The sequence below is a fragment of the Populus nigra genome, chromosome 2, assembly GCF_951802175.1.
Source record: "Populus nigra chromosome 2, ddPopNigr1.1, whole genome shotgun sequence".
Taxonomy (NCBI): Eukaryota; Viridiplantae; Streptophyta; class Magnoliopsida; order Malpighiales; family Salicaceae; genus Populus; species Populus nigra.
The window spans coordinates 39,759,935-39,830,682 of NC_084853.1; the positions used below are offsets into that span (position 1 = coordinate 39,759,935).

The 70,748-nt window shown below is 33.6% G+C and overlaps 7 protein-coding genes and 1 pseudogene across 20 annotated transcripts in view; 4 read left to right on the forward strand and 4 right to left on the reverse strand.

Annotated features, from left to right (window-relative positions):
* Positions 1 to 6,288: 6,288 nt before the first annotated feature.
* LOC133682577 (serine/threonine-protein phosphatase BSL1) lies at positions 6,289 to 16,833 on the forward strand. 2 transcript variants are annotated; one of them, XM_062105970.1, is made up of 21 exons: positions 6,289 to 6,963; positions 7,057 to 7,117; positions 7,220 to 7,298; positions 7,414 to 7,493; positions 7,624 to 7,718; positions 8,176 to 8,275; positions 8,384 to 8,453; positions 9,401 to 9,502; positions 9,749 to 9,830; positions 9,935 to 10,105; positions 10,973 to 11,159; positions 11,237 to 11,441; positions 11,529 to 11,696; positions 11,769 to 12,007; positions 14,365 to 14,449; positions 14,551 to 14,649; positions 14,755 to 14,954; positions 15,035 to 15,110; positions 15,942 to 16,077; positions 16,148 to 16,287; positions 16,392 to 16,833. In XM_062105970.1, exons 1-21 carry the CDS (start codon positions 6,762 to 6,764, stop codon positions 16,473 to 16,475), a joined length of 2,661 nt encoding a protein of 886 aa, XP_061961954.1. In that variant the 5' UTR covers positions 6,289 to 6,761; the 3' UTR covers positions 16,476 to 16,833. The 2 variants fall into 2 exon arrangements, with proteins under 2 accessions (XP_061961954.1, XP_061961955.1); XM_062105971.1 differs by having other exon boundaries at positions 11,240 to 11,441.
* A 2,160-nt stretch (positions 16,834 to 18,993) lies between these two features.
* LOC133682691 (nodulin homeobox) lies at positions 18,994 to 33,654 on the reverse strand. Of its 4 annotated transcripts, none has more exons than XM_062106165.1 (19): positions 33,368 to 33,654; positions 31,296 to 31,379; positions 30,871 to 30,996; positions 30,630 to 30,788; positions 29,984 to 30,067; positions 29,779 to 29,907; positions 27,699 to 27,914; positions 27,159 to 27,290; positions 26,943 to 27,038; positions 26,475 to 26,636; positions 25,866 to 26,157; positions 25,643 to 25,768; positions 25,488 to 25,557; positions 24,318 to 24,381; positions 24,132 to 24,200; positions 20,689 to 21,222; positions 20,516 to 20,550; positions 20,009 to 20,125; positions 18,994 to 19,630 (listed from the first exon to the last, which is right to left on the reverse strand). In XM_062106165.1, the coding sequence occupies exons 2-19, from the start codon at positions 31,332 to 31,334 to the stop codon at positions 19,096 to 19,098; spliced, it is 2,985 nt and encodes a 994-aa protein (XP_061962149.1). In that variant the 5' UTR covers positions 31,335 to 31,379; positions 33,368 to 33,654; the 3' UTR covers positions 18,994 to 19,095. The 4 variants fall into 4 exon arrangements, with proteins under 4 accessions (XP_061962149.1, XP_061962150.1, XP_061962151.1 ...); XM_062106166.1 differs by having other exon boundaries at positions 20,009 to 20,113; positions 33,368 to 33,640; XM_062106167.1 differs by lacking the exon at positions 20,009 to 20,125 and having other exon boundaries at positions 33,368 to 33,638.
* Positions 33,655 to 35,065: 1,411 nt separating this feature from the next.
* LOC133681621 (protein SLOW WALKER 1-like) lies at positions 35,066 to 37,072 on the forward strand. The gene has a single exon (XM_062104711.1). It carries the CDS (start codon positions 35,130 to 35,132, stop codon positions 36,732 to 36,734), a length of 1,605 nt encoding a protein of 534 aa, XP_061960695.1. The 5' UTR covers positions 35,066 to 35,129; the 3' UTR covers positions 36,735 to 37,072.
* A 4,126-nt stretch (positions 37,073 to 41,198) lies between these two features.
* Positions 41,199 to 45,317, forward strand: LOC133682639 (NPL4-like protein 1). 2 transcript variants are annotated; one of them, XM_062106071.1, is made up of 2 exons: positions 41,199 to 42,325; positions 43,743 to 44,249. In XM_062106071.1, the coding sequence occupies exons 1-2, from the start codon at positions 41,345 to 41,347 to the stop codon at positions 43,770 to 43,772; spliced, it is 1,011 nt and encodes a 336-aa protein (XP_061962055.1). In that variant the 5' UTR covers positions 41,199 to 41,344; the 3' UTR covers positions 43,773 to 44,249. The 2 variants fall into 2 exon arrangements, with proteins under 2 accessions (XP_061962055.1, XP_061962053.1); XM_062106069.1 differs by lacking the exon at positions 43,743 to 44,249 and adding an exon at positions 44,866 to 45,317 and having other exon boundaries at positions 41,206 to 42,325.
* Positions 45,318 to 45,831: 514 nt separating this feature from the next.
* Positions 45,832 to 48,871, reverse strand: LOC133682972 (peroxidase 3-like; annotated as a pseudogene).
* A 7,952-nt stretch (positions 48,872 to 56,823) lies between these two features.
* On the forward strand, positions 56,824 to 59,721 carry LOC133681801 (rho GTPase-activating protein 2). Its single transcript, XM_062104952.1, has 4 exons — positions 56,824 to 57,353; positions 57,972 to 58,092; positions 58,196 to 58,546; positions 58,762 to 59,721. The coding sequence occupies exons 1-4, from the start codon at positions 56,998 to 57,000 to the stop codon at positions 59,368 to 59,370; spliced, it is 1,437 nt and encodes a 478-aa protein (XP_061960936.1). The 5' UTR covers positions 56,824 to 56,997; the 3' UTR covers positions 59,371 to 59,721.
* A 2,997-nt stretch (positions 59,722 to 62,718) lies between these two features.
* LOC133682133 (uncharacterized) lies at positions 62,719 to 64,567 on the reverse strand. 6 transcript variants are annotated; one of them, XM_062105399.1, is made up of 2 exons: positions 64,392 to 64,567; positions 62,719 to 63,345 (listed from the first exon to the last, which is right to left on the reverse strand). In XM_062105399.1, exon 2 carries the CDS (start codon positions 63,335 to 63,337, stop codon positions 62,927 to 62,929), a length of 411 nt encoding a protein of 136 aa, XP_061961383.1. In that variant the 5' UTR covers positions 63,338 to 63,345; positions 64,392 to 64,567; the 3' UTR covers positions 62,719 to 62,926. The 6 variants fall into 6 exon arrangements, with proteins under 6 accessions (XP_061961383.1, XP_061961382.1, XP_061961380.1 ...); XM_062105398.1 differs by having other exon boundaries at positions 63,442 to 64,566; XM_062105396.1 differs by having other exon boundaries at positions 62,719 to 63,535; positions 64,397 to 64,565.
* A 3,725-nt stretch (positions 64,568 to 68,292) lies between these two features.
* Positions 68,293 to 70,748, reverse strand: part of LOC133682420 (RNA-binding protein BRN1) — a 7,691-nt gene continuing 5,235 nt past the window's right edge. Inside the window, exons 11-12 of one of the 4 annotated variants that reach the window (XR_009836687.1) lie at positions 70,471 to 70,534; positions 68,293 to 68,602 (exon numbers count right to left, since the gene is read on the reverse strand). The gene's annotated coding sequence lies outside the window, so the exon portion shown is untranslated. The other 3 variants (XR_009836686.1, XR_009836685.1, XM_062105767.1) reach the window with 3 other exon arrangements.

Consider the following 70,748-nt stretch of genomic DNA (forward strand, 5'->3'; position numbering starts at 1 on the left):
GAATGAAAATAAAATATTTATATTTATTATAATTATTTTTTCTTTATTGTTTTTTTTTATCAAAGTAAGAACCCATGATAAAAAAAGATTTTTTTTGTTGAAAAAAATATTAATAAAAAAGAAGGAGTTATACTAGAATTGTTTTTCAATATAATTTAAATTATTTATTTTATAAAAACAATATTGCTGCATAATTATATAAAAAAGATTCAAGAGAATATTTTGTTTTGTTAACAACATCCGAATTTTTTTTCATGTTGAAAAATATATATTTCCATCCTGTTTGTGAATATGATTGTGGTTGTTTTTTAAAGTGTTTTTCGTGCCGAAATATATCGAAATAATATTTTTTTATTTTTTAAAATTATTTTTGTTATCGACGCATCAAAACGGTCCAAAACATATAAAAAATTTTAATTTTAACAAAAAAAAATAAATTTTTATAAAACAATGTTTATAAACGGTGCCGACACGTCATCTCACATGAAGAATCAAAACTGGAAATTTTTTTAACAGTTGGACGTTCTTTTGTTTTTTTAAGGAATTCCTTCTTTAAAAAGGCATTTTGTTTTTTTCATTGGAGGAGCGTTTTGTCATATCACCCATGTATGGTAACGTGTCGTTTGTCTATGATGACGATCCTGCTCTAGCCATGAACGTAGTCATGTCATGGATCGCTTTCTGGGCGATTGGATGTCTTTCATATTTCGACCATAATTTAACCGATGCTCGGAGCTAATCTTCTTATTTAGATAATTGTCATGCAAGAAAGCAATTTTTTTATTTTGTTTTTTTAAAGGAAAGGAAAATGTTTTTTCTTTAAGAAGGATGGTAGCTTTTTTTTTTCTATAATAACTAGAAAAAAAAGGAGGGGAAAAATAAATACAAGCAAGCATATTCAAACAATAAATTACATAAATTTGAGTTTCATACATTTGATAATTGAAATCACATAAACAAAATAAAAAGGTAATATCATTCTTCCTCTATTCTCATGTACTCCAAACAGTAATTTATATTTGAAATTAGATACACGTGCAATATTATTTTTCCCATGTGCCAATATAAAATTCAATGGCAGCCTAACAAGAAAAAAAAAACTAAAAACAAATGAAAAAAGAAGTCTATGCGCCGGGCCTAGTGGGTGGCCTAGGCCCGTGCACCTAGGTTGACTAATTTTTTTATATTCTTTAAATGATGAAAGACCTTTAATTTACCTCTAAGTTTTTTTAAAAAGAAATTAATAGGTGACATGTTCGTTGTTTCACATAGATTTCAATTATAGTAGGGGTCAAAAATCAAGATTAATGTTTTTTTATCGGAACCTATCAAACTATAGACCTAAAAATAAAGAAAATAAAGTTTTGGAATATAGTTGTATTTTTAAAAAATTGATGAACCCAATATTTATAACTTGGAAGGTATGAGGACCAAGGTGAACTTTTCATGCTATTTTTTAAACTACCACACATTTTCTTTTCTTTTTGTACCTTTTCCCTTTTCTTTCAATGGTGCCCTTACTCAACAAATTTAAACACAAAAAAAAAAAAGTTTTGCCAGAACATAGTGAAATATGAAAGTATGAATAGTATTTTTTACTACAATAATTTTGCCAGAACATTTAGAGTTTCATATAATACAATATTGCCATTCTTTCGCCTGTAAAGGAAGCACTATTCCCACGATATTATTTTGATTCATAATAGATTTATGAGTGTATTTAACTAAATATAATAAAAAAATAGATGAATTAATTTACCATAAAAAAATTGTTAATTTTAATGAAAGCTAAAGTAGAAACGTGAAAGATAGATGCACATCGTAATATTTGATATCAAAATATGAAGTCATAGATTAGGGTAATTTTATAAAAAATAAATCAAAATAGATTATGAAACCTAAATCTTAATTAAAAAAATATTAAAGGTTTTTTTAAAAAAATTAATTAAAAAAAGACACAAAAAATATTTCGAGTTAACTCAGGTAAATTCGCTAAATTCATGATCCAAGTCATGAGACCATGATAATCTCATGAAAAACAAACAGTAAACTAACCAGAATCAACCCGAGTTAACCTATCAAATCTGCGACTTGCGTCATGATGTTAGGATGACCCGATAGAAAGAAAATCAAAATAAATTTTAAAGCACGGTCCCAACAAAAACCTAATATTAAATGATAAAATTGAAAAAAAATTAATTTAAAAAACCAAGTCAACTCAGGTTAACTCGCTAAACTTGTGACTCGGGTAACGAGACTGAGATAATCTCATAGGAAACAAAATAAAACAAATCATGAAACTTAATTTTCAGTCAATAAAATATCGAAAGATAAAATTAAAAAAAGAAAAAAATATATCAACCGGGTTAATTTGTTAAATTTATGACCTGAATTATGAAACTAAAATAACTTTATAAAAAATAAATCGAAACAAATCATGAAACTAAAACTCTATGATAAAATTAAAATTAATAAGAAACAAAACATTATGAAACTGAATAATATTTTATGCGGTGATGCAATTTTATTTTTTTAGTATCTTGTTAAATAAATAAATTAAATATAACCATCAATTCTCCATTTGCATTACAAGACGAAACATATCAGCAGACCGTGAAATAAAACTCCTTCCACGGTAATATATACAGTACTTTTAGTTGCGTGTCATGGATGACTGAGGCGGCCCAGTACATAAAAGCAGTACTTTTTCCATTTTTCTTGCTTGTTTACAGTTTACCTGCCTGAAAGCTCCCAGGTATCTTCAGTCAATTGCCGGCATTGAATTAACTTAAATTTGACTAGGACAGAGTGTAGATGTATTTCAACTGGTTCCAAAAGCCACCTGGAAAGAGTGTGGTCGTACGTTACAATGTTATTTTTTTTAATTATATTAAAATATTATTTTTTAATTTTTAAAAATAACTTATGATATCAGCATATACACCCCTGTAATGCGTTTGGTATTGCGGTTGTGATTTGAAAAAAATTATTTTATAAAAAGTATTTTTAGTTGAGATTGGTTTGGAAAAATATATATTTAGTTAAAACTGTAGTTAAAACTGAGGTTGAGTAAAAAATAGTTCAATGTGTTTTGTTAAAAAAATGTTTTTCAAATTGAGGTTATAAAATAATTAATATATATATTGATTGTTTTTAATTTATTTAACTATTATTATTACATCATGAAATAAATAATACTTTATATAAAATATTTTATATTGTTTCATTAAACTATCTACAATTCCATCATGTATGAAATACATCCAACAAGGACTACAGTTTCATTGGTTTCGTAAGCGAGCAATAACATCAGGTAAAATATCATCAGAAATAAAATTGGGATTGTAATTAAATTCTACAAATATTACATCATTAAATGATCTCTTTTTAATTTATATAGTGTTATTGAATAATATAAAACACTAGTTTTTTAAAATAAATTATAATTAAAAATAAAAAATATTTTTTTACCGTATCGGATCTAGTTCAGTATATTTTTATAACTTTAGAACGGCTCTAATCTTCACTGTTTAAGTGAATAATGAAAGAACTCTTCACCGTCGACTTAAATGAACAGTAAAAAATAAATTAAATTCACTCTCCACATCAGAAGACGCAGGCAGGACCGTAAGAAAAGAACGCAGGAGAAGCAGATAAAACCTGCTTCTCATGAGCTGAGGTTGGACCTCAATTATTAGGTGGGATCCATGTGAAAAACTGTATAGTTTGGATTAACCAAACAGTTTAATTAAGTTTTTGTTTTCTGCCGCAGTGCCAAACGGGGTCTACCACAGCCAACGTTTACACATGTTGCCTCGAAGCTTGTCCATCCCGATCGCCTCCTCCTCTCGATCGTCAAAGGAAGAAAGAAACATCTGAATTGCCATAATATATGTATTGGTCACCCCTTGCATTTCCATGCAGCACTGCCAAAGAATGAAAGCTCTGCCTAGTGTTTATTGCTCCTATCATATCATATTATTGTAATAATAATAAAATATATGAGCAATTTCAGCAATAACTCAATGTTTTAATTTACTTGATAAAAAGACTCCATAATTAATAATGAATAAATAAGGTGTAATTGTTAATTATACTTTATAAAATAAAAATTATTTTCAGTTAACAAAAATAAGATATATATATATATATAAAATAATAATAAAATTAACAAACTAAAACTGAATTTGTCGTCGTAATGCAATAAAATAAACTAGTAAACAGGTCCTATTTTCTAAATATTTTAAAATGCATTGTTTATAATTTTGCTTTAAGGTATCTATTATATCGTAAGTCGGCTCTGACTTATGATTACATAGGAAGATACAATTAACCATTGTGATTTGTAAGACTCTTTAAGGAGCAAGAAAGGGGCATTACTAGCTAGTAATTAAACAGGTCCTATTTTCTAATTTATTTGATTTGATTCAAAATTAACCAACTAAAACTGAATTTGTCTTCGTAATGCAATAAAATAAACTATAGATAGAGCTAATAAGTAATAAATTACTATATTTGGCACTTGGTCGTGGTCTAGTGGGGGACATTTATCCTCTTTCTCTGCACATGGATTGGATATTTTTTGTGCATGCATGTCACCCCCACGATATCTTACTTGCTTACTAGACTTGCAGGATGTTTAGTTGATCCGGTAATTAGTCATGGTGCGCATAAGCTGGACCAAACATTCCAAGTTATTAAAAATAAAAAAAATAAATTACTATATTTGAGATGTTAAATTTAGTATTTTTCACCTTGTCACGTTTTTAGGAGCTGAATTTTGTTTTTGTTTAATTACATACCTTGAATGTATTGGGCTAGATTGCTTTGCGGCACGTGGAAGGAAGACACTTGCATGCAAGAGCACCTCAGTAGAATTATCTTTATTTTTTCTCTCGTTTCTATCCTCGATTTTTTTTTAGAGAACTCCATTCTCATTTCTCAATGTCAAACACCCCCCCCCCCCCCAAATTGTGCATATTAAGTTGATAATTTATCAATTCCTAATTTGTTACATTAATTGAGCACAGTAAAAAAGAAATATTGGTGCATATTGAGAGACTCTTGAAGAACATTGGATGTGATATGGTTTTTTTTAAGTTATATTTTAAATCGGGCATAGGCGACCCGATGGATTTAACAATTTGTGTTTAATACATGTTAAAATTGTTAATTTTAAACACTTTATTTTTTTTATAATGACTAAAAATATTGTGTAAATATATGAAATTGTGAGTTACGATTAAACCTATGTATTCTTGAACCATAAAAATATATTAATTAGTTAAAATATTATTCAGAATTTAAGTTATTAAGAATTAATTTATTGAGATTATTAATTTATTTAATTTTTCAATTAACGTGGGTATCTGAGCTAGCTTGCTTGCACCTCGATTAATCTCACGGACCCTAAAGTTAACGACCATATAAACCTTTAGTGATTATCATATTAGCAACTACAGGACTCGAACTTGAGATTACAGGGGGAGCAAACCCCTTAATCCCAAACTTTTACCACTGGACCACATGATTGTTAATTTATTTAATTTAATCATTAAGGTTTGTAGTTTTTATATTTTAACGGGTGCTCCTGTTTTATTTTTATTAAATTAAGCTAAATTAACCAAGTCAAAAAAACCATTTGGGAACGCGGTGCAAACCGTGTTCCCAAAAAATTTTAATTTTTTTTTACTAAAATTTAATATAATTTGTATGTTTTGAATCGTTTTAATGTGTTGATATCAAAAATAATTTTTTTAAAATAAAAAAATTACTAATATATATTTTGATATAAAAAGTTATTTAAATAACAACTAAACATACTCATGATCGGAGAGGGCTCACCTATGCTATTTGGCGTCACTGTTCATCAACGAAACGTGGAAAAAGCTCGCATGAAAAGTCACCAACCTAGTTGGAAGTCCATTCATCTTTAGAGCCTTGTCTAATTCAAATTTCCTCAAAACTTTTATCCTAGAAGACCAACAGAAGAAGACTACATATTTTTTCAAAAAAGAAAAAAAAATACTAACAACTCATTTGTTTGTAATTTTTTTAGTTTTAAATTATTATTTTTTAATTTTTTAGATTGTTTTCATGTATCAATATCAAAAACTAAAAAGATATTATTTTAATATATTGTAAAAAACAATTTAAAATTTATTACTTTTCAAAATTTTATTTTTATAAATACATTAAAACAATAATAATTTTTAATTTTTATACCAACGAATCTTCACATATGAAACATGAAACAGGAAACAGGGGGATCCGTTGCATGACATAAGGCACTAAATGGAAAGTTGACAAAAAGGCTAGCAAAAAGGGCGAGGGCAATGAGCAAGCGGTGTAAAGCTGCCGTATGCACCTGCTTTGACAGTTGTCCGAAGAAGAATATCCTTAATGATGTAACGGTTGACTGAACCGGGACTTCCAGAACAACTCCCTCAATCAGCCCCCCCGCACCCACCTTTTCTCCCTTCTCCTCCTCCGGGGAAGGAACTGCACCGCCCAGAACTGCTGCTGCTATTCTTTATCAGTAATTTACATTACCTAATTAGAATGTGAATTAGGGTATATTTTGTACACGATATCCAATTATTTATTCATACCTAGTCAGGACTCGTGATACCTTTTGATTTAAAATTTAGGAGAGGTGGACCGGAGCCTATAGCTCTTGCCCCATCACCACCACCACCGGCCTCCGATCCTCTTAGTTTAGGTCTTTAGGGTTATTGTTATTAGAATAGAAGGGGTGGGAAATGGGATCCAAGCCATGGCTACACCCAGCTCCCACCTATCGGACCTTAGAGACTTACTGGGATTCCGATGATGACGCTCCTGGTTCTCGATGTGCTCACACCTTGACTGCCGTTGCTGCTACCAAGTCTCAAGGTCCTCGACTCATCCTCTTCGGTGGTGCCACCGCTATCGAGGGCGGGGCTTCCTCCGCTCCTGGAATCAGTTAGTTTCCATCTCTCTCTCACTTTTTTATATTGAATTGAGATTTAAGCAGCTGCTGCTTTAATTACTTACTTACTTAATTGTTTGGTGTAGGATTGGCTGGAGTCACCAATTCAGTTCATTCTTATGATGTTCTTACTAGGAAATGGACTAGGTAGGTAACACTATTCTTCTTCTTCTTCTTCTTTAATTATTAAAATAATAATCAAATAACTTTGGATGATTAACCTGTGATATTTGTTGTCTAATGAACCAGAGTACAACCAGCTGGAGAGCCACCGTCTCCAAGGGCTGCGCACGCGGCAGCTGCAGTTGGTACTATGGTTGTTTTTCAGGTGATTCATTGTGAATCAGGATTTGGTTCTTTCTTTCTTCTTCTTCTTCTTTTTTTGATTTGTTCAGTTAATGTGAGTTTTTGACGTTTATTAATGAAATGTATCTATGGCTTAGGGTGGGATAGGTCCTGCTGGGCATTCCACTGATGATCTCTATGTGCTTGACTTGACCAACGACAAATTCAAGTGGCACCGGTCGGTTACTTTGCTTCCATTTATCAGATTTAGCCAGCAGTTCTTCATCTTCTTCTTCATGGTGCAATTTTATTTTCCCTTTGCTTGGGTTCTTGGCATGGAACTCATCGCTATATTTTTGTACATGTAGAGTGGTTGTACAAGGACAAGGACCTGGGCCTCGATATGGCCATGCAATGGACTTGGTTGCCCAAAGGTACCTTGTTACTGTCAGCGGCAATGATGGTAAGCAGATTTTGCTGTTCTTTTTTTTATTTATTTATCTTTAAGATATTTTTGTTAATTTCAATTGAAATGTGCTATTATGCATTAGTGTAGGGATCAAATCCTATTTAAAAATCCAGTGATAAAAACTGTGTTTTCCATGAATGTTCTTTGTTTGATCATTGGCATTGAATTTTGTTTGTAAGATTCAACATTTTGATAGGACTTGTTTTCTAAGTATGGGTGTAGGCCTCTGTTGTTTCTTTATATTTCTGTGAGGTTATCATTGTAAGCTGTAGACATCTCGTCTTTGGATTAGCGTACTCTATGGAAGGACAGTTGTCTTGTATGTGTAATTTTGAATATTTTTATGTTATTTCAAGCCAGAAGAACATATGCCGATGCTTTGTGCTTATGCTAATGCCCTTTTCCATGCTCTATAAACCATGCAATGGTGACTTTTCCATTTATTCTCTAGGTAAAAGAGTTCTATCTGATGCCTGGGCTCTGGACACTGCCCAGAAACCATATGTATGGCAGAGGCTAAATCCTGAAGGTGATAGACCTAGTGCTCGAGTGTAAGTGTGTTTAGTACATCAACATTTGCATTAGTGTTAAACTTCCCGGTTTGTTATTTCCCATCAATTCATGTCTCATGTTTGACATTTTATAGCATTATTTTGTAGGTATGCAACAGCTAGTGCCCGTTCAGATGGAATGTTTTTGCTTTGTGGCGGAAGAGACTCCTCTGGCACGGTATGATCTGTCGTTTTCAGGGGTTATAAAGCAATCAATTCCAGTTAACTATTCTGTACACTTGGTCGAGAGCAGCAGTTTGTTGTGCAGTAGATATTTGTTTCTAGTACAGCAGAATTAGCATGTCAACCTGGTGTTCTTCCTCCTGGCTATTATTTTATTTTACTTTTTTTATGAATAGGCATGCCTAGTCTTGGTGTGCTCAATGTGTAAGTCCATATAAAAAGAGACGGGAGATCAAGGTAATCAAACTAAATTAAGTATTCCAACTTAACTTTGTTCAACTGAAAATTTGACGTGCCAAGACTTTTTATATGGGTAGAACCAGAGTGCACTGGCCTTTAAAAACCACTAGATGCATTCCCACACCTAGTCTAAATGAATGGGACCTTTCTTGTCCTCGACCATTTGTATAAAACACTTTTCTTTCTACAAGGGTGGTAACTGGAAGTAGGGTATAATGTTTGATAAAACACATGGAATTGTTGGAAAACTCAAATTGAAACTTTATAACATGGATTGTACGCAATAAAGAAGTCAAGTGAGAAAGTAATTGTGGACTTGAAAAACTTGAAGAAATGAGCGTTTGGTGCTTTTTTGTATTTATTAACCTGCTTTGAAAATATAATAAAAAGAGGTGAATTATGGTATAGTGCATTCCTTTTCCATGTTGCAATTGTGATGAGAAATCAGAGTACTATTTCTATTTTGGAATAATTTCCATACTGTTTCTTTGAAATTTTTTGTCACCTTTTTTCCAGCTGTAACCTTTCTTCTGATTTTATGATTTTTTCTCTATTAAGGTGTAAGCAATGACATGTTGCAGCTCCATTCTCCTTGTTTATTTCTCGACCAACAGTGTTGTATTTTGGATAAAGAAAAACTTATTAATAATGTCATTACTGTTTGCATTTCAATTCTTATTGATTATAAGTGCACTTAAACAGCCACTCGGAGATGCTTATGGACTTCTAATGCATAGAAACGGTCAGTGGGAGTGGACTCTTGCACCTGGGGTGTCTCCATCATCAAGGTATCAACATGCTGCGGTAAGTGATCTATATAAGTCAGAATCTTTTAATTTCTAGATTATGCGTAGATAATGAAATATATCTTTTGCAGTAAAATACTAGTTTAAAATGTTTGACAGGGCTCAATTACACAAGAGGATCTAGAAAATTGGGATTATAAGTTTTGAAACTGTCTTTTCATATGTTTACATCTGCATATGGACACAGCACTTCATTATGAGTTTCTTCTGTATCATTCAGAAGTTTGACGTTGCTTTCCATCAGGTTTTTGTTGGTGCGCGTTTGCATGTTACAGGAGGATCCCTAAAGGGAGGACGTTTAGTAGAAGGGGAAGCAGCTGTTGCTGGCAAGTTTTTTTCTCTCTCAACTGTTATCATCTTTTTTCTCTACTGTTATCATCTTAAAAGAGGGGTTATATTGTAATCTCCAACAATTTTTCACCGTGACTAGTGTTGGACACTGCTGCTGGTGCTTGGTTGGATAGAAATGGGCTAGTGACTTCGTCCAAAACCAGCAAGGGACATGCTGAATATGATCCTTCTTTTGAGTTAATGCGTCGTTGTCGCCATGCATCTGCATCTGTTGGTGTTCGTATATATGTCTACGGTGGTCTAAAAGGAGGTAAAGTTTTCATTTCTTTTTTTTTTTCACTGGGAGGCCTATTGGTCAGTCTATGCAGTAGTAGTCCTCCCCTCCCTTCATATCTCCAGTTCCTATGTGAACAGGTTTTAATCACAGGTCACTTAGTCCAAGTGACCAGCATTATGCTCAGCAAGCCCTGACAACAACATAAAAGTTAAATGGAAAGGACTACTCATAGAAGTGGAATACAAGTATCTAGGAGTAGAAACTCTTTGGCTGAAAAATATGTTTAATCAACCTGTTGTGCTTGGGTTCCTAGATGATTGTTTGATTGATCAACATTACTTTAGGACATTTCACCTTCTATGGACTGAAAAATATGTTGGAGAAGCACAACGATATGTGGATTTTTTTTGTTTGGCTCTTGATTCCAACAGCTTAACGTTTCTTATTTCTTACCAAGTAACTGTGTTAAGCTTGGATGTGCTATGTTTGTTCAGAGCCAGTAATTCACCAATCCTAATTGGTTGCCCTAGTGTCAACTTTAATTTTTATGGCATCACAAATATGCAATTGAAGTGGATTCAATTGTGGATCTTTTAGATCCTGGTTATTGATTATCTGCCTAATGGTAACTGGAGTTTTTCCCAAGTACCCTAGAGAAAACAAGCATCTGTAATAAGTAATAACAGCAACCGGATTGGATTTATTGCAGGAGACCTTAATTATCTTCTTGTTTATTTAGGTTGTTATACTTATTTAGGGACCCATCTATGGTTCCTTTTCTTCTGCATAACCTGGCGTTAAGCCTTAATCATGAAGGCCTCATGGAATTCATTTTACTGCCACGCAGTGTACAAACTTAAGAGATGCACATTTCATTGCCAATTATTTTGTTCCCTGCAGATGCAGTGCTAGATGATTTTCTGGTTGCTGAAAATTCCCCGTTTCAGCCAGACATCAATTCTCCCACATTAACATCTGAGAGAGCCTCAACAATAACAAGTCCCAGACTAAACCATTCAAATTTAAATTCTTTTGGAACTTCTTCTCCAGATGGTGGACTGGAGATCCCTTTATCTGGTGGTATCAGGTCTCAATCATCTCCCTGTCTCTCATGTCATGTCACCCTGTTCTTATATAAACTCGTGGATGTATTTTCTGCTGTAGCAGCATGGACAGAAATTCCATGGAGAAATTGAGGGAGGCATCTGCTGCTGAAGCTGAGGCAGCCAATGCTGTCTGGCAAGCTGCTCAGGCAGCATCTACCAATTCTGCAGAAGAAACATCTGTATCTGATGACAACTCACAAGCTGCAGAAGCAACTTCAGATGGCAGTGACAACGAGGCTGATGTTCGCCTCCATCCTAGAGCTGTATGCCCATTTATCTGTGGTTTATAAGAGTGGCACAGTTTTTCTTTTTTTGCCATGTTGCTGAATCATATTGTCATGTTCTTATAGGTGGTGGTTGCTAAAGAGACTGTAGGAAACCTGGGTGGGATGGTGAGGCAATTGTCATTGGATCAATTCGAAAATGAAAGTAGAAGGATGGTTCCTATGAATAATGATGCATCTAATCCTGCTAAAAAGTTCACCAGGCAAAGGTCTCCTCAGGGCTTGCATAAGAAGGTAAGACTTGACAGATTTATGAGTATCGATGACTCTTCTAAGTGCTACTTCATATTTGTTGTTATCTTGCAGATTATTTCCACTTTGCTTAGGCCTCGGAACTGGAAAGCTCCTGCTAATAGGAGATTTTTCCTGGATTCTTATGAAGTTGGTGAGCTTTGTTATGCAGCTGAACAGATATTTATGCAAGAGCCAACGGTTCTGCAATTGAGAGCCCCGATAAAAGTCTTTGGTGATCTTCATGGACAGTTTGGCGACTTAATGCGTCTATTTGATGAATATGGATTTCCATCCACAGCAGGAGACATTACGTAAGTATTACATCATAACTCTTATACTTGTGTGGAACATGTCAAGTAGGGCTAAGCATTTTCGGTTCGGTCCGGTTCTGGATCAAAATAAATAACCAAATCAAAATTATTTTATTTCAAAATTTTGAACCGAACCGAAAACTGGTTCCAACCGACCAGTTTCGGTTTGGTTTTTTTCCCTTCCAAACCGGTTCGGTTAGCTAGCTAGCTTGAAAATCTAGGAAATGATGCAGTTTCTGTACAAGCAGCTCATAGGTTCCAAAAAGGGGATTGCTTTTAGTAACCCAATCCTTATCAAGAAGACCTGTTTTGGTGCTCATGAGCATCTTTTCATGAAAAACAGACAGAATGCCATAAATTGAGTTCCTTAACAGATCAGCCATGGCACAAGCTTTCGCATATGGAGGACTGCCTTGTTTTTTTTTGCTGTCGGCAACATCTCTTCTTGTGCTTGAGTATTCCATTTAATTGTAACTAGCCCCATCAACTTTTGGGGTTACAAGCTAGTCTTCTTCCCCATGAAAGCTTCAATAGCAACTGAAAAAGCTCCCTACCAGTGAGTCATGGCTCGTTTGAGTTGAAAAAGCTCCCTACCAGTGAGTCATGGCTCGTTTGAGTTGAAAATTTAGTGTGTTCGAGTTCGACGAAGAAGAAGAAAAAGTCAAGAACGAGTCTGCGAGGTTCGTTGAGTAGGTGTTTGTGTATGTGCCTGTGTGGGGTGTGTGTGTTGGGGTGGCGGGGGTGGGGGGGTGGGGGTGGGTTTTCTAGGGTTAGAAGAAGAAATTAAAAAGTAGATGGGTCTGGAGTGGAAAGCTATTTATAGTACCACACTACCACTGGTTTTTTTATTTCTATTTGAACCGGTTTGGTACGGTTTATTTGGTTTCAGCCTTTTAAAACCGAAATTGAACCGAACCGAATTGTTTTTTAATTTTTTTAATCGGTTTTTTTTCATGGTTCGGTTATCTCGGTTTTTTTGCTCACTGCTAATGTCAAGTATGGTGCAAAGGGCTGATTAATTGGGGAAACTGGCAATGCGGAAACTGAACCATGTAATTGATGGTGTCACACATGGATGCCCTATAATCGTGGGTTTTTAACATGGTGTTTGGACTAGGGTTTTTGAAACTATCGTTAAACAATTGGTGAAGGCTGGGTGCGAGGCATGAGTGATGACAGCAATTGGCTAGTTTGTCCTTTTCACTCAAGATGGGTAGGGACCCAAAAACTATGTTGCAACCTATAGTGGGGTGTGGTTGAGGATAATTCATGTTGAAGCAGGGAAGTGTGACCTAATTCTAGTGCAGCTGCAAAAGCTGAGTGCTTGTGTTGGCGAAAAGTAAAAAAGTCCCTCTGCTTGATTGAGATTATTTATCCATGCCTTACACAAACTGGTGGCAAAACTAGTGAGATGGGGGTTTGTTTCCTGGGAATAGGGGTAGGGTAGGAGCTAGAAAGATGTGAACACAGTAATAGAGATCCATATTCTTCATATGTACTGACACTATTACATCTGATGGGTTGAATTGTTGGTTTTAGCCAACCTTAATAGTTGAATAAAAGACAGCTGGTTAATGTTTCACGTTCAAATACACAAGTTACTGGTATAGCATCTGTGTTTTCAATGTTTCACACATTTTCAACTTGTATGAATGCTGTAAATATACCTCAAGAAAGGCATTGTCATCAGCAATTGACAGCAAACACCCTAATTTTATTGATTGGATATGAACCTGAGTTTTCTCCAAGATTGAGTGCCTTTCTTGTTCAGTGATCTTGTTGGTGGATCTCATCAATAACTATTGCCTTCAAAAAGGACTTGTCACTACCATTAGAGAAGCACTGAAATTTTTAAGCATTTTAGAGAAGTTCTCTCTCTTTCTTTTTCGTGGCGTCCACCGACTTTCTGAAGAAATCATGTGCTTTGACACATTATTGCCTATATTCATGCAGTCATCAGCTTATGTGAAAATAAATAATAAATACATGCATGCAGGTTTGCTGTTTATGTCATAATTGAGGGATGTCCATTAGTAATTTGAACCCTTCTCTTTTGTGTCCCCAATTTTGACATTTTTCTGTCCAAATAGTTGTTGCTCTGTAGTCCCTCATTTGATATTTACGTCTATGACAAGTAGTGATTGATGGGCACCTTGTCCCATCAATTTGTTTGAAGATTCACTACATGTCCTTTAGCCTTACTTTTCTCAAGCTTCCATTTTGAAAACTCTTTACGTGATACAGGGCCTCCAGCTTTTATGTCCCAACAGCAAATTAATAATTTTAGAACAGGTTGTGTCATTTATCTCTGTAGTTGATTAATCATACTGTTCAATTTTATGTTTCTCATGATTCAGGTATATTGACTATTTATTTCTGGGAGACTATGTTGATCGAGGGCAGCACAGTTTGGAGACCATAACTTTGCTTCTTGCTCTAAAGGTAAAACTTGTGCTTTCAGTGAACAAAAGTTTCATATGAAGTATATATTTTGGCACTGTCCTTGTATTGATGCTGCTGTACCTTTTATTATGATTTTGCAGATTGAGTATCCTGAGAATGTCCACTTGATACGTGGAAACCACGAAGCTGCTGATATAAATGCGCTCTTTGGTTTTCGTATTGAATGCATTGAAAGAATGGTATGGATGAACGGGCAATGCCAAGCACACACTAATATAGTTATCCAGTAGGACCATTTCATTTTTTTGAAAACATAAATGCGATAATAGCATTTGTTTTTACAGGGAGAGAGTGATGGGATATGGGCATGGACACGTTTCAATCAACTTTTCAACTATCTTCCACTTGCTGCACTTATTGAGAAGAAAATTATCTGTATGCATGGTGGCATAGGGAGATCCATTCATTCAGTGGAACAGATAGAGAAGCTTGAAAGGCCCATAACTATGGATGCTGGATCTATAATTCTAATGGATCTTCTATGGTATGCTTCACTCGAATTTATTTTTACTTGTGATCTGTCATTGCTTACATTAATATGTATTGTGAAACTTCTCCTTTCAGGTCGGATCCTACAGAAAATGATAGCATAGAGGGGTTGCGACCAAATGCTAGGGGCCCTGGTCTTGTCACCTTTGGGGTATGCATGCCATTGTTTACATGTTTTATGTCAGATGATTTTTATTTATTGTGTTCGGTGTGTATGATTGATCACAGGCAATATGTTCCTAGTCATGGTGAATACAAATAAAATTTTAACTAAAATATAGACTTCCCATCAACCTTTGGTAAAAAGCAAGTTAGCCACGCAAAAATTCAGAAAAAAATACTGTATTTGCTACAAACGCAAAAGTTATTTTAATATGGTGCAATATGCATTCCTAGTAGTTTGCTTTATGCATACTGTAGTTAACTGCTGCAAAAACAATACCCTTTTTCTTTCATTTAGATATGAACAGCCAAAATCCTTCCTTTCAAATTTGGAAGAAAAACAATGCCTTTTGCCTTCTACCATTAAATGTGGGATGTAACCTCAAAGATAGTTTAGGACTTAATTTGCTTCTAATGCGTATTGGGGAGCCAAAATAAAATAAAATAATTCAAAGTTGAGAGATTGGTTTGCATTTGACTAAAAGTTGAGTAGTGTTAGCATGTTTTAGCTGAAAAACTACGCTACCGAGCTTGAAGATGTAATATGATACATATATGAACTAACCAGGGAATTTTGAGCAGGACCACTCAATGCATATATGAACTAACCAGGGATTTTTGAGCAGGACCACTCAATGCTCTTTATGTTAATTGTGAAATACTAAGTGATGTACCGCTTCAAAGTTCCAATGAATCTATACCCTCCTATGATAGCATCAGTTTCATATACTTCTTTTGGCACTGAATCTTTAAATTTGATGCCTTTTCAAGCTGCACATGTAATGAAGTTTTTGCTTGTGTATCTTTTATGTCATTGCAGCCTGATCGTGTAACCGACTTCTGTAAGAAAAATAAGTTACAGCTAATCATTAGGGCACATGAATGTGTTATGGATGGATTTGAACGATTTGCCCAAGGGCAATTGATTACTCTATTTTCTGCAACCAACTATTGTGGTAAGATAAATAGCTTGAGTTTTCTCCTGCTAAACTCAAATTTGAATCCTAATGTGATGTCTTCATCCAGGGACTGCTAACAATGCTGGAGCTATACTGGTAGTTGGCAGGGGTTTGGTTGTGGTTCCAAAATTGATTCATCCCTTGCCACCTCCCCTTCAGTCACCAGAGACATCTCCAGAACATGTGATTGATGATACATGGATGCAGGTAAGACTTCTTACATTTTCAGTGTTGGTAAATCCAACGAATCTGGAAAGCCCATCCCTTAACTTGCACATAATTGTTTCCTTTACGTTCCTGTTGTCTTTCAGGAGCTTAACATCCAAAGACCTCAAACTCCAACACGGGGTCGCCCTCAACCTGATCATGACAGAAGCTCACTTGCGTACATATGATGATGCTACAAGACCAGTTTTTGTATTTTATGGGATTTCGTGGCAGCACTTGTTTTTTCTGGCACGCTTGACCCTTTTCTAGCCTGATTTTAATCAGCGCGTCTCCCACTTGGCACGAGTTTGGTGCTTGTTTTGTATTTTCAGATATAGAAGTCGCAGAAGATAAAACTATACAACTTTGAGAATGATCCGAGGTTTAGCTGTTGTTAACCAGTGAGTGTAGCCTATATATAATTTAGCCTGCAGAAAAGATGGTATTGTATTTCTACTGTTAATAGTTTATAGGGTGATCAGCTTTTGTAAAATAGACAATCTTAGAGTTATTTAATTTATATTATATTCATTTGATTTTGATCAATGGTGTGTTGAGGCATGTAAAAGTGACTTGGCCACAGCCGAAATGTGAGTGTCAGTGGCAGCATGAGAACCAGAAAAATGTCGTTTGCTAGTTCTGCGTAATGTAATTTATTCGGAAAAACTAATTCTGAGAAGGGGCGGCATGAAAAATTTGTACCCCGACTTCTTAAACACTTGCCACAACTTGCAATCTCTTAAGGTAATGGAGAAAAGATGCAGGAATGTGAAGAGATAAGAGAATCCTGCACGTAAATACAATAGTGTATTCTCCCACCTTATCTACAGCTCCCCCTCTTGCCATCCCTCGAAACAAGATTGTCAGCCACAAGTGCCAAGCAGGTACTGTTCTTGATGAACTATGTGTCAGTTCAATTGATTCATCCCTTCCAATTTTGCTCTGCCTTTGTTGTATGAACTATGTGTTAGTGTTGTTTCAGCTGCGGGTACTTCGTCTCCTAGACAGACCATCCTTCCTTCTTGATCCTGACTTGCTGCTTTCCTGGAACTATCTACTAGTTAAATCTCTCATCAACCTGTAACAAATATAGGGAAAAACAAAAAAAAAGGAAAGAAATAAACATAAGCTATGGCGTAGGATAGGATAGGATAGGAGTATCTGTCTTTTCTTTCTATTTCTATCATTTGCACAAACAGCTAGAGTACAATCGAGAGCCATTCACTTCAATTGTATAATCCTAAATTGATGATACGTAATAGATTCATGAAGACAACAACTGTTGTAAATCACACTTGACAATCAAAAATCAAAAATCAAAATCAAAACAGGAGGATTCAATTATAATTATAGAAATTAAATATATCACTTTTTTAAAACTACAATAAATTACAAGGACTAAATATTATCAATTAAAAACGTGGGGTTGATTTGACTATTTATATAAACAGTGAACTACGTTAATATATTTTGTTAAGTCATTTAGTTAAAAGTCTTGTGCTGTAAGCTTCATGTCTGTTGTCTTTTTTATTTTTCAAAAATAATCATCAGCCTGTTATTTAAAAAAAAATTACAGGCACTCAGGCCTGTCTGTGGCTCACGACCCCAAGCTTTTTTAACACGCCCATCTCATTCAAGAACGAGTTTTTTATTCTTTATTTTTTAAATTGGCTTTTTCGCTTGTTTTCTTCGATTTTTTTTTAATTTTAATTTTTAATATTAAAATTTTAATTTATTATTAAGTTGATTGTGGGTTAATCAGGGTGGATATGATTTGTTTCTTTTATTTTTATTTTTTTATCTTTAGATCTACCTAGTAAACAAGAATAATATTAGGGTAATTCCCATAAGATATAATTTAAAATCGGAGCTAAACAAATAACTGAGTCAAGATTTTCAAGTTTGAACTATTATACTGAATTTAATGTTAATGTCAAAAAGTTTTTACCAAATGATTTTTATAGAATAAAAAGCAAAATAAAAATAAATTCATGAAATCTATCATATAGATATAGTTATAGATACACAACTACAAAAATAAATGTAGTCCAAAAAAAAGGAAGAAAATATAGACTTGTCCAAACAACATATAAATATATTCATTAAAGTTTATTGCAAATAAAACATAAACACCGGACCTGTTCTTCAATTTGCAAATGGGTTTGAGACAAATAAGCACCCTGTCATTATGAACAACCAGCTTTTAAAAAAAATAAAACATCTTTTATATTTTTTTTTATGAAACCATGTCTTTAACAACATCTTTTATATTGACTCTTAAAAGTCGGGTTTATCAAAAGCAATAAACCAAAACTAAACCAGACTTTTTTTTTCATTTTTCTAATAATTTTTTTTTTCTCAATTCAGTTTTTTTTCCAGTTTCATTGATTTTTTGGTTTTTTTCTCACCCTACTCAGCCCCATGTCAAGCTTTATTTTCCCTTCTTTTCTTTGCTTCATAAACCGCACCTGTTGTACAAAGACATGAAAGAGAGAGAGAGAGAGAGAGAGAGAGAGAGAGAGAGGAGAAGGTTGCGAGTTGATGGGACAGTGCGGGCCGTAACTGGGTGCAGGCTTGGTTGCCACGCACTAGACAGTAGACAGTACAGTTTATTTTTTGCCTTCCGGTTAAGCTTTTGTGGATGCTGCTGTGGTGCCATACTTTTATGTCATTTAATTTTTTTACTTCCATTTAAAACGACAGAGCTAAACTTCAGAACCTGAACCTGCTTATGGTTGGGAACTTAATAGAAAGAACGATGCCGCTGGTAGCCAGCCACTAGCACTACATTCTAGCAAAAAAAAGAACCTAGCATTGAGGTCGTGACATGTATATTTTGTTCGAATCCCACAACACTCTCATCACCCCAATCTTCTGTTCAGCTTCATAAAATGACATGCCTGTGGTTTCGGATGGGTATGGAAGCCTCACCCATTTCTCAGTCTTGAGCTCTGTAACATCCACGACACACATCTCTGATTCCTCCAATATCCTTCCATACCATTTGCCTTGCACCTGATATACCTTTCCCTTACCAATCTCTTCTCCTTGCCCGTCTACAAGCACAACAAACTGCCCTGGCTTGCACTGAACAAATTCTGAAGCACCAATGTCAACAAAGTCTGCCAATCCTATCCCAGCCTCGGGATCTCCAAACACGCCAATTTCTGATGTGTTTTGAAGGCCTCTTGCACTCGATGTGATGTTGTCTTCACTGGGGCTCTCAGGTGTGTCCTGCCGCTGCGCTTGTCCAACTTGTTTTTCTGGAAATGTATTATCAACCTCCATTGGTGCACGGACATCCTTGCCTGCACGAGCTAACCTCGCTTTGCGATTGTTGAGCCTGCGATAGCACAGAAATTGACAAACTCGTTAGAAGCATAACAAAGTCCAGGCCTATCCAATTGAACTTCTGTGGTACGGTAAAGAAACACCTATTTCCAGTTTTGACCTGCCATCTAGGCACCATCTATCCAGAAAATCAGGAGGCATGTATAATGACATACTGATTGAAAAATCAACTTCATTTAATGAGCAAATGGAAAAAACTCTGAAATGATTACATGTATAAAACTGAAAAGCCAGAAGTAATTTCTCTAGAAAAATAAGAAAGAAAAAAAAAGGTTGAAACCAAGAATGCTAGAAACAACAAAAATTAGTAACTGCATGTGTAGCAGAAACGGAAGATTTTGCAAGTGTCCTAGAATAGCATTTAACACACCTCAATCTTTTCAGAGTTTGCATCAATAAATCTTGTAACCCAATATGTGAAAAATAAAATGCCCTTTTACCAAGTGTTCTTGGACACCTGTGGTTTACTCCTACCCTGTATAAGAAGCTTGCCATGAAAACATTGCAAAGAGAATCAACTTTTAAAACCTAAATGAAGAGACATTTCAGTAGTAACTGAATTGTGCAATCATATCCTATTATGCAACATTAACAACTAAAAAAGGGTAATGTAAGCGTTCACATAAAAATCTTTTCTGGGAAATGGCTATATCAGGCATCTATTTACAAGTGCAGTTGACACAAATAATTCGAATTTATCCATGTACACACCATCCTCTTTTAAGCGTTTTCAGTAATGCCACATTTCATAGCCAAGAAGTGCCTTGAATGCAAACTTTTTATCCTTCCACAAGGCCATGCTAACTATCAAGAGAGTATATAACCTGGAGAGGGGGGGATGCATTCTTAAACCATGGAGAAGGTGAGACTTCCTTACCAATTTTTCAGTTGTGAAGGTGTAACTTCTGATCCCTGGGAAACACAATAAACTTGTTAAGCAAAAAAAAGAAAGAAAGAAAGAAATTTTAAAAAATTTACAGGTGATGAGATGGGGACACACAAATAGAACTAACTTACATAATGAATGATACAAAGGAGCATTTTACTTACATGAAGACTCAATTTATCAGCCCATGACTGTAACGCTGCTGCATTTCTCTGCATCTCAGGTTCATCTAGCAGGGCTTTCTCCATAAGTGTGATTTGATGGTCATTCATAATAGTCCGCTTCCTTTTTCTTGGCTGCTTTTCTTCAAAACGAGGACTTTCAACTTTCTCACCACCACAAACTCCCTGACAACCATTTCGTTTTATATGCTCACTTGATTTTAGGAAGTCACCATTCACCACTTGACCTGCATAAGTCTTCCCTCTAGTGGAACTTGTATCCGAACCACTTGTTTCAACAGTATGAGCATCTCTATCAATCTCTCTTAAAACATCAGATACACATGCACCAGGTTTAGCTTTGTCTTCCTTAATTGCATCTTGTGCTTGATTCCTATTTTTGAAACTGGGCTTCTCCTCTTCTTGGATAGCTGTATTCTCTGACATTTCCTCTTTTTGGATATCTGTCCTGTTGTAAAGATGTGAAGGTTCCTTCATCACCATAGGTGATCCGTATGCCCCAGTGCTTTGAGCTTCCTACGAGGAATCAAATTTGTTTGCAAGAAACAGTGTAAGATTTGATGAGAAAATCAACACCAAGAACACTTAAAATGCCTTCCTCAGAAACCACTATGATATAATTGATCTTAAAATTTTGACCTTCAATAAAATATGCAATAACTTCTAAAGTTTCGATAATTATATGATATTAAAAAATATGCTGTTACTCGTCGGTTCTAAACTTTAATTTGGATTTCTGTCAAGCTATCCCTTTGTCACCAATAGCAAAGCCAGAAAATTCGTAGGGTTAATTGATAACTTATGCACATCAAAATACATATTTTGATACACAAAATCTTGGTAAACTCTCAATATATCCAAAACAATTAACTAAAAATAACTGTTAATGAAACGGTGTACTATTCTATGACCTAAGTGATGATAGTAAATGAGTTTGATTGGATTATCATGAAAAGCATGGAGAGCTCAAGAGCAGAAGCAAAATAATTAATACGAGTAATAGAGAACGCAGATGCCATGGGAGAAAAGAGAGAAGCAATGTGTAATAGAGAACACAAGATGACATGCCCGCGCCCGCGCGTTGCCGCGGGCTTATAAAACAAATACACTTGATAGTGTTATAATCATGAACCAGCGCTAGATAAGTAATAGAAATTAAAGGTATGATGGAGCAAATATTTCATGACGGAAAAAAAAATTGTGTTGGTGATCAAAAACTTAGAGACTGGATAAAATGATTTGTAGCAATCTACAGTGTTTTGTGAGAAAAGATACAGTGCTTTTGCCACATGATATAGCCTTTCAGTTAATAAAAAGCAAAAAAAATTACAAAGCTAAATTCTCTACCAACTTAATATAAAATAAAAAAACCAACAAAGATAATTTTGGAAGGAAAAAAACCCATGAGAAAAAACGTTGCAGCAATTGACAATGTTTTGTGAGGAAAACTATAGCACTTTTCCCAATAAAATAAAATAAAAAATCATTTAGAGAAATATTGTAGCAATCCACAGTGTTTTGTGAGAAAAACTACAACGCTTTCCTCATATGATTTAGCTTTATTGTAATTATAATTCTTAACCAACTCCATATTCCAAAAAAAATCAACAAAGATAATTTTGGAAAAAGTCATAAAAAAATCACATGAGAAAACACTGCAACAATTCACAGTGTTATAAAGAAAAACAAAATTACAAAGCTAAATTCTTAATCAGATCAATATTAAAAAAAAATCAACAAAGATAATTTTAGAAAAAAAAATAACAAAACAAACACCAAAAAAAGAAAAAAAAATCATGCTGGAAACACTGTAGCAATTCACTGTGTTTTGTGATGAAAGCTACAGTGCTCCCCCACATGATTTAACCTTATTTGTAATGACTTGTAATTGTAATTCACAAACAACTCAATATTAAAAAAATAAAATTGAAAAAGATAATTTGAAAAAAATTATAACAAAAACAAACTATGCTGAGAGGCACTGTAGCAATCAACAATGCTTTATGAGCAAAGCTACAATGCTTTCCCCACATGATTAAGCTTTATTACAAAGTTAAATTCCAACCAACTCAATATTAAAAAAAAATCGACGAACATAATTTTGGAAAAAAATATTAAAAAAAAGAAAACACAAAAGAAACTGAAAAAAAACCATGTGAGGAAAAACTGTATCAATCCATAGTGTTTTGTGAGGAAAAACTTGTATTTAATTGTAATTGCAATTCTTAACCAGCTTAATATTTAGAAAATAAAATTGACAAAGATAATTTTAGGGAAAAACATAAAAAAACAGAAAAAAACCATGTAGGAAAAAACACTCTGGCAATCAATAGTAATTTTCGAGGAAAGTTACAATGCTTTCCTCACATACTTGTAACTGTAATTTTTAACCAGCTCAATATTAAAAAATAAAATAACAAAAGATAATTTTGGAGAAAACCATAAAAAAAACCATGAGGAGAAACACTGTAGCAATCAACAATGTATTAAAGAAAAAAAATTACAAAACTGAATTCTCAATCAGCTCCATGTTAAAAAAAAAATCGACAAATATAATTTTGAAAAATAAAGAAATAAAATCGAAAAACTATGTAGAAAAACATCGCAGCAATCCATAGTATTTTAAAGAAAAAAAATAACAAAGCAAAAATTTTAATCGGGTCAATATTTAAAAAGTAAATTCAACAAAACTAATTTTGGAAAAAACAAAAGAAAAAATAAATGAAAAAAAAAGAAAAAAAGGGAAAAGTTAGCAAAAAAGAAAAAAAAAAGAGGAAAGCACTGTGGCTTACTGTTGTAATCCACAGTGCTTTTGGGTGTGGGGGAACAGTGATTCCCCCACACCCTTTAGATATTGTTATAATATTGCATGGGAGACAAAATATGAGTAATGAGAGAAGTTGAGTAACATCAATTGTAATGTAAAGAGATCATTAGTGGAGAATCATACAAATGAACACCGAGCAACACTTCCTCTTTATGTGTATATTGAATAGTCTGCTTTTTTATTAATAGCATTTCATTTTTGTAGCTACTTGGATGTAATTCACAGAGCTTAAACCCGATAATTTCCTAACTTCTTACATAGGAGTATAAAGTTGAATCCACTTACATGTATTCTTCTTTTCTGTTTAGTTAATGCATTGAGTTCAATTTAGACAAAATAAATAAGGTAAGTACTATCATACCTATATTTTCATAGTTTATTAATTTGAAAGGGTCAATTGACCCCATTATCATTTTCTTGGCCCTGCCCATGTTTGTCACCTTGATGACCCTCCAAATATTACAGCCAGTAATAGAAACGCACATCAGAATTTTTAAAAACCGAGCTTTGATGTCAAATGCCACATCATCATATTAATGAAATGGATAATTGTGACAAAAATAAATGAACTTGTATTTAAAAAACAAAAGATATTAACCTGAAGATGCTCATCAATAGTAAGTCTAGAGAACTTATCCAAAGACATTGACCTCTCAGATTTGATTTCCTGAAATTTTTTCAGCAGCAAAACTTTAGCACATTTAAATTGTGAGGGACATGAAAAAGGAAGTTGGAGCAGAGAGGAAACGAAAACACTATTAATTATTGAAGGACAAAACCTTACTTGAACTTGGTTTTCTTCAAAATCAGTAGGATTAATCAGTGATTGTAACTGGTTAAAGAATACCCTTCAATAAAAATTTAAATGAAAAAATTAAGCTATCTGTATCACTGGAATTTACATAGACGGTATCGTATGCATATATATACATGCACAATGTATACACCCCATATGTGAACTAAAAATTGTTAAAAAAAAATATAAACCTACATGACATTCCAGCACCAAAAAGACATTTGAAGTAACATACAACAACCATCCACAACTAGCTAATGAAACTAAAATCCTCAACTTCATTGGCATTACACCATGTGCTATCTTAGTTGGCATTACAACTAGCTCCTAGTCGTGCTATCTTACTGTTTTTGCTAGACATTCCTGCAAGTTCAACACATTTCTCTTTTTAATTTGAGGATATTGCAATGATGCAGTGCAAGAAGAAAGTTTACATCAATAAATTCAGTTAATTTTCAGATTGTCATTATTTATAATTCTTATGTTATTCAGGAACTTAATCTATTTCCTTTTCAATATTCAGTATCAATTAGGAGCTCTATTATAAAGATTTCTTTTGTTTGCTATTTCGTTTAGAAATCCTATTTCATATTAAATGTTAGGGCTTTTAGTGTACCCATATAAACACAGATATTATGTATTTAGAGAAGGGAGAAATAGAACGTGTGGATTTTCTTTTAATTTGTGGATTTCAAGTCTTGTAAATTTAAGAAACACCCATTATAATTTCATGGGTTCTGGGCCCTTTTCCCATAATTTGTCTTCTTCTCTACATTAATTGGTTTCAGATAATCCTTTCCCAAGTCATTTCAGCTTCCAATCCAAGTATTGGACTTATTCTGAATTTCAGACCCTTTCATCATGCTTAAGATTTGAGAAACCAATGGTGAAGGTGTTGAACAACATTTATGTGATGCAGAGCAAATGCAGTTACCAATAACGCTCAACTGTTATGGTCTCTTGAGGGGAAACCTATCTAACATCTAAGAACCTCTATCCTAACAATGTAGTGCTGATTATAGCGAAAGCTGTCCAGAAGTATTCAAGGATGTTGCTATTCTTTAAAATTAAGCACAAAAAAAGGAAAACAACAGCACTTGTTGCAAAACATCCTAAAAAAATATAGGAAGAAAGTAGTGTGGTTGATGTTTAACTCACCTTAGCAGCTGTACATCCTCCTCATTCAAAAAGTTAGGAATTAGAGACTCTGCATGACTTAACAATGAACCTACACATGCAAGTTACGCATAAGAGACCCCACTAACTTTTACACATCATGTCTATCAAGAAAATTGTAGGAGAATAATACTTACGAAGGTTCCTGCAAACTGTTACGGCTCTTAGAGCACCAGAAGTAAAGGAAAACCCAGGCAATGACTTAGATGGGTCCATCCGCATGCACTCCAGAAACTTATGAAGGAACAAGTTTCTTTCCTGCTCTGTGGATTAGAACGAAACATTGAATTACATAATCCATTCAGCAGCCAACAGATCAATCATGATGAATATTTACGAAGATTGCGTGAGAAGATTCACCTTCACATATGTTTGGAACAAAACAGTGGAGGTTGGCAATTAGCTTCACAAATAATGAAGTTCTCTGATGTGCATACATAGCTTGGGGCATGTTGCTGGGAATTAAAGTGACTTCTAAATTTATTGCATTTGATTGGTTTGCTGCTGCAAATGTGTCCAAAAACCACCCAGCTGCTGTAAATGCATCATACTCCAGAGTACCATCTTCTTCTCTTGGTGGAAATTCAGAAGAACACCAAATTGATAAAAAATCTCCATGAGGGAGCGAAAATATAGCAGTCAGAACTTTGGTCTGTGGAGCATATTGACATTTGAAAATAGAAGAGGAAAGTCATGAATCTCTCTTCATGGCAGATGCTTTAAAGCATGATGAGTTGAAAATACACAGCATAACATAATTACACGTATGTTACAGTGACTAGAAAGATTTTAACAGCAGAGTACAACAATGAATTTTTTTGTACATTAGGTGGTAAATATCTAAAATTTTAATGTCTTTCAGAGTATCTGGGCAATATTCTGTACAAAAATTACTCAAAACAATTTAGCAGAACTAGCATGGTGCAACTAAGTGAGTATCATGCCTAAGAGTCCAAATGATGAACTTACAAAGCATGTTGTGATATAAGATCTAAAATTTGAATCATCTGAGAAGATATCAGCCAGACGCATTGCATTGAGTCGCAAAAGCCCCATGGGAAAAGTTCTGTCTGAACATGGACTAAGATGATTGGGATCTTTGCTAAGTGCAGCCTTCAGTAATTCAAGAATCTACATCAAAAAGTATATTAATAGCAAGCATGGTAAAACTAGGCTTCAAAATGAAACAAAGAATATTAGAAACAGTGGGTCGAGGCAAATTTGGTTTGAGGATCACTAATAAATGACACTGGCCAATATCTCTCCTGCAAAATAGATCTTTGTTCAAGATTACTGCGGGTGGAAAGAGATTATCAACTTTTCAAAATGCTTTGGTTTAGCAGATGTGTCAGGTAAAACAAATATAATTAGCGTTCCATCAGCCTGCCTCTCCACATCAAAAACCACTACATGTGCTAGCACATTTATTAAACTAACCTCTAATACTACAGACTTTGCCAAATCAAGGCTCCATGGAGAGCTTGCAACCTCATCAAGGTAAGAAATGCTTTCTGCTTCACACAGATGCAATAGCTGAATAAAAACATATGATCAAACAGAAGAAGAAATCAGAGATATTTAGACAAATAAGGGAATAAGAAGTTAAACTAGATTATGATGCAGCTTAAGCCTTGCCACTGCATTAAAACTTACAATCGATAATACTTTAGCCTTCAGTCTAGATACTGCAGCTACAACTGTGAAAGAATCTACAAAAGGAGGCGTGATGTTTAACTTCAAGATGGCCTGGGCCAGAAAAAGAACACCTCCCCTTCCACATAGTTCCTGGAATAATATTATACACAGATATTTTACCAAAAAATGAAAATGATGAATAGCAAATAAGAATATTAAACGAGAGATGTTCAGTTAGAAAATAAAAGGAGACTTATTACTTTATGGATACCATTGTCAAGATCATTGATGCATATACAAGTCATAATAATAGTTACCCTAATGCAATGTTACACAATCAAAATATTAGTCCTGAAAATCTCCATGTTTCTCCCACTCACTTTCCTGCTTTTTCACCATATACAATCACATTAACTAGATACTTCTACTTCTGATTTGGTCCAGCAAGAAGTATTTCTCCATCTTATGTAAAACACATAGAAAAACATTGAAGCTGGCATCTCCTGGCATACAACGTTAACCCAAACATATAGAATAAGATGGTTCTATTTTAGAAACCTTGTTCCTAAGAAGGCGCTCGCGGAACATCTTTTGCTGGCACAATGACTGAAGAGTCTGTAAAGAAGCCTCACATTGCTGGCAGATATATTTAACTATTTGTTCAGCTGTTGGACTTTTCACATGAAGGCCAGTATGTTGATCTGATAGCTTGACCTGAAGAAACCTAATGGCTACATGAACAGCACCAAAAGCTGCATCCATAAATATGTCAACCTATATGAGAAAATTCATTATCAGAAAGTCCATAAATGTCTCTGCCCGCAGAGCTCAAAATAAAATGATAATATGACCACAAGTAGTTGATGAAAATGAAGATAATAGATCAAAGAATAAAAACAAGAGAAGATGCAATATTAGGCGGCTCATCTTTACTCATTTTAACAATCAAGTGCAATCATCTTTATTATTGTTCAAATAGATTTTTCAACTCTGAATTTTGTACGATCAAGTTCAAATGTTGATGCGTATTAGCATAAGTCTTGCATGTCTAATAACAAATGACCTGGAATCAAACCCATCACACATGGAATACACGCAATCCCATCGCCAAGGTGATCTTTTTGAGGGAAGCATACCTCCAATCAACCCATTTAAATTTTTTATATAAAATTTACATTTTTTTTATTTAATAAAAACATAAACTTATTCACAGATTGCCAAAATAAAATTCTTTGAACCCACAAAATAAAGACTGAGATGTTTTCTATTTATCAGAAAACATTGTGATGTCATCAAGAACAATAAACCAGAGTTAGTCATAACCAAGGCTCTAAACACAAATAAATGATCACGCTTGATACTATAACTCTTTAAGGAACCACCAAAGTAATTAAGAAAGCCTCTTATCATTGCACATCTATTGAGTCAAGAAACATAGAACTCCCTCCAACCAAATGCTATGATGCTCGAATTCCCTGCATGTTTATAAAGTATAAGGGCTGCCCCATTCCATGAATTTGGAAAACCACAAAGGGTACTCCATGAAGCCCAATCTATTATCGTCCAAAGTAATTTTGGATTACAAATATTCCAAAACCATTCCAATTAAACCCCAACTTAAATCACCGGCAACACTTAGAAGGTGTTTAGGAGTGAGGTAGCGGTTGCTTTTCAAAGTCTTTTTCACTCAGAAATGAATCAAAATAATGTTTTTATTTTTATTTTAAAAAAAATATTTTTGACATCAGCACATCAAAACGATTTGAAAACACAAAAAAAAATTATTTGAAGTAAAGAAAAAAATAAAAAAAAAATTCATTTTTTTTAAAGCGCTTTTGAAACGCAAAAACAAATATACAAAGAGCCTCAAGAACAGTTGGTCACTGATGTTCGCTCCAGCTCCTCAATCTCCCTGCTGCTGCCACAGCAACCATGGCCACTGTTGCACTGTTGCAGGTGTGACAACACCATTTCCATCAAAACCTCTAAAATATAGAATAAAAGGTTGTGACAGCAAACTGCAGATAGATGGTTGTGAGTTTACAGGTTCAATGCTTTATGGTGATTTTGTAGGTTGAGATGGTGGATTGGGATAGTGGTTACAAATTGAGCAGTTTGTTCTTGGGTTTTATGGTTATTGGCAGTGGTAATGGGTATAATTGAGGTTTCAATTGTGACAATGGCCGTGGTGAGAGTGCAAGAACAGCGGTGGCGTGGTGTAGGTGTTAGTGAAAAAGAAAAGGACAAATTTGATTTTAGTTCAGTTTCCCAACATCTCAAAGCCTAAATTAATGGGAAAAAAGGTATCTGGTCAGTAGGAGGGAAAAAATTCCCACCCAAACAATAACCTTGAGCACACATGTAACTTGGGCATTCTGGCCTAACTGGTGGTGTGCTGACACATAGGACACTTAACTGACATCCACATTTCACTTGATTATGTGAAATTTAGAAATTGAAAGATCTATTATAACAAAATTAAAGATCACGCACTTGATTGCTAAAACTAGTAAAGTTAAGGCACTAAATATCTCATTTTCTTATATAAAAAAAAAAGGGCTTTGCAGTGATCCCATGAATATAGTCAACCCGTTGCTCTTAAATATCCACTTAAACAAATCATGTGGAAAATTTGTACCTTGGGGTGAGCAAGCAATACTTGAACAAGATCTTGCCATTGTGAAGATATACATCCTGACAATAAATGTAGACTGGATGCTACAAGTGCTGAATGCACAAGTAACAAAGAGCATGAATTAAGGTTTTCCTACATCACAAAAACAACCCTGGTAAACTTGAAGAGTTTGGGAAGTAAATCATCAGAAGAAAGTATTAATGAATACCTGTCTATAACCACTAAGAACAATTAGTAAATAAAACACCAGATCCAGCAGCTGCTCTGATACTTTAACATCATCAAGCAAAACCTGTATATATACACCAAAGAACATTCGAGAGAAATACATTTTACTTCAAGATATCGTTCCCAAATTCTTACAAACATAAATATCTGGTGGTGAAAAGAACACATCACAGCTGCCCAAGAATAAACAAAGAGAATGATAGTTTACAGAAAAATGGGTAGCATCCAAATACAAGTCCATTTAAAGATAAATAATTACAGATACTGACACCAAAGAACCCAATGCCACAACTAGTTTAAAGTAACTTCCAAATGCAAGTACTTAGAATAGCTTCAGCATTACAAAGAAAAACCAAGCAGATGCACAAAAGACTTCAATATTTGATCCAAGGATTCATCACTTAATGTAATAGGGAGACAGGGGAACTTATTTTGAGTTAAAATTAAAATAGTGACCATCCTTACAATTTGTCAAGGTTCACAAGCACAACAAAGCCTGACTTTAAATACATGTCCAAACATTTTCGATTGATGTGTCAAAGTCCATTTGCTAAGCAAAACAGACAACAAAACTGATGATACATAAAAATAATAATAAAGACTAGGCAATGATTGATAAAAGCAACCTGCTCAAGTTTACTGTTCCGAGGTCCTAGATCACACAAGGAATGCAAAAGCCGAATCCCGCACAACAAATATCTCAACAGCGATTCATCTCTATCAGATGACATAAGCACTGCAATAAGGTGTAAAGGAAGAAAGCCTGCCAGTTTTTCCACATCAATCTGAAAAATAATGTGATTTAAGATGCAAGATGATGTAAAATAAGAAAGCATAAGTGTGTTGATGATGAGCTTGTTTCCTAACCTTTGTCGTTGATCCCTTTTCAGAATGAAAGTGAATTGTAAAATTTTCAGAGTCCCTTAACAATTTGTTAAGCTCCTGAGAGCTAAGACCGTGTAACTCTTTCACTGCTGAAATTAAATCAATGACCTGTTCATAAAAGCAGATACTTGTCCATGTTAGAAAGAGGGAGTGGCTGAAGAGAAACAAAAATGAACACAAAACACAGTTGAATAATTAAACAATGAAATTGATAAAATAGTCAGTCATGTTAAGCAGACATTAAAGAAACTCAACACACAAAAATAAAGTGACAGAAAGAACAGAAGAGTTGGATGATTGAAAAATAAAATGATGAGCCATGTGAATTTCAGAGATGATTTTGCCATTATCCATCCAAAAGCAAATAAAAACCACAAAAAAACAAGAGCTGAGTTAACAATGCTCACTTGTTCAGCCATAGACAGTTCTTCCTTGGCAAGCCTCATGCTAGAGCCCAGACAAGAAAGCTGACCAGAGAAAATAACGAACCACTGCAACCAGAACATTAGATAGAGCATGAATGCTGACAATAATGTAATGTGCTCAAGGCTAAAAGTAGCTAAAGCAGGGGAAAGGATGAGGGCAGGCATATGAACAAAGTACAAGCCAATTCTTCAAAGACAAGGAAGAAAGAGCTTATTGAAATAAATCTCCCTGAGTTTCTAACAAATAATATAATACCAGTTCTTTTTGGTAGCAGACAGTGCATCTGCTTGAAAAGGTAAGAACTAAGAAGCACCCTGGATGGAGCAAATAATGTAAAGTTTGTAAACTTGCACTTGATATTCCAAAATCAAACAATTTTCTTGAATTCTTATTTCAAATTTCAGTTTCACAACAGAAATTTTTGATGTTACAACAAAAAGAGTTACCGAGGCAGGAAAACCACCCCAAAGTCATAGGAACCCCCCCCCCCCTTTTTGTATCCAAGCAACACCACCATAGGTGAATTTCCTGGACCTACGAGTACCCAATTGACTCATGGAACGGTGAATGGGAGGCCGAAACCCAGGCAGGTGACGCAAAGATGGAACTTCTTGCACCTGCCAGTGATGGGAATAGAAGCCATACAGCATTTATATATATAGAATGTAGGAAGCCCTAAATCCTCAATTATTGGCAATGAAATCTCTAATTATTTAGGATGTAGTATTTCTTTAATTATGTATTTAGGATCTAGTCTAAAAAGGAAAGCTTAAGTTATTGGATTGTCATCTTATCATTCTGTAACTTAACTAGTTACTCCGTAATTGTGCTAGTTACAAATAATAGAGTATAATTACAGCTCAAAAAGTACACGGTCACTTTAAAAAAAGTACTATTCACTTTATGACAAGTCATTATAGGTGATTACAAATTATTAAGTACATTTACCTACCGAGCTATTAAAAATTTATCTTGTAATTTTATTATTTAACTAATTTCTCCATAAATCTGATAGTTCTAAAAAAAAAATCTGGTAGCTGTAAAGATTTAAGTACAATTCTGACAGTAAAAAAAATACCTAGTTACCTTGGAGAAGAAAAGGCCACCATTTACTTCATGCAAACCCAATTCAAATAATCAGAAACCAGTAAATACTTTACTTAATGCATTGTAAACCTTATCTTATCACTTTGTAAAGATGAAGGTGCTACAATTATAACCTTTTCAAGTAACCACCACAACAAGCACCTCTTCTCAAGCAATTCTCATACTATATGTATTATGGAAAACCATACAGCCTTATCTATTGAGTTTAAGAAATCCCAAGTTCTGAGCTTTTTGGCAATGGCAATATCAACTATTAGGAATCCCCAATTATTTGGGATTTAATAACGTTTTAATAATGCATTTAGGGTCTAACCTAAAAAGGAAGGATAACTCGCTCTATTAGAGGTCAACCTCCTCAGGACAGTTACTTTAAATCGGTATAAAACTTAAATCCATTTTCTATTCACATTGCAATTAATCAACTTTTGAAGTGGAACCCTATCAGTACAACAATGGAATGTCTCACATGCAATTAACTCCCAACCACCACATGCCCGAAAAATTAAATCCAGAATTACAAGCAATATAAAAAGGGAATGTCCATTCAAATGGAAGTGGGTTTCGTTTACTTTAGACAAGATTCAAAACCCAGAAATCATAAAGTCCCTGATCACTCCCTGAACTCGATGCGGTGTCATTTTTTACTGACTGTCAAGTAACTAACTCTATGATGATCAAAGAAACACAGAATCAATTGACTCTTCCACACGGCATCTTCGAATTCAGAAATGTGAAAAATCTGAAGATATGCACTCATTATTGCGAGACCTGAGCTGAACAAGCTATATATATAAAAACTAGATTTCAATTTCAAAGTGAAGTGAACGTTGAAACCCTAAAATGATAAGGAGATTAAAAAAAAAAGGCAGAATTGCAAGCAGAAAAAAGGAAAAATAATGTAAACAAAAAAATAAAATTCAACAACAACAGTGAATTAAGAGCTAACCTTTTGAACCGTATCAGAAAGCTAAGCGCCCACAAAAAAAAAGAAGCAAAAATAAATAAATCAGCGGGGTTTCTTGGTTTTGGGCGTTTGAAATTTTTTGAGGCCGTGCTGAGTGTTTGTTTATGTGATTGATGGAAAGACGGAGTGGGCTACGTTAATAAAAACCACAGGGTTTTGTTTTTCCTTGTTGGTTGAAAAATGGTAAACCACAGGATTGCTACAAGAAAAAAGTGACTCCCTTTTTTTCTCTCTGATGCAGGAGTTTTGATTGCTTGCTAGATTTCTTTAGCTCCTGCTTTCCTTAACTCGGTTCAAACTTAGCACTATATATTTGAAAATATACAACTTAGTCCTTTGACCGGTCGATTTCTTATGATCGTTGTCCTTCTACAAATTCATTGTTTTTATTTTTCATGGAGTAATGCTTAATGAAGGAAAAGAACGCGATGTTTTAAAATCTAATATATCATAAGTAAGGTGTGTCGAATACTTGCAAAAAAAATTATTTTTTAAAAGATTTTATTACTATCATGTATGTGGTAAAACCAATAATTTCATGGATTTATTTTTTAATATAGAATCTTAAATTTCTTATCTAAATAGTTCAAGGAATATTTATACCTTATGAATCTTTTTTTTTCTTGAAAAACGAAGTTGGAGAGTCATTTTACTCTATAATATTAATGGGATAACAAAAATCTCTTACACATACATTAATAAAAAAATATATCTCTTATACATGCATTAATGAGATAAAATATCTCATACATATAATAAAATAATATATTTTTAATATATATGTTAATAAAAAAATATATGATTGATTAGAATTTAAAAGGATCGAGTACCCCTTGAGACTAGGTTTAGGTGCATAACTTGAGCCCGCAAGGTGCTGGGCGTGGGTTTGTAGCATGAGCCCACCATTTAAACTCGAGTATATAGCCCAAACCCGCAAGATACTAAATATAGATATAGTAATTAAACTCATTTTAATTTTTTACTTGTGTTAAAAATGAATATTTTAATTAAATTTTAAAAAATATGATAATTCTTAAATTATCTATACTAAATAATCAGAATAGACAAAATGGCAAGCCATCAAATTTAGTCAACTTCTTGGATAGTTATTAGTTGTATTACCTGGTAAAAAGAAATTTCATAACTTTACATATTTTTTATTTATTTTCCTATAACTATATAATAGTTTGCTCTAAAATGTGAATGGGATGGTGGTGTTTGGTATTATAGTTTAGCTTTATTTTTTAGTTTTAAATTAATTTTATATATATTTTTAGATCACATTGATGTATTAATGTTAAAAATAAAATTAAAAAAATATTATTTTAATATATTTTTAAATAAAAAATAACATTTATTATACTAATAAATGCACATCTATACATTGAAATTAAAAAAAAACAATAGATGATGTAATAAGATGATGGCCTGCAAGTGATGACAAAGGGACTAAGTTGTAGGTTTTAGAACATGAGAAACTAAGTTATAATTACATTCCAAACCGAGAGGGACTGAATAACAATTTAGTCTCAAAAGAATCCAGAATCAAGGCCCCGAGCCTGATCGTGGGCGTGGGCATGGGCTCAGGTACAGGTCTCTCAGCATTTGTGGGTAATAACATAGTAATATTTATGGCATTTTAGGTATTGCAAATTCAGAGGGCTGATGACCAGCTGCAAATTGCGTAACACTATAAAGCATAAACAGCTGATAAACCCTAAAAAGAAAATAAAAGAAAACTACAATGGCAGACCTTCTTGTAGATCAACCCCAGGAAATCACCATCTCCAAAACCTTCCCAACTAAACCAAAGCTAAAAGCCAAACCGAAAACCCCATCAAAAACCCCTGAATCCAAATACTGGTCTTCCTTCAAATCCCACCAAATTTCAAACCTCATCTCCTCCATCCCTTCCATCGATTTCTCACCTATATCCCCACACCACTTTGCCGCCGCCAATTCCGCCTCCCTCACTCTCTTCTCCTCCCACACACTCTCTCCCGCCTCCACCATCTCCTCCTCCGATGTCGTCACCTCCTGCTCCTTCCGATGCGACGGCTCCCTCATCGCCGCCTCTGATCTCTCCGGCCTTATCCGGGTATTCGATGTCAAGACACGAACGCCACTTCGTCGCCTGCGGTCCCACGCCCGCCCTGTTCGTTTTGTCAAGTACCCGTTACTAGATAAGCTCCATTTGGTGTCTGGTGGTGATGATTCTGTAGTTAAATACTGGGATGTTGCTGGACAGAGTGTGGTTTTGGACCTGTATGGTCACAGGGACTATGTGAGATGTGGTGATTGCTCTCCAACTGATGGAGAGATGTTTGTCACTGGGTCTTATGACCACACTGTGAAGCTGTGGGATGTGAGAGTTGATAATAAAGAATCAGTTATTGAAGTGAATCATGGAAATCCTGTTGAGGATGTGATTTTTTTGCCTTCAGGCGGAATGGTTGCTACGGCAGGAGGGAATAGTGTGAAAATATGGGATTTGATTGGAGGAGGGAAGATGGTTTATTCTATGGAGAGTCATAACAAGACTGTTACTTCTATTTGTGTTGGGAAAGTAGGGAAAGAGAGTGGAGAGGAGGCTTTGCAGTATAGGATTTTTAGTGTGGCTTTAGATGGTTATATGAAGGTTTTTGATTATGCAAAAATGAAGGTTACTCATTCCATGAGGTTTCCTGCCCCGCTTATGTCAATTGGATTTTCGCCGGATTGTATGACTAGGGTTATTGGGTCTTCCAATGGGATTATATTTGCCGGGAGGAGGAAGGCAAAGGAGGATGTGGGAGAGAGTAAAGTAGGGAATTTTTGGGCGCTGGGCAGTGTAGAGGAACCGCAGAGGCGGGCTTTGAGGCCAACTTATTTTAGGTATTTTCATAGGAGTCAAGGGGAGAAGCCAAATGAGGGGGATCATTTGATAATGAGGCAAAAGAAGGTGAAATTGGCTGAGCATGATAAGTTGTTGAAGAAGTTTAGGCATAAAGAAGCATTGGTTTCAGTTTTGGGTGGGAAGAATACAGAGAATGTGGTGGCTGTGATGGAGGAATTAGTGGCGAGGAGGAAGTTATTGAAATGTGTTGTGAATTTGGATGATGAGGAGCTTGGGTTGTTGTTGGGCTTCTTGCATAAGCACTCGACCATGCCAAGACATTCTGGTTTATTGACGGGGTTGACTAGAAAGGTACTCGAGATGCGGGCTGAAGATATTAGAGCTTCTGATGCTTTGAAAAGTCATATTAGAAACCTTAAAAGGTCGGTTGAAGAGGAGATCAGAATTCAACATTCACTACAAGAGATACAGGGTGTAATTTCTCCTTTATTGAGAATTGCTGGGAGAAGATAAAACTTGAAATGGGTTATAGTTCGTTGTAAGGTATTCTAGTGTTATGAAATGCTGAGGTTGTCATTATTAAACCTTGGCTGAGGTTGTCATTAGTGAAGTTCAGCAATTTTGTGGCATTTATGTTCTTATTTGGATTCTTTTCAAATTTTGAGATTAGTATTGTTGTTTTAATCAGCAGTTATGTTCTTTCTCTAATTGTAATTGTGGTTACACAAGATGGTGTTTACCCATTTTTGAATTGAAATGTCTTTCCCTTCAAATTATCCGCAGAAGAGATGGGAAAAAAACTGTGTTTCAATCCTAATTTAATATTAGAAGTGCTTTCACTGTTAGAACTACATTGTTATTTGTCCAAGTGCTTGCAGTATTATGTCTTGAAGCTCGCAGTTATTTTCTTTGGTTATGAACCTCTGTTGTTTTTGCATAACATGCTTTTTGCAGTTTTATGACTGCAATATTTTTCAGTGTGCTTTTTATTACTTTTTGGCAAGAACATATCTCATCGTATCCCTGGCATCTGAAGAAATGCCTTGTGTTCTGGTGTTTGTGTTTGTTGTGATGCTACACAAGAAGCAACAGATCTATGCTCAGCGTGGGTACTGATTTGATATGGATTGTTTTTATGCGAGTTCGAGATTATTTTCGTGTATTCCTATCTTATAATGTTGCTGTGTTTAAGCTTTGTCATGGATATTGCTGCTGGTCTTGCTGCTTGTTAGTGGTTGCTTTACTGACGATCCTCATCAATTTTAAGTGTCCTGGATTTACTTTGTTTGAGCTTCTCATGCAACAAATTGTTGATAGCACCCTGCTGTTAATGGTTTGCATTACTTCAGCTCATCTTTTACCAAAAAAAAAAAAATATGCAATTTCCTGCTATTTTGCTTCCTTGTAAGTTGCTGTGTTGCTTGTCCTTAGCTTTCTGCTTTGCTGCACTTGATGTTCTATTTTGTCTGATACTGAGGTTGCTGGTCTTTTGCTGGTTAAGCTTCGGTTTAATGGTTTATGCTGTCACCACAGCCTCGCTGTTAAGAAATTTATCACATAGCAGGCTCCTGGCCTTTTCAACTTTTTTTTTCAACTTTTTTGTTGAAGTGTTTGGTAATGCTAATAGTTAAAAGGGGGGAGAGAAACCAAAAATGAAATGAGAACAAATTTAACATCTTTTAGAACCATTAACCATAAGATGTGAGATTATTATTGTCATTTATCTATTGATATCTGAGAAAGTTGCTGGCGTTTTTGTTGTTATTGATACTCCTGCTGGTCTTCTTGTTTGATGCCTGCTTTGCTGATGATCCCTGTCAAGATTATGCATCTTTGTTCATCTTTTATTGTGACAAAACATTGATGGGCACCCTGCTGGACTTCATGGTTTGCACCTCTGCAGCTTTGTTAAAAAGCACAATCTGTTTTTCACCTGCTGTTATCCTTCTATTCCTTGCCTTTAGTTCCACTTTTGTTCACCACCATCTCTGGCCACCGCTAAATCTGCAACTAATTAATTTGTATAATTTCATATTCATTCCTAGCTAGATAAGCAAAAGAAATAAGCACATTTTATTTATATTTTCCATCCCGTTTTCGTATTCATTTCCTGGGTTACCCGGCAGGCCATTGTTTGACAAAGGTGTTCACCGGAGATGAGGACAAAAGAAGACATTACACAGGCAGCCTGCAACTTGTCAGCTGGGGAAAAAAAATATACAGTCCTGCTTATAGATTTATTTAATCTTTATTTTTTTGTTTTGAATTCTTTTATGAATTTGATTTTTTTAAAAATTTTATCATTCAATACAATATTTGATAATATTTAAGATTTACCCTTAATATTTTGATTTTTAATTTTAATTCTTAGCCCTTATATCAAATTTTAATTTATTTTTAATTTCATCCTTAAATCTGTAATCTTGATTTTTTTTATTTAGTCCTTATTCTCTCGATTTTTTTTTATTATTTTGGATTCATTTATTAATTTGATTTTTTTTTTAATTTTACTCTTCAATTTAAGACTTTTTTTATCCTTTATATATATATATATATATATATATATATATTAAATGAGGTTCTTATTCTTTTATTTGCTATTTTTTTATCCTTCAATCTTTTTATTTTATTTTATCATTTAACATTTGATTTATTGAGATTTTATTTCCTTAGTTTTTCCAATTGTTTTTATGCCATACCCGAGAGTTAATATGGGAAAATTATCGGTTCAAGGGGTTGAGTGGGTTGACCCGAGTGAACCCAAGTCAACCAAATCTTTTTTGTTTTATAAAAAATTAAAAAAATATTATTTTGAAAAAAAAAAAAGAAAAATAGTTGATGGGTTTTGAACTTGTTTTGACTGAATTTTTCTTGGGTTAACTAAAACATTAGTCAATTCTAGTTTTTGTTTGTCTTGCGCTAAAAGAATCCCCCTAATTTCTTTTGAGACTTGACCTGATCTAAGCCACTAGTCGTTGGGGTCACGAGTCAACCTGTCGGTGCTAGCCAAGTTTTAAAATAGTAGCTTTCTGGATACAATACTTCCAATTTAGTTATTAGCTATGATCATGAGTTTGAAAAGTTAACATAATTTGATATCGTGTTCTTTTCCGATTACATCATTTGAAGTTGTTTGTTTTTAAAAATAAATTTTGTTATTTTCATCAATTTTCTTTATAACCAAGTTGTCTCTATCTCATAATCTAGATGAGAGGTTTGTCAGTATGGCATATGTTTTTTTAAATTATTTTTTTATGTTCTTTTTTATTTTGTCCTTCAAAACTTGATTCCTTTTAAAAATAAACTTTTTTTTTCTATTTTGTTTTTTATTGAATTATCTTATTCATGTGATCCTCCTTTTAAGTTTTGACGACCTCACCCACTTTTGCTAGTGCTTTGTTTTAAAAGTATTTTTTAATTGATTTTTTTTTCCGATCTTATCATTCTACATTTTGATTATTGGGGATTGACAATCATTATGTTTTTTCAATTATCTTTTTATGATGTTGAGTGGTGGGTATTTTTTTGTTCTTTAAAATACATTGGTTGTGCTTAGGTATTGTTTTTTTAGATTGAAAAAAATTATCCCAACATGTAGCGAACCGTAAGCCAACTATTTAGTAATAAACTATTGTTATTACTATTATTATCCCTATTAGTAGTATTATTGGTGATAGTATTAGTATCATACTATTACTATTACCACCACTACTACTATTACTATTATATTATTAATGAAATAAAAAAAAATCATAAACTTGATTTGAATGATACAATAAAAAAATATAAAAATTTTGACAAAAAAGCAAAGGAAAAAAAAAGAAATAAGAAAAAGAATGACCAAATTGAAATCAATATTATTCTTATTGGAAAAATAAAAATCATAAACTTGATTTGAAAGATAAAACTGAAAATCATAAAAATTTGACAAAAGAGTAGAGGAAAAAATAAAAAATCAAAAGTAGAAGGATCAAATCGAAAGAATTATATATGTACAAATTAGAATCAAATGGTTAAATTGAAAACAAAAAAAAAATAACAAATGAAAAAATAACAAAAATCAAAACTAGAGGAATGAATTTGACACCAACAACAATGAGGATCAAAGTTCATTTTTTAGGGTAAGATAGAAAAATGAAGGGGAGATAAAGAGTAATTAGTGACAAATTGACCACTTTTAGATGACATGCGTCACCTAAAATACACAGTGTCTGCCAATATCCTTTTCATTTAAAAATTATTAATTAAATAATAAATTATATTATTGCCCTTAACTAAACCAATAATTACAAAAAAAAGTGAGATAAAAATACTTTAGTACCCCTATTTCAATGGCTTAAATTTTCTTGATCCTAAGATCATATACATAATCTTATTGTATATTAAAAAATAAAAAAACAAAACACCACCTTCACTATAATGTTAGTTTTTTTAGGGGTATTTTTGTTCTTGGATTGTTCATTAATATATTGAATTGACAAAAATACCCTCAAATAAATTTATAATAACTAATTTATCGATTAAAAAGATAAAAATATTCCGAATTCAAAGAAAAATAATTTTTTTTGGAAGGCTATAAATGTCAATCGCAGTTAACAGTGAATTTTGTCTATGATTATAGAACAATCACCATTCTTTTTAGTTGTTTTTTTATATTCCAAATATGAGTATCTATGTGAAAGAAACAATCAAAACACTTTTTTTTAGTTTATTTTATAATTATACCTTTAACGAAATGAAATAAATAAAAGGACGGATTTCTTCGATATATATATATATATTCATTAATTATGCAAAATTATTGATTTTTTAAATAAAGATTTGAAAAAAGACCGATGTTTGAAAAATAATTAAATACGGCGGCGTTTCCGAAGGGCTCCAGGATCGCAGCCACAAATAAACGAAGGACACGACGACACCGTTTATACATTGTCCGGGGAAAAATAACTTGCGTGTCCTCTTGACCGGCTTCCCCATCAAGCAAACAATCACATATAAATACAGAAAAGCACTCCCTCTCCCACTCCCAGCCCAAAGCAAAGCAAGGAACCCAATTAATTGTCTTCTTCTTCTCAAGCTCAGAACTCTCTCTCTCAATCTCCATCAAGCAATCGATCAAGAAGATGATGATTCGAATCCGCAGCAGAGACGGGCTGGAACGCGTCTCTATCGACAACCCAAACATCACAATTTCCCAATTCAAAACTCTAATCCAAAACCAACTCCAAATCCCTATCCACAACCAAACCCTCTCCACTAACCAAAACCTCCTCCTAGCCAAATCCCCTCCCGATCTCCTCCAATTTACCGACATGTCAAACCCTAGCACCCTTCTCTCTTCCCTCAACATCTCTCACGGCTCCATTATTTTCTTAGCCTACGAAGGCCACAGAACTATTGCGGGCCCCGCTGTTCACCCTGCTGGTTCTTTCGGCCGTAAGATGACAATGGACGATCTCATTGCCAAACAGATGAGAGTCGGCCGGCAAGAAAATCCGCACTGCGATTCGGTGTCGTTTGATCGCGATTGCGCTAATGCGTTCCAGCATTATGTTAATGAAACGCTCGCGTTTGCTGTTAAAAGAGGTGGGTTTATGTATGGGACGGTGTCGGAGGAGGGGAAGGTTGAAGTCAATTTCATATACGAGCTGCCGCAGCAGGGGACTGAAGAGATTTTGATGCTTTTGAGGGATTCTGAAGAAGAAAAATTAGTGGACGCGATTGCGGCGGGCTTGGGGATGAGGAGAGTGGGGTTTATATTCAATCAGACTATAATGCATGACAAAAAGGATTATACTTTGTCAAATAGGGAGGTTCTTCAGGCGGCGGAGCTGCACGCTGAGAGTGAGTTGAAGGAGTGGGTTACTGCGGTGGTGAAGTTGGAGGTGAATGAGGACGGGGGAGCTGATGTGCACTTCGAGGCGTTTCAGATGAGTGATATGTGTATTAGGTTGTTTAAAGAAGGATGGTTCGAGACGGAGATTGGGGAAGATGTGGATCCTAAGTTGTCTATAATGAAGAAAGATGTGGTTGTTGGTAGCAAGGATGTTAAGGAGGTTGATAATGATTTCTTCTTGGTCGTCATTAAGATTCTCGATCATCTGGTATGTTTTACATCTCAGTCTTTTGCCTTCTTTAGTTATTGCCTTTGTTTGTTTGTTTTTTGATATTGTTTTTTTATTTGTGCTCTTATACTTGATTGGTTGCTTTCTTGTTTTCTCTAAGATTTCTCTTCATTGATTGATAGTTGACTTGATAAATGTTCTAAATGGTCCATGAAAGCTGAATGTAATAAACCTTTTGACTTGTAGCTTTGAATTATGAACTTGCTAGGAGGTTCCCTATTTCACCAAGTTAAGCTGCTTCTTGACTTATCCAATTTCTTAGTGAGGGAAAGCGTTTTAACATTCCGGATAATGTTGAAAGCAAATAACATGAGGGAAAAAAAAGAATTGAGTTTGAGAGCCAAATGATTAACATCTTATCATATGAATTAGAGTAATTCAGAGGGAGTTGGGATATGATTCTATTTTTGGGTCAGGGCTTAACATTTTGCTGCCCACGTATTCTCTTGCTCGTGCTTGCACAAAGTATTACTTAGGAAGTGCTGGCTTTCACTTTTTTTCTTTGTTATGTTTACTGAAGTACATCTAGTTTTTGAATATCAACTTGCAGTCTAAGCTTTGATGATCCTTTCTCTGTATATGTGGGGTGAGATTGCTAGTTATCTTGCTATAGGGTTTGTGAATACAAACTTCTAAGCTCCAAGAAGGATATATCTGTTTTGTGAGGAAAAATTCTCTCTTTTTTCTAGATTTTCTGCAACTATATATGTGTTAATGGCTAAGCTAGAGTCATTGGAACTGGTTATCAATTTTTACTCAAATCATTCTACCTCCAAGTTTACTTGTGCAGATTGCTAGAGTTGAACTTTTTTTATTTTCCTATGTGGTCCTTTTCTTTTTACTGGGTCTTGGATGACTATGTTCTTTGTTTGTGTTATCAAAAGTGAGGTTGCACTGAATCTAATAGGTGTGCCTTGTGCAAGTTATCTTTGTGTGAGTGAGTGTCTGCGCACGCAAGAGAGGGGGGGGGGGGGTTGAGGAATTGTAAGAGCCATCAGGTTAATCACGGGGTTGAGGAATTTTAAAAGCCAGCAAGTTAATCATTTGATGTTTGAGGGTCTCATATAGGTAGTTTGCTCAACAAATATTGTGAAATAATGGTCAACCATATTTGATAACTACAAAGAGTGGAGATGTCTACAAGCTATAAATATGCTAGACAACAAAGATGGCAATGTCGTGCATCCAACAAATCATTATATTTTCTGGATGGGGGTTTATGGTTATTTTATTTACTGGCATTATACAATTGCAGTTGTGTTATATTTTATGCAAAAACAAGATGGAATATTTGTTGTCGAGGTGCATTTAGTTTGCCACCATTTACATGAAAGGTATAATTATTTGGAGTATTTGAGCTTCATATTGTGAGAGAGCCAAATTTTTTTTTGTGTAGCATGATTCTTTTAGGGTGGTCCGAGCATGATTCTTGCTTCAAAACAAAGAGAAGCATTTGAAGGGATGGTTTAGAGACATAAGTGGTGCCAGATGAGGGATTCTGTTTAGATGTGCAGTCACGCAAGCCTTGGAGAGAGATTGGGTTAGAGTATGAAGCAGTCTCCTTTGGTTCTTCAAAAAAGTAGTTTTCAAACATGCTTTTCAGTCCTTGCAAATATTTATCGGATTCAAAGTCATCTAGCAGTTGTATAAAACAAGTGATAGACTTTCCATGGTATATTGTTGATTGTCTTGAAGAATATGTGCAGAGATGGTGTTTCTACGTTACAGTAATGAGGGAAAAAGAAGCACTTATCCTGCAGCATGAATTACTGTGGGACCAAGCCTCCTAGCAATACAGCATTCATAGGATGAGAGGGCTATATACTACAAGTTGTTTAGTCCCTGTGTGTGATATAAATATTGATGTCTCATGCCTGAAATTTATTTGATGCCATTTATTCAATTTCCATTCTGGAAATTTAAGTGTACAAAGAGCTCAGATCCACCAAGAAAACAAATGGGTCAATAATCAGTGGGCCATTTGTCAGTTCACTGCCCTGTTATTTGAAACCAGGGGAGGGGACTTGTATATCAAATTCATGCAACAGTTAAAAGTTTGAACGGTTTAGCATTTTCTGTTCTGAGTAAGTTCATTGGTGATGCTAGATCATGCTTGTTGGTTACATAATAATTCTTGATATCTCAAGAACTTTTATTTTTTAGAGCATGACACGTGCAGAACTGCTTGTTCCTTTTTTAGGCTGAGACATGAGAATGATACTATTCGTCTTATGTTAGAATTAGTTGATATTTAATCTAGATTGTATTCTCTTATTCATGGAAAAAAAAAAACTGTGGTTTTGACAGAAAGATGCAGGGTTAACTAGGGGAAAATGAAAATTGAACAGCGTTAATATTCAGTGGTAGTTTTGCTTGGAAGCTTTTCATTCCTTTGATTCTTTTTTATCATGCCATAATGAATTTCTAAGATACAAACAGCACAATCCTGGATAGTATATCTTTTCTGCTGCATCTTGTGGAGAAGTTCAATGACTTTTCTCGTGGATTATTTAATGCAGGGCCCTCTTTCAACAACCTTCCCCATTGAGAACAGGATTACCCAAGTGACAATGAGAGCATTGAGGAGTCATCTGGACCGTGCAAAGAATCTTCCATTTGTGAAGAGAATTTCTGATTTTCATCTCTTGCTATTTCTGGCCAAGTTTCTAGACCTCAATTCTGATGTTCCGGCATTGGCAGAGTGTGTGTTTACACAGACAGCAGTACCAGAAGGTTATCAGCTCCTAATTGAGTCCATGGCTAATACTTCTTGATGTTGCTTGAATGCCCGATTCTTGGATCAATCCATCTTGTCCCCCGTGGCAATTTCTGTGCATCAAGCCCTGGAGCTTTTTATATTACTTCTTGGTGTATCATATGGGGCTAAAGTGAGCGTTCTGCCCCAGAATTTAAGTTATACAGTGTCTATACGTTCAGCCATTTATATTTATAAATTTAAAATGTCTTTTCATTTGCTGGTTTGATAATACGTGTTTGGTGAAATGAGGCAGTGATTGCAGTTTGATTTCTTCTAGTAATCGAACATGCTTGATGTTAGGACTATGTTTCCATAATGTTTGATTCGAGTAATTTTCTGATCCAGCATCCATGCTTATCCGAAGTATCCACGACTAGGGTGGCAATGGGCTGGATTTGAAATAGATTCATATAAATGCTTTGTCTGAAGTGTCGAGGACGAAACATGGCTATAGATTCATAGCACGTCCGGATCTAATTTCACCCCTCATGGACTCGGGCTCTCACATCTAATCCCAACGTGTTCGGGTTCACGGGACTGTCACGCCCTATTAAATGGTGAAATTGCAACGGACAATTAATTTTTAAGTGCAACATCTTTATAATTTATTGATGCACGCTGAGAACAACCACCCAAGTAATAAATGGGTTTCTGGTTCCATCACCAAGCAATCCTTCTCTTGCTTCTTGCCTTTCTTGGGAACAACAAAAGACAGTAACACCGTGAATGACAGATGACGGTTTAGTTCGAATTGACATGGTGAAATACTCTCACTAAGTAATATGGAATAAACAAATTAAACAAAAAAACAAAAACTTTCAGGAATTGATAACGCTACACTTCTTTCTGATCTCCCCTGACGTGCCAGGAAGAACCCCGATTGCTCCCATTCTCCTCATTGGTTGCGCAAATTCTCTGAAGAAAACATTTGAGTTAAGCAGCTCTCCAACAATCTTGTTCGGAGCTCTATTTGTTAGAAGGGCTGCATCGGATTGGAAGAGACCCTTTCGCTGCTTAAGTATAGCGAAGTAAGCGGTATCGAAATTCTGAGAGCTGCCAGGGTCTATCTCTACCGTGGTTGTTGCGTCGTTAAGAATTTTGCATTTGGGTTTTTTCAAGAAAGCAACGTATGTTGGGTTCAGGGAAGGGTCTTGGTCTCCTTTTCCTGTGAAGTTGTAAAGCCGGTTGCTGACCAGGTTGCAATGGCCTGCTCCAATGGTGTGTCCCCCCGCATGCAGCATGATATTCAGCACGTCTAGTTCCTGCTCAATGAATGTGATCGCTCTTGAAAACTAACTGTGTATTAAGTTCCTGCTTCATTGCTTTATACTATACCTGATAGTACAACTACATCATGAACAGTGAGACCTTTGCTCTTGAAACTTTGAAGGAGCGTCGAGAAATTGAAGAATGGGGAAGGAATGTCTGTCAAGGCCTCCAAAGCTTCTGAGACAATGCCATCTCTTCTACCCACAACTCTGGGTTTTTGAACCGCACGCGTGCCAAAGTTGTTGGGACCGAGTTTGAGAAGGCGTGAAAGAATGCAGAAGTATGAGTTCTATTTCAACTTGCAGTTATACTATGCATGATAATAATGACTACCAGAAAATTAATGAATATGAAAATAGATTTTTTTTGTTGGTATCTTATGATGATATTTATCGATAGAATTTGTCTATTGCTAACTTCATCAGTAAACACCAGTGAAAACAACTTCTTTGCTAACTTCTAAACTGAGAGAATTCCAATTAAAATAAAAATAAATTAAACAGTAAGATAACATGTAAGTTTTTATAGACTTTATCGTTACAGATAGAATTATAATGGATTTTTTTTTATACATATTGTTTGACTATAATAAAACCACCGGTTTTTTAATTACCGATAAATTTTCTGACATATCAGAAATTATCGACAAGATTCTTTTTGAAGAACATTTTTCGTCCATGAATCAGTTGATAAATACTCACAGATGATATATCAGAGTAAATACCAAAAGAATATTCCGTTATTAAAACTGTTAAATGTGTCCGTGGATTGAGTAGAAAGACTAGTATTTTATAATACCTGGAAGGCAACCGAGTCCCTAGCAGACAAGGCCAAAATATCAGCACAAGATACCTTTCCTGGACATGTGTTCTCTAGCTGCGTTTTTATCTCGTCAGTGACATCAAAGCCTGCCAAAGACAGATTTGGAATTGCATCTTTCTCCGCGGTGTTATTTGCTGTTGAGTCTACTAAAACAGAGCCATAGCAACCCTGCCTGCAGGATTTAATCAAGTTCTGATCCATGTTGCATCTCAATCAATGCAAATTATTAGGAAATTAATTAGAAACAGGTATAACTTTAAATGCTTATCCATGTCCAGCGCCTGTTCACACGAGATCCTCCTGTCAACAGTGCTAGCAAGGAAGTGCCAGGAATTTTTTTGCTCTAATATTGTGGAAATATATAAACCGGTCACATAAGTTAAACCTAATGTGTTCTTAGGAAAGATGTTAAGAGATCCTTTCTGTAATTATATATACTGATCACACATTTTGTTTAATTTGAATTTATGTGTTGCACTGTAAGAATCTAATAGTACACCTGCAATTATACAATGAATGTATAATTCCTTTAATTGTTAAAAACAAAACAAAAAAGAGAAAAAGCATTGCAATAGATATATATATATATATGTTGCTTTTGGCAACATGTGCGTGCATGCATGGAGAAAACTGCGAGTATGACAACAACCCAGAAGACTGCATTGCTTGAGTATTGCTTACCCTGACGAAGCAGCCATGAAAATGCATTCTCAATAGTTTTGCAGGCAAGTAGGGGCTGGTCGCAACGCGTCTCCAAGTGAGATTTCTGACAATATATCCTCGGCAGCAGGGCAAGATATCTTGTAGAATTTCTTCCTCAACCCCACCTGCAGCCTGACAAAACCCAGAAACAGTCAAGACTACTACTACTTACACAAGCAAAGATTAAAGAGCCTATCTTCATATCGATCTTAGTCGACCTTGATCGAGCACTCCAGTTAATTCCTTCTTAAGAAATACTAAGATTACAATTACAATATAGCTCTTCCTTTTATAGCAGTGAAATGGAATCTTTCCTATATAAGATCCAGATAAGCATCAATTCCCGTGTCCACGACAACCTTTAATATACAGAAATAACACAATCGATCCATGCTGTGAATACGATGACCTTTGTCAAGCACGCAATATCATGACAGCCGACCTTTTTCCAGGTCAAAACAAATGATAATATGGGGCAATTACCTTCCAGATCTTATCAGCTATAATCTTTACGAGCAACAACGGTACGTGGGTACAAATGGATGAGGCGTATATAGTAATTAAACAGTCATCTCAATGTATAGCTTTGAAAAATTACTTGAGATTTCACACCCCCAAATCCCTTTACTTTCATTTAATTTAGAGGGAAGTGATTTTGATCCTCTGCTTACAATATTATGATAAAATTACTTCATTTGTTTGTTATTCATATATACATAAATATTTTGATCCTCTGCTTACAATATACATATTTTTTTATATTGTTTTGATATATTGATATTAAAAATAAATTTTAAAAAATAATAAAAATATTATTTTAATATATTTATAACAAAAAATATATATTTAAAAAAACATCAATTATCATACTTCAAATAAAACACTAAATGATGGTTTACCAAGTTAGGAGCCAGAGCTCGGAGTCCATTCATCATTCGAGGTATTATAACAACACCTTCCCTGTCCCATGCCATGATAATTGTGTCATGGCCAGCAATTTTTCTTGAAATAATTGACAATTTCAATCAAAATTAATTATCTCAATTGTGAAAATAAATATCTGAATTATGTTCATTCATTCTTTTAGCTAGATGAATTAGAAGAACAGTTACCGAACCAATGATGTTTCTGTGTCCACCAAAAATATCCATTGAGAAATCATAATACGTATAAAATATTATTTTAAAAAATTTCATAAAATTTTAAATTTTATTTTTTAAAAAATTTATTTTTTTAGTATGTTTTAGATTGTTTTGATGTGCTAATCTCAAAAATAATTTTTTAAAAATTAAAAAAAAATCATTTTAATATATTTTGACATAAAAATCATTTTGAAAAGTAACCGCAACCATATTTCCAAACAAATACTAAATAAATTATTAAAAAAAATAGTTCACCCAGATATTCTAGAAATTACAAAGTAAAAGAATTATTTTATTTTTTAATTGGTTGACTTTCTAATTGCCTTTATTGCACATGTTAATATCTCAACTTGCATGTCAGCTGTTAAATGTCTGCTGTATCGCTATCAAAATCATAACACTAACAGCTGGTTTTGAAATGCTAAAGATTGAATGAATTCATCTGCTAAAAAGTTTAAAATTGATTTCAATTACTGTGTTTAGAATAAACAGCGAAGCAAGGCATTGAAATTCAATTTGTTAAAATATCCACCGCTATAAATCACAGCTCAAGATCAGTAACAAAAACATTGAAAAATACTGTTTTAAAAAAAGAAAAATAAATCATGGGATAAATTTTTGAATTGAAATTATTTATTTATTTATTTTAAAGTTGCTTTTACAATTAAATTTAATTTCACGTGGAATTGATTCCAAACATACTCAAAAAAGTTTCTTGCTGGATTGAACCTCGTGATGGTGTTTTTTTTTTAAAAAAAAAAAAAACTCATGAAAATTTAGTAGATGGATTCCCATTAAAAAATAACAATGTATTTGACTTCAAGTTTCTTCCGGTATATTGATAGTGCTTTTGTGCATATGCGCGCATATTCATGAATGCCCAGACATTGAGAATTCCTCAAATTTTGGTGAAGTTAAATATTATTTTTGAAGTGTTTTTTATTTATAAAAATATTTTTTTAATATTAGTAAATCATAATAATCTAAAAATATAAAAAAAATTAATTTGAAATAAAAACAATTAAAATGTTTAAAAAATACGATCTAACCACAACAACAACAAGCATCTCTCTCTATGAGAACAAATAATCCATTAAAAACTCCTTTGTTTTCATCTATTAAACAACATTTCTATTGTGATTGTTCTCACTACCGAATTAAAGGATAATTGCTTAAAAATTAAAATAAAGAATGATTTAAAAGCATCAGCATTGTTATTAAACTAACTAGTCTCCACGTGTTAATTTTGAACTCGGTTGACCCATCTTTTAATAGGTATTAGAGATGTTTTTTATTTTTTGTGTTGGGAACATTGGTTTCTAATGTACTGACTCATCATATAATTAACCTGATTGATTTAACAAATCAACTCTAAACCAAGTCCAAACTCAATTTGTTTTTTATAAAATATTTTTTTATTAAACTGGTTTAATATGTCTGATCCATTATACGAGCATGAGATTTTTTTGGGTTTTTTGATTTGTAGGTGTTTAAAGGGTGATTGTGAGATTTTTAAATTGAAATAATTTAAAATTTAATTTTTGAGAGCAAGGAAAACATGACATTCGCTCTATTTTTCTAGCCACGGAATCCAGGCTTGAAAATTGGAACCCGAAATGATTATCCTTCAAAAATTAATCTTCCTCCCTATCATATTTGGGCTGGGCGCGTTAACTTTATCGATTAGTTATTAATTTGTACAAAATGATGGACGCCCACAGAATCATCGATCCATTTAGAAGCTCTCAGTACAATTATCCGTTTTCTTACCACTAAATCGAGCATATATATATATATATATATATATATATATATATATATATATATATATAATCTTGTCAAGGGGGCAGCATAGATATATTTGTCTGAAAATCGTCTTTGAAAAATACGAAGATAATGATGTTTCAACTAAAGTAACTAAAAAAAACTAAAATGCAAGGAGACAGAAAAGGGAGGACCGTAACGATCAAATACTTTTACATCTTGCGCAGTGTTTTTGAAATTCAAATACTGCTACTACTAGGCACTGCCTAGGTGGTGGAGAGAGAGAGAGAGAGAGAGAGTGACTCGCCCGCCTCCGATTGGACAGGGTCCCTTTTCGTGGGGCCCATGTAATTATTTTCATTCTTAATTATTATTATTATTATTATTATCTACGTGACCAAAAATTAATGCATTAGGCTACAAGACAAGCAGGGATTAATGTGGTCTGCTGACGCTCCTTCTCTAAAGATTGTTCAGACACTTGGCTCGCTTCCTTTCTTTTCGTGTTTGCAAAAAGACTTTATTGACTTTATAGAGAAAATGGCCCTTTCGAAGTTGAAGCTACGGGGACATTATCATGCAACCCCGCATTTTCATAATTAAAACTTGTCTCTAAAGGTAGAAAACCATACCTTTATTTCACCGCCTCTATTTTCTGTTTTAGGGTTTTTATTTATTTATTTATTTATTGTATTTTGCTCCTCCAATTTGATGAATTGAGGCTTTTCATTTTAGAAAAAAACTGATATATTAAAATATTGTAGAATATACTAAAAGACTAGGTTGCACTATCTAGGCACACGCATAGCAACGTGGATTTATTGTTTTTTTTCTAGAAATTCATTTTGATTATCTAAGTTTTATGTTGCGTGATTTGATTCTAATTAAAGGCTAACTTCTCTTGATTTCTTGGTGAAATGTGAAATTGAAAAAAAAAACAAAAATAAAAATGATGTTAAACATAGGTGGCATGCTAAATATTGTATATAAATACACTTAGATTCTCGATCTTTCAAACTAACACGATTTATACAATTTAGGTCCCTTTAGATTTTTAAAAATCAAATTTGATACACAAGTTCACTTGTTTTGTTTTTTAGTTCTTAGTTAAAGAAATGAGATAAAAAGAGGTTACCGGGTTCCGGCGATGAAAGAAAAGGTCATCATTCATTTCATTTCTAACCACCAAAATAAGTTTTCTTGATGTCTACAAGTTTCATAAAAAGAAAAGAGTTTCATGGTGATTATTTAGAGTTTCAATGTTACATGAAAAAACACATTTAAGCAAACAAAGCCAAATCTAACCCCGTTTGTTTTAAGTCTTTGAGCTATTTTTTTATATATATTTTGAGTTGTTGGAATGGTTCGTGGGTGTTGGTGAGGTGTTTTTGATTTGAAATTAGTTTTTTTAAAGTGTTTTTTAATATATTTAAATAAAATATATTTTTAACATTAACATATTAAAATTATACAAAAAATAATTTGAAGCTAAAAGAAATTTCAAAATTTTCAAAAACATAACTAGTCCACAATGTCAAACACCACCCAAATAAACTTTTAAAAAAACTCAATTGAATCTTAATGTATTATCTAAATATCAATTGAATTTTAGAGTTTTTGATTTTATCAATTTCACCTCGAATATAATTGACAACAAAGAACATTATCCTTCTAAACATACATCATCAAAGTTTCTAAATATCCATAGATAGTGATATGAATATAATGAGGATCAAATTGAAGTTTTCCTAGTATTTTTTCATGGGTGATGCATGACGAGCAAAAGTAATTTCAACCGTTATTTGGAGAATCTATCATTTGGTACTTTTGAGCTTTCAAAACGGGTCTTCGACATTATATCATAAAATCGTAATTATAAATCAAGTTTCTAAGCCATTGAAAATAGTCACTTGATTATTTATATTCGTAAAATAAAAGGTTTTTACATGCAATTTACCAGACTAATTTCTATGATTCAGTTCGAGAATCTTGTAAGAACGATTATTAGGAATTAATATATATATATATATATATATATATATTTAAGTGCATAGTTAATCTAATTAAGAGTATATTGAACCACTGATTTTTTTATCAGAAAACAGAATGTAAAGATTCTATAAAAGACACTATCTCCCAATCTATTTACTCGTTTCGATTTAATAAAAGATTCTAGACCCAAGAGAATTGTGGGGATAATCCAGGTAGGGTTCTTCTAGGTAAAGCAAAACACATTTACAAAGGAGGAAGAAAATAAAAAGCAGTAATATACTTTTTAATTAATTGTCTCTTTCCTTTAATCACGAGGATGGCCTAAAAAGAACTCCATCGTTGTTGGAAATATAAAATCTGTGTCCTGATTTGATGGACCGTCCAATACATGAAACACGACGGTCCTTTCAGCACTATACTCCTTCCTCGCTCTCTTTTCCAGAGGTAATAAACTGCCATAAATGTTTAAGCTTTTTCGTGGAAAATGGCATGAGGAAACAGCGGCTATCCCATCATCAAAACAAGGACACGAGCATGCTCCTATTTCATTCTTTTTTCTTTTAGTATTTTTTTTAGTATTTTGAAATGTGTTACTAATTATTTTTTAAATAATTTTTTTATATTAAAATATATATTATTGATTTTTTTTATTTTTTAAAAATTATTTTTAATATCAATACATCAAAATAATCTAAAATATATACCCCAGTATGTATGTGTGTGTGGGGCTGTCGGTACAATAAGTAGAAGTTAACTTTCAACCACTTTTCCTTAATTTACCTTAACGTTTAATTAATGAAGTCTCTCTCTAAAGATAAATGATTTGCATGAATTGTCAAACAAAGGCCTTTTCAACACGTGTACAAAGAAATCAATTCGACAGTAGATTGGGTAGCTCATTTTGGATCATCTAAAAATCTCATTAATTAGGACCGCCCAATGCCTCTCTTTCAGGATTGTATTTATTTTTGTCCTATCAGCTAACTACATTTACTCGTTTAGTTTAATTTTCATTCATAGGCTCTTCTTAAGCCTTGATTTTTCTTTTTTTAAAAAAATAGGCCTTTTCATAGGTCATACAAATATATATTATTCAAGTAAATAATTAAGTCTCTATTTCTTTCATAGTTAAAACTACTAGATAAATGACTTGTGTTATGATATGAGCCGATCTATTTTTTTTTTTAATTAAAACTACTAAATAGATGGCTTATGCTATATTATGAGATTTTGGTCATTAACTTGAATGAATTTAATTAGCTTGATTAATTTAATAATATGATTAGAAAACAAGATATTGACAACAAATAAAATTAAAAAAACAACGATTTAATGTAAAGGATGAACACTTGCCAGTATTATAGAAATATATCTTTACAATATTTCTAAAATATCTCAACAATTTTATTTTTTAATAAAATAAAAATTAAATGAAAATGAGATAATTGCATAAAAGGAAAAAAAAATATATGAATCTCAATTCCCAACAAATAAAATGATGAACGACAAAATTCAAAATAAAATAATATAAAAAACAAAAAAAAATGACCCGAGTTTGTTTGGGCCAGTATATAGGTGAATTTTAAAAATACATCATTTGAAGGAACCGAACATTATAATTTTTTATCATCCAGCTCAAGAAAAAATCAAACCAAATCTATAACCTAGTTGTGGGCCCGAATAACATGGTGGAAGTAAAATCACGAATCTCAAATTAACCTAATATTAAAAGATGAGATTATAAAAAATAAATAAAAAGCAATGAGAAAAAAAATGCTTGAGTCAAACCCAGTGAACTGGATGAATTCATGACTCGAGATATGATAATAAGATAATTCTATAGAAAGGAAAGGTAAAAAAACAAAGAATACTAATTTGCAACAAACCAAATGATGATAAATGAAATTAAAAATGATTGAAGCCAACCCGGTCCAATCTTCAAAACTTGTGACATGTATTATAAGGCCCGATCACAACATGAAAGGTAAACAAAAAAAATATCAAATTCTCAACCAACCAAAATAACTAAGGATAAAATTGAAAAAAAATTAAAAAAAAAAATTAAAAAAGGAAAAAATATAGATTTGAAAAGAATGAGAACCAAATTTCACATAAAAAAATAAAATAAAATCATATAGGATCAAATTGAAAAATAATTTAAAATAAAAAATAAAAGAAAAACTAAAAATAACAATAAGAAAAATGATGACACAACTTGAAATAAAAATAAAATGTTAGAAGATGAAATTAAAAAAAATTAATAAAAGATTCAAAAGCAAATACAAAGCAATTAAAAAAATGATGACTAAATTTAATATAAAAATCAAATGTCAATGGATAAAATAAAAAAAAATTCAACAAAGAATTCAAGACCAAATATATTATAATTAAAAGAATGCGGACCTAATTTAATTTAATAAATAAATAACCAGACTTCTTTGTTTTTTTTACAATAACCAACTTGTTTTTATTGAAGGTAAAAAAGAAAAGAGAGAGGGAATAAAAACATGTGGCCAAAGCTCAACCACTTATTTTTTATTAACATGCGGTGATGAGATGGTAATGCTCATCAAATGTCATTCTAGACAGCGACGTTCAGAGTTGTTTTAGAACCGCATGCTATACTCGAAAGGCATGAACGATGCTCACTTGCTATGCTTTTTTAATTGAAATTATATATATATGAAAAAATTTAATTATCTCTTACCCCCACATGAGAATATCAAAAAAACTATAAAAAAACAACTGAAGTACTCTTGTATCCAAAGCCAAGAAAAATTACTGTTAGAAGCATTTAAGTATTTTCAGCGTACGAAAGTTAAAAAACCTGGAAAGCCCATTGACCTAAGTAAAATGTTTTTTTTTCTTTTAAGGATAATTTAATAATTACATAATGCAATAAAAAAATATAAAAATACCAATTAACCCTATTTTTTCTTGTAATAACTGATAAATCCCATGAAAAAAATCTTGTTACTACCTTCCAGTGCAAATCCAGCAAGATATGAATACATGGACGACAATAAATTACCGAGCACTTTTAGCTTTTTGTATAACATGGACGATTGAGCAATAATTTTGTATCACGGGCTTGACGAATTTTCCGCTTCTTTACTTGTTCTCTCTGGTTTTAACTCTAGCTGGGTCCCCCACTCCCACCGACTTTCGGACACATGATATGAGACAGCAATAGCTAAGATAATGCATCTGGCATATTATACCAATAAAATAAAATAAAATAAAAATGCATCTTGGATTATTTTTTATTCAGTTTAGTTTTTATATATATATATATATATATAAAGTAATTAAATTAATTTTTTTTTAAAAAACCAAAACCGATTCAAACCAACCAGTTTTAGTTCTGTTTTTTAAGACAAAAACCAGTTCAAACCGGTTTGACTCGGTTTTTTTTCCAGTTTGAGTTTGATTCGGTTTTTTAATTTCAGGTCTATAAAACCAAAACCGAACCGAACCGGTCAGTTTTTTTTAAATTTTACTTTGTTTAATTAGTTTTTTTTTAACAATTTAGTTTTTCAATTATTTTTTTTTTGATTTTCTCAATCTAATTAGTTTTTTTGATTTTTTACTCACTCCTGCTGCACACAAGTAAAATGATGTTTTCTTAAAGGAATCAGAATGTAGGTATTCCATATTAAGTCCTTGGAAATTATATATATTAGATTATTTTAATGTATTATATTAAAAATAAATTTTAAAAAATATTATTTTAATATATTTTTAAATAAAAAATATTTTAAAAACATCCATCACACTATTTCTAAATGCCTCGTCGTATACTCACTGTATAAGGCCTAATTAAAATCTCAGCCAGAAGGCAATAAAAGTATGGCCATGAGCAATTAAAGAGTTGATTAGAGAATTTAATGAAATTCGATGAGATTTGTTGAATGGCATTAACGGTAATATCAGCAAACAATGAAGTCAAAAACGTCAAAAGACAGGATACAGATAAAGTTAAATTATATAAGTAAACAAGAGAGAGAGAGAGAGAGAGAGAGAGAGAGAGAGAGAGAGAGAGAGAGAGAGTCCTTCTAAAATTTGAAACGAGTGGCCGTTTGAACTCCAACTTTGTAAGAAAGAGAGAAAGAGCGAGCTAAGAGCTTCAAACTTCAGAAACAACAAACACCTTCTTCTCTTCTCTTCTTTTTCTTTCTTTTTCATATTTCTCTATAGCTGAAATGACAGGTCTTGTAATGGTGACAAAAGGAGGTGGATGTGGCGGTGGTGTTGGTGGTAAGGGAACGAAAGGGACGAAAGGGAGTGAATTACAAGATCATCAAAAGCAAGTGCAGAACCAGCAGCTGTCTATGATGGCATTTGTATTGACAGCTATAAGGAAATCACTTGTGGCTTGCCGCATTGAAGATGGAGGAGATGATGTCATCCCAACAAGCAGCACCCTCCATCACATGGACATTGGCTGGCCCACTAACGTTCAACATATAACTCATGTCACCTTTGATCGCTTCAATGGCTTTCTGGGTCTTCCTGTTGAGTTTGAGGTTGAGATCCCTTGTCGAGTCCCAAGTGCTAGGTACTTAGTTTTCTTCATCTTCCGTCTTTTTTATTTCTTTTTTTGGGAAGGTGACTTCAAATTTTTCAAATTGGTGAAATTTGAAAGGGGTTTCATTTTTGTTGGGGGCGTGAGGGACTAGATCTGAGAGGGAGAAAGATGCAAACTTGTGTTTGCTCTGGCTCTTCAAAGTTCAAAGGGGAGATTTGAAAATAAGCTGAGATTTTTAGCTGCATTTGGGCTAAACAATCTCCTTTTTGGTCCTCCAGGTGGGGTTTTACTACAGGAAACCTTCTTACAGCTTCTGAGGAGACAGATGGTTAAACTCCAGTTTAAATTTTCTAGGTTTATGGAATGAAATGAAGTTCATTTTACTTATCTACAGCTACTCCATGCAATGAAAATCTTCTTTTATTAAATTCAATTTACTTCAGCTGCTCAATTTTTTCTTAATATCTAAAAACGGGGACTGTTTCAGGATATTTCATACCCATTGAAGTTTCCATAGCTAGAGAAAGAAAGATAATGGGAATGATTACTTATATTCAATAGCTTTTGTGTACTCTTCTGTTCAATTTTCTTGCATAGTTTGTTTTCTCAATTTGTATAGGATTTAACTTTAAGCATCACAATTTGCAGTGCCAGTGTGTTTGGTGTCTCAGCAGAATCAATGCAATGTTCTTATGATTCGAAAGGAAATAGTGTTCCCACAATTCTCTTGCTGATGCAGGATAGATTATATTCGCAAGGCGGTCTAAAGGTACTGATTATAATACCATTTGACATTCAAATAGTTGGGATTTTATGCTTACATTTCAATATCGAATGAATTGTCTTACATTTGATTTTGGGTGGTTTTCTAGGCAGAAGGGATTTTCCGCATAAACCCAGAAAATAGCCAGGAGGAGCATGTGAGGGACCAGCTGAACAGGGGCATTGTGCCTGATGATATTGATGTCCATTGTTTAGCAGGCCTTATAAAAGCCTGGTTTAGAGAGCTTCCTTCTGGGGTGCTGGATGGGCTTTCTCCTGAACAAGTTCTGCAATGTAACACCGAGGAAGAATCTGTTGAGCTTGTTAAGCAATTAAAGCCAACTGAGGCTGCATTGCTCTCTTGGGCTGTTGGTCTTATGGCTGATGTTGTCGAGGAAGAAGATTCCAATAAAATGAATGCTAGAAATATTGCAATGGTCTTTTCTCCAAACATGACTCAGGTATATTTCCATTATTTCTTAACATTCTTAACATATCAAAGTCTCTTTTTATTGCAAAAGGAGAAGCTATGCAATAAAATGAAACAACTTTCGCTTTTAAAATCAGGAAATATTATTGTAGCCTTACATGTTCACTTGATGGTAGTAGATTCATGTTTGCCCACCGTGTTTCCAAATTTTGTTTGACGTAATTGAACGTTTTTTCCCCTTGTCAGATGTCTGATCCACTGACAGCATTGATGCATGCTGTACAAGTGATGAACTTGCTCAAAACCCTAATCACGAAAACGCTGCGAGACCGTGAAGAGACTTCAGCTGGAGGATATTCACCCATGTCATCTCATTCATCTGGTCACCAAACTGAAACTGATGAGGAATTTGACAGTCAGCACGACATGGAGACCAGCTGTGAGCTGAGACAGGCACCATCGGACTATGATGATCATGCCCATTTCAGCACTGGCAGTGATGAAGAAGCTGACGACGATGACATTGAGTCATTAAGCGAGGTAGAAGAAAGCTTCTCGAGGCAGTCGGACGAGGATAAAAATTCCACTGATATGTTTGTGGAGCAACCACCAAGTTTTTCTGGGTCTAAAATGGAGTCTGGACTGTCATTCACTGATAGCAAAAATGAAAATTCCAGTTCTGCCTCGAGTGATGGAGAAGATTCAAGGGCAAGTGTAATAACTGTAGGACAAAAGATTGACATCAGAAGCCAATCCAAAGGATGGAAAGACGCTGAAGATGATGAGCAGACGATTGACAAATTAGCAGAGGTCGTTTTGACTAAGAAGTCATCTGGGTCTAGTGAATCTGTTTGACTGAAGTTTCCCTCAACATGCTTAGGAAAATGCTTTGTTTGCAGATTTTGGTTTGCTCTCTCCGACCATGGTTGCTTCTGTAAATTAATACTGAATTAATTCTGTGTGCTTTGCTTGAGCTAGGCTAGGAAGTGTCCAGTTGTGGTGGATTGTTAAGAGTCATGATTCAGCTTTGGGCTGAATTTGTGCTCATTCTGTCAGTTTCAGCACAGAGCTGAAAACTTTCAATTTATGTTTCATCGGAGTGCATTTCTAAACTCGGCAACTCTGTAACACGTTCTCCATGTCTAATTCCGTGTTCTCGGTCCAACAGACAAAAATCTGATCCTGAGTGCACTGTTACTTGGTTCACTTGTTCTACGTGTGTGCTTAATTTGCTGAACTAAGTTCATCTATGGTAAAGTTGGGAGCTTTAGCTGAGTGCTTTGGTGTGCTGTATCGAGGCTCTATTATAATATCATAGAATATTGCATAGACTCGTGAATACCTAAGAAAATCAATACTCTCATATTACTAGATATTCACTCTCACTGTATACATATTGTTTATCATTGTACCCTACATGAGTCATCCTTTCTCTTTTTTTCAATTCCACCATGCCAAATTGAGCCTCACCCTTTCAAGCTTCTATAGAGCTGACTTCTACCTTTATAAATTAGGTCATCTTATCAATGTCCAAACTCTTTCCTAATCATTCTTCTTAGTTTTTATTGACTTTGATGGTTCTATAACAAAAACCCTGATAGTTGTTTTTTTACTTGAAAATGTATTAAAATAATATTTATTTATTTTAAAAAAATTTATTTTTGACACTAGTATATCAAATGATCTAAAAACACTAAAAAAGATTAATTTGAAGCAAAAATAAATTTAAAATTTTAATAAAAAATAAGTTCAACCTCAATTTCAAATGGGGTCTTAGTCCACCTCATCTTCCTCTTAGTCTCCCACACCCTCTTTACCTTCTCTCATGTTGTCTTTCACTCATTTGTGTCCTCGTTGCCTTTGTCCACTCCTGGTTTAAATTTTCTTGCTTATCTTAGGTTCGTAACCACATCATTTTCTTCTCTTTTCATACCTCTTTTAGGTGTCCAAAATCAATATCATATGGTCTCACAACCTTGTTCTATTTGTTTTTCTTGAGCACGATTAGCATCCTTTTTTGACTATATCTTTGAACCATCATCTCTTACTAAGGCCAAATGATATCCTGAGTGGCGATTAATTATAGCTATCGAAATCTCTTTCTTAGCTTCTAATGATACTTGTTCTCTAATGCCATATGATCTAACTATGAATATAATATGTTGTAAAATGGATATATAAAATTAAATGCATGCCAAATGGGACTTAGTGTTTCAAAGCATTTGGTTGTCAAAAGCTATAATTAGTAGTAAATGGTTAATTTTCAAGAGACATTTAGTCTAGTGGTGAAACCTTATGCTATTTAGACAATGTTATGTCTTGATGTTACTCGTGGCTAGTTAGTACATCAACTTGATGTCTATAATACTTTTATTCTTAATGGATCTCTTGATGCATATGTGTTTATGGCTTAGCCTCATGGCTTCATTGATCATTGGTTATATACCATTATTTTTATGGTCTCAAACAAACACCTAATGCATGTTTTAACTAACTTGGTTAGTTCTTAGTCTTCTTGGGTTTTCATAGTTCTAGAGCTAATACTTCCTAGTTAACTCTTTGTTCTACTAAGGCAATGATGATTCACTAACTAGTGATACTCCAACCTTTCTAAACTATCTTATTAAAAGTTTGGTCGCTAAGTTTTACATTCATGATCTTGGACTTCTTCATATACTTTTTTGAAATTGAGGTTTCATCCATTATAACTGATTTGCTTTTTTCACAATAACTGTTCATTGCTGATCTTTTTAAGAAAACTAGAATGTTACAATGTAAATCAGTTAATACATTTAATGTTGTTGGTTCTCATTTGGATCCTATACAATTTAAATAGTTAGTGGGTGTTCTTCAATATCTCATGTTCACGTGATATGATATCCATTTGGTAATTAATAAGACATGTCATTTAATGCATTTTCTCATTGATGTTCATTGGTTGGTATGTAACAGCATCTTACACTATCTAATTAGTACTTCATCCTTCGGATTGCACTTGACTCATCAAAAGGATCTCTTTCTTAATAGGTTTAGTGATTCTAAATAGGATGGTAGTGTTGATGACCGAAAATTCTTTAATGGTTATACTATTTTCCTTGATCACAATGTGATCTCTCATAAATATGGCAAACAACGTAATGTTACTAACCTTTCCTTGCTATAGAAGCCAAGTATAAAGCTATTGGTAATGTTGTTGTCGAACTCAAATGCATCATAACTCTAGCTCATGAACTTGGTATTTCCAAAACAATTCTCCTTTTATGTGGTGTGATAACTTAGAAGCCAATTATTTATTTGCCAATTTAGTTTTTCATGTTTGCATACTATGACATGGTTACTCGAAAAGAACTCAAGATTTAATTTATTGCTTTTGATAATCAGATTGTTGATGTGCTCATTAAACCTTTTTCGTTATCTTAGTTAACACTTCTACGATACAAGTTGAATATAGTGTCTATCCTCGTTCAACTTGTGGGAGAATATTGAAATAATATGATCAAACATAGCTCTAGACCCATCTAGCGCTAATTACCTATTGTATTATTAGTAAAATATCTATTATATAAAGATTCACTAAACAAAACACATTAGGATTAGTTAAGGTTAGTTGAGTCAATCCCTATGCGTGTGGTGCATATATATATTGATTATTAGAACAGAGCACAAAGTAAACTATACAGAATCATAGTTCATGACAATTTCTTCCCTTTCTCTCAAGTTAACTATCTCCCTTGCCCTGTTTCTATGAAGTTGAGATTTTCTGAAAAATCTTGGCAACTGCAGGCTGTTTTGAATTTTTGGATCTTGGGGTCCAGATAGGATTTCTAGATTGTTAGAGTTGAATGTCCTTTGCTCCTTTTTACTTCCAAATTTATGGTTTCATGTATTGAGATGGCCTTTTTCTATTTTCTTGCTCAAAAGGTTCTTTAGACTAACTTTTTCTCTGGACTAGCTCCATGATTTGGTGACTTATTAGGCATAGCTCCATGATTTGGTGACTATACCCATATGATATAGGATCGAGAATTTGCTCGAAGCTACCAGCTAATAATCCAGTTTACGAGAAAGCTTGGAGAATTACACAACCCACAGTACCATTAAAAACATTTTTTTTAGATTTCTCATCAAGTAGAACTCCTGAAATGCAAACAAGTGGATGTTTGCTGGGAACATGCACAGACAAATATACTGTGTTGCAGGGGAAAAAAAAAGCTGGTATTTGCATATCATATGTACAATTGTAATCTACAAGACAAATATACTGTGTTTAACCTCTCACCTCTCTTTCCTAAACAGGGGAAAATTCATTAAAAAACAAACAAACAAACAAACGAAACCCATTAAAACTCAAAATGGTCTGAAACTTGAGTTAGAAAAGGAAAAGGAAGGAAATCCTGCACAGTTGAATCGATTAGGAAGCCAAGCAGGCCTCCCAAAACAACCTATCCTTCTCCTTCTCGTTCATCGATTCATTGCTTGAATCCACTGAAACACATGACTTTTGCTTCACTGGTAATCCAACGTGGACATGATGAACCCATGATTGACAAACCTCAACTCCCTCCTCCTCCTCCTCCTCATCATCATCATCATCAACCACATTGTAATTGACCTGGTATGCTTCAACCTCGCTGCAGGCACCTTTAATGATGTCACTGACACCAGAATGGTCAAATGTATCACAGCTACATGATTCTGCATCATCATCATCATCAACAAGATCTATAGTGGACATGGTGGGATCGGAATCAACCTCAGAATCACCCGCAGCTTCCACTAGCAAGAAAGGAGACACATCAACAGAGTTCTTCACTCTGTCCATTTCTTTATCTAAAATGGGAGGGAGAAAAAGATAGAGAACCTTTCTCAGTTAATGTTTTGAAAGCTTGCAACCTTGTTCAGAAGATTTCCCGTACCAGGACAAACCTTGAGTGTTTTATAGTAAGTGATATGCATAGGGTTGTCAGGTAATTTGCAGAGTTTGAATTGATGAGAGCAAGCTTTTCTTGCATAGGTCAGCCTCATAAAAAAAATTTGAATAAATTAGTATGAGGGAAAGACACCGTATTTATGAAAGATATGGGAAATGAAATGACACAGCCATGTGGCTAATCTTCTAGAAGGTATACTGTGGTCGGGCATTCGACATAATCAAGTATGGCTTCTAGAAACATGATAAAAATAATCAGGTATTCTCAAAATAAACAAATACTCGGGTTTTGTTTTCTATTTTTCAAAATAAATAAATATAATTTTATATTGTCTTAATATACCAATATTAAAAATAAATCTATAAAAACATTTAAAAAAACAAAAATATCATAGTTAAAGAAACTCCGGAGGCATGCAATCAACGTCAAACTTTGAATTAATCCTATAATTAGCAGACTTGCGAGTTGAGAATTAATATTGTCAAAGTTTTCTAGAGAAAATGGAAAGCAAGAAGTAGAAAAGAAAAGAAAATGCAAGTCTAATATTTCTACAGTCAAGACAAGTGATTGGAATATTTTTCTATAAATGATCAACTATTTCAACCATGACTGGGTAAAAGGGGGGAAAAAACAAAAGAAAAATAGCTCTCTGTGATCATACATGCCTTGGCTTTGTGCAGTTGAAGGGACCAGGACAGTATCAATTTGGAGCAATTGAAACGTGGGGGGAAATGGAGGGTGGTCTCACCGTCGCCTGAGTATTCAAACAGAAGAACAAGTGCTCGTCTGGCTAAGAAATTACTGGGAAAAACGGAGAAAATGGAAGGGTCGGGAAGCCCACAAAAAAGGGCAAAACCAAGATCTAAGCTTGACTTTGTGGCTCACCCACCCACAGCACTGAATCTTCAATGCCATGATTAACATTTGGTTTGAGAAGAGCGTTACCTTACTTGGAGTAATTGTGCACGGCAATCGCCTGGGCTCCACTCCACCACCACTCTTCAATCTTCATGACTACTCTAACTACAGAAAGCCATTTCAATCTACCACGTGTTGTCCTACCCGCAGAAGAGATTGCCACCGGTGACACGGGTTTTTCACAAATATATTGAATTGGTTTGGAAATATATTAAAGATTTATTTTAGTTTGCAGTTTTAAAATAATAGATAAAATAAGTGGTGGTTTTGAATTTTAATGCTTTTATTGCCCCTCACTTAAAAAAAAAAACAATTTCATCATTTGTTATTAATAATATATTTTTTGCTCTTTGTTTTGAATATAAATGTGCACTTTTACCATCTCATCACCATGTTTTTATCATGGTTTTCCTACTTCTAAAATAAACATGTGATACAAAAAATTTATGTAATTTCTAACATAATTTTTTTTTAAATCCGACGATATACGTTGACTTAAATTCATTTAGTTTTTTGTTTTTTTAAAAGTAAATGCTATTTTTTACTTTTTTTTAATTTTAATATTGAATTAATTTAAAATTAAATATTTTAATTTATTTTTTTCAAGATTATTCCCGTAACTTTTATAGATCAACCCATATTAATTTAGGTAGGTGAAATGTTTTGTATCTCAATATTAGATAAAATAAATTATTTAATTCATAGCTAAAATCTAATATATAAATATATATTTTTCTGACCCGGCGGCAAATAAACTAAAGTAGGGTAAGGCTTAAGTTGAGTAAAAGGGTGTGCGTGCGGGCGTCTGAGAATTGTAGCGTCTAATCGATGACCGAGCAAAGCAGCACTCCATTGACTGCTTTGAAGTACTTACTACCAAGTTGTCTACATTGTCTGCGTCTTTTCCATCATTTATCATACGTTGAAGACTTGCCGTGATCATCAAACGACCTCCTCAACAATTCCCCCCTTTTGCAGTCTTCACCATCATTACACCGCGGGCAATCTGATTTTTTTTCAAAAAACGTGTTCTCTAATTAAAAAAAATCTAAAATTATATTTGCATTGATTTAATATAACTTGATTGACTTTGTAAATTTAAAACAACATGAATAACTAATAAAAATATAATTTAATATAAAAAATTTAAAATAATTCTTTTAAAATATTGGAACGATGACATATTGAATTGATCGAGTCAATTTAGGTAATTAGTCAAATCTGTGTCTCGAATCATAAGACCAAAATAACCCTATAAAAAGTAAATTGAACCAAATTATGAACCTTAATTTTCAATTAATCCAATATTTAATGATGAAATTTTAAAAAGATCAATTAAAAAAACAAAATAAACACGTCGACTCGGTTTAATTAGCAAAACCCGTGATCTGGGTCATTAGACCAGGATAACTAAATCGTTCCTAATCAGTCAAATATTAAAAGATAAAATTAAAAAAAGAACCTAAAAATATTCCCTATTCAACCGAGTTAACCGACCAAGTCCGCAAGTCAGGTCATAAGACTAAAATGATATTATAGAAAGCAAATCAAAACAAATTATGAAATTTAATTCTCAATCAATCGTTGAAGGAAGAGTTAAGAAAAAAATTAAATAAAAAAAAACTCAAGTTAGCTCGGTTAACACACCAAACATGTGACTTAGATCATCATACTGAGATAACTAGATAAAAAAATTAAAATAAATTATGAATTTTAATCACAGCAAACTAAATGATGAAATTAAAAAAATTTATAGAAAATAAAAATATTATTATAGTTGAAGAATGATTTCTTCTTCTCAATTGGTTGTTTTTTACGTGTCTTCTACAGCCTTTAAATAAAAGTCTATTATATATATATATATGAAAGAGAGTGAATCAAAACCGTAATTGGATTCCTCTAAATAATCAGTAAATCAAAAACAAATAACAGAGTGTCTTTAATTTTGTCTTTTAAAAGAACCCATCCACTTCGAAGAAGGCAGCTGCTCATCTAGAATGTTTTTGTTTTCCTGTGTGTCGGAAAGTTTTTAGCCTTCTCCAGGCAATGCAAGCAAAGATAAGATCTTAACTGATGACTAACGTGGTTTGATTTGAAATAATTGTGTGCGGCCAACAATCAAGTTATTAACCAATAATATCTAACTATTCAAGATACTTTTAGCATTCTTATAACGATTTAAATTTCAAATATTTTTACTTGATTATTTTTTTGTTTAAATTTTAAAATAAATCATGTGAAAATAATTAGGAGATGATTTTGTTAACTAGATAAGTTACAAAAAATAAATCAATCTTATACTAAATGATAAAATTAAATAAATATCTTATAATAAAAGATAGAATTAAAAACAAATACGTATAAAAAAAGTTAAAAACCTCGTATTAAAAAATAAAATGGAAAAAATATATATAAAAAAAGAGAAAATTTTATTGTACGATAAAAAATACAAAAACTAATTTATCATAAATACAATACAAAAAAATAAAATTATATAAAATATTTATATTAAATGATAAAATTAAAATAGAAAAAATAAAAGATAAAAAAAGAATGGAAAAAACCCAAAGAAAACCCTTATTAAATTATGGAATAAGAAGAAAAAATCAAAAGATCATGAAAATACAGGCCAAAAAAGTTTTATTATTTTATAAAAAAATATAAAAATTAATTTATCATCAACTCAATACTATACTGAATGATAAAATTAAATAAAATTTCATATTAAAAGATAAAATTAAAAAAAAATTAAAAATATAAATATTGAAAGAAAAAGTAAAAAAAAAAAAACAAGAAGAGGGGAAACCCAAATGGGTAAAAAGCCATGGAATTGTTAAAAAAATATATAAATATCAGGTCATATGTCATTTATAGAATTTAAACAATTTCGTTTCTAATATGAATCAAACCCACAACCTCACCTTAGATTAGGTGTGTTAACCACTGAACTACAATATTTATTTATTAACCAAGCGTTTAAAATAATATATTACCTATTCTACCTCATCCATGGAATAAAAATAATCTTGCTTCAAGTATGGATCGAACCAATAACCTAGTTTTAAGCCCGTGTGTTAACCATTAAATTAAAATAATATATTAACTTTTTTAACTATTGATTTAAGTATTACAATAATAATTATTTTTCAAAATATTTTTTATTTGAAAATATATTGAAATAATTTTTTTTTAAAAAAATATTTTTAATATTAACATTTGAAAAACAATGTGAATACAAAATAAAAATAAACATTGAGGCTTTGATAACAAATAGAAAAATAAAAGATTTTTAAAATATAAAAACGAAACATTGTTTTTTTAATAATAAATCGTGTAGATTAAAAAATCTTTTCAATGGGGTCATGGTTATCAAGCAGAAGACTACAACTGGTAAAATACTTACCGAAGTGCTAAATTCTCCACCAACATCAAAACTGCAAAATCCGATTGAACAATCTACTAAACACTATGTTTATAGAAGTAAATTATTAATTAATCTCTTTAGTTTTACAAAATAAATTAAATACCTTCTCTAATTTTATGAACTAATTAATCAATTTCTTTTATTCATTTCATTTTTCTTAAGAAATAAAAAAAGGGGGAGAAATGTAAAGATTGACAGGGAAATTAGTTATTTTCTGAAACAAGGTAACATTAAACTTAGAACTATCAACATTAGTCAATGGATTGTTTAATTAGGTTTTGAAACTAGAGAGGCTATATAACTTGTTTAGAAAACTATAATTTACTCCTTTTTTTTTAATAATTTACGCATTATTTTAGTACGTCACGAGGGTTTTTTTTTTTTTGTTTTCAATGAATATCATAGATAATTAAACCATAGCTCAACACCAAACCTACTAAATAAGTAAATAAAGGCAACACAAAACCTTCAATACCAGCAGAACACAGTACTCAAAATGGAAGATGAAGAAAAACACTGGTATATTTCTATTAGGAGCTCCAAAAATAATTTTTGATCCTTCAAAGCTGAAATCATGAACATTTATCCTGCATCACCAGGAAAATGACCTAAAATATAAATCATCCCGTTCATTTCGTAATCTGCACAAGGATTTCGTAATCTATTAAGTTGTCAAAAACCCCCTGCCAACGGTTCCTTGCGTGAGGGCTATATGCTGAGAAGAGCTGCCGCCCAAGTAACACGTGAAGCATACTCCCAGCTCTGTACCATATCTCTGGAAGGTTGAAAGCTTCTATAAGCTCTGCAATCCTCCCTATTTTACAAATTTTAGTCGTGGAATTAGTACTCGAAGCATAGAGAACAAGGAGAGAAGAACAAAAGCAGGACAGTCACCATATCATTCACCCAAACATCAACACAGGGTTTTCTTCCTTTGCACAGTCTAGATATAAGCTGACTGCAGCAAAGAGAATGCCCTTCATTTGTGTTATATGAGAACAGTTCACCTCTAGTTCAAGCGTCATCTTTTTCCATAAGTGATGGGGTTGAAGTGTGTGATTCATTCAGAAATATGTATGATCCATTACAACTACCTTAAACCTTCAAATAGTTGGTAATAATAATCTGACATCACATCCACAATGAATGCAATTCTGTTTGACGTGTCACATTAACTCTATGAGGAAACAAAACTTTTGGAATGGAGAGCCTTCACCCATGCACATGAACTTGTAACAGCAAGTTATACCAGAAAGTCAGTGTGCAGATCAAGCACCAACAACACTATCAACCAATAAAAGAAAATCATCTTCTGAAAAAAGTAGCAGACGCACACATGCAGACAAAGAACACAGAATGGAAGAAATGATCCCAATAAGAGATGGGAATATAACAAGTTTCAGTGTCACCCAATTTTCCAAGCTCAACTCAAGTGTTAGAAAGCTGCATTAGGTGCAATACACAAGGAACAAGCTCTCAACAACTCAAAAATAGATAGTTTTATAAAATTCATAATGCCCCCTAGGGGTGTAAATGCACTGGCAATGTATTCCATTACTTTAATTATCCACTTCATAAGCTATTTTAACTTCTACAAGGAAAATGAAAGAGAAAAACAGTGGCATGACAAGACAAGAATACAGATAACAAATAGCAGTTTTGGAGCGATGGTGGCAGTTGACTGGACAGAGAGTTAGATTTAACATAACTGAGCTGATTTTAATCGAACCCATTACAATAGAACAACCACAGGTTGCAAAGTGTTCAAGTTTGAATATGAATCAAGACCCATCATGACCTCATATTTTTTGGACATTCAGTTGACAAAGATCAGGAAAAAATGGAGATGGAGAGGAGGAACTAAAACAAATTGCACAATGTAATCCAAGTTCATCCAACCCAAGAACTCACCACCACAGTTTACTTGCAGCAAGGCCAATAGGAAAGAGAAAAATAGAGCAAAACAGGTAAACTGTACACAACATGCAGGAACTTGTATGATATAAAGTGACCAATCTTGACAACACATAATTCTCCCGTAGCTTAAGAAAAACATATCAAGAGGAGGTAGTCCATAAAGACACAAGAACAACTTGGGTATTCAAGTACTTTATGGAAGCCACTTGATTTGTTACTGGCCAGAACACCCTCTAAAGCACCAAACAGAAACACATGTATGAGTATGGCCCCATTTGTTTCTGGCGGTTGGAAAGCCCTTTTGCTTCTTCTTTTTTTTGGTGTTTTTAGATTATTTTGATGTGCTAAAATCAAAAATGAATTTTAAAAAATAATAAAAAAAATCATTTTGATGCATTTCCGAGCAAAAAACACCTCTACCACAATGCCAAACAGGCTCTTAAGACAAATTAGGTCTATCAATTTTGCAGAGACACCATATTTCCTTCTCTTTTCTTTTGTAGTCCCAATACCTTCGAGTGCTATAGAATGACAAGTGATTTCCTACAAGGAGTGATCTAGATGCAATCCTAACCATCAACAAAGTCCATGTTAACATTGAGCAGATGCTAAGAATAAGAAAATCCAAGGCTTGGCCTGGGAAAGATTTGAATGTAGTTATCAAGGATATATTCCAAGACATACACGGAAGGAGAGAAAAACAGCCCCTTCAAATGGTTAAAGAAATAAGAAGTAATTGAGAATTCAAAGGCCAATAGCAGATACCTTTTCCATCCAGAACTTTGTTGGAGCAATAATGTTTCCCTTCATTCTTTTCCTCATGACACATCTGTGTAACAGTAGTCTCAAGGAAACAACGATTTAAACATGAGATATATAAGTTTTTCGACCTTCCTGAAACTCGTTTAGCCTTCAAGAAGAGCAATCTTCATAAAGTTGATCAAGGACAAAAATTTAAACTTAAATGCATGCAAATGCTTCAAAATCAAAGGTATGCCAATCATGTGACATGAATTGCAGTAGAAACAAAATAAAGAGCTGAA

Bases quoted from the DNA above. Each gene is read 5' to 3' on its own strand.
- LOC133682639 (XM_062106069.1), top strand. From the start codon at position 41,345: ATGATGATTCGAATCCGCAGCAGAGACGGGCTGGAACGCGTCTCTATC. The intron at 42,326-44,865 runs GTATGTTTTACA...TATTTAATGCAG, and splicing joins TTAAGATTCTCGATCATCTG to GGCCCTCTTTCAACAACCTT.
- LOC133682577 (XM_062105970.1), top strand. From the start codon at position 6,762: ATGGGATCCAAGCCATGGCTACACCCAGCTCCCACCTATCGGACCTTA. The intron at 6,964-7,056 runs GTTAGTTTCCAT...TGTTTGGTGTAG, and splicing joins TTCCTCCGCTCCTGGAATCA to GATTGGCTGGAGTCACCAAT. The intron at 11,442-11,528 runs GTATGCCCATTT...ATGTTCTTATAG, and splicing joins TTCGCCTCCATCCTAGAGCT to GTGGTGGTTGCTAAAGAGAC.
- LOC133681801 (XM_062104952.1), top strand. From the start codon at position 56,998: ATGACAGGTCTTGTAATGGTGACAAAAGGAGGTGGATGTGGCGGTGGT. The intron at 57,354-57,971 runs GTACTTAGTTTT...CACAATTTGCAG, and splicing joins TGTCGAGTCCCAAGTGCTAG to TGCCAGTGTGTTTGGTGTCT. The intron at 58,093-58,195 runs GTACTGATTATA...GTGGTTTTCTAG, and splicing joins ATTCGCAAGGCGGTCTAAAG to GCAGAAGGGATTTTCCGCAT.
- LOC133682133 (XM_062105399.1), bottom strand. From the start codon at position 63,337: ATGGACAGAGTGAAGAACTCTGTTGATGTGTCTCCTTTCTTGCTAGTG.
- LOC133682691 (XM_062106165.1), bottom strand. From the start codon at position 31,334: ATGAGGCTTGCCAAGGAAGAACTGTCTATGGCTGAACAA. The intron at 27,039-27,158 runs GTAAGTTTTAAT...GTTTTTATTCAG, and splicing joins AGGCTAAAGTATTATCGATT to CTATTGCATCTGTGTGAAGC. The intron at 20,551-20,688 runs GTAAGTAAAATG...TGTGTTTCCCAG, and splicing joins CTGATAAATTGAGTCTTCAT to GGATCAGAAGTTACACCTTC.
- LOC133681621 (XM_062104711.1), top strand. From the start codon at position 35,130: ATGGCAGACCTTCTTGTAGATCAACCCCAGGAAATCACCATCTCCAAA.